Below are 72,089 nucleotides of genomic sequence, written 5' to 3'. Positions count from 1 at the left end.
TACAGCAGGGTACCGGTACAGAGTCAATGTGGAGGCTATATACAGGGATACGGTACAGAGTCAATGTGGAGGCTATATATACCGGTACAGTCAATGTGGAGGCTATATACAGGGGTACCGGTACAGAGTCAATGTGGAGGCTATATACACAGGGGTACAGGTACAGAGTCAATGTGGAGGCTATATACAGGGGTACCAGTACAGAGTCAATGTGGAGGCTATATACAGGGTACCAGTACAGAGTCAATGTGGAGGCTATATACAGGGGTACCGGTACAGAGTCAATGTGGAGGCTATATACAGGGGTACCGGTACAGAGTCAATGTGGAGGCTATATACAGCAGGTACCGGTACAGAGTCAATGTGGAGGCTATATACAGGAGGTACCGGTACAGAGTCAATGTGGAGGCTATATACAGGGTACCGGTACAGAGTCAATGTGGAGGCTATATACAGCAGGTACCGGTACAGAGTCAATGTGGAGGCTATATACAGGGGTACCGGTACACAGTCAATGTGGAGGCTATATACAGGGTACCGGTACAGAGTCAATGTGGAGGCTATATACAGGGGTTACCGGTACAGAGTCAATGTGGAGGCTATATACAGCAGGTACCGGTACAGAGTCAATGTGGAGGCTATATACAGCAGGTACCGGTACAGAGTCAATGTGGAGGCTATATACAGCAGGTTACCGTACAGAGTCAATGTGGAGGCTATATGTGGAGGCTACCGGTACAGTCAATGTGGAGGCTATATACAGGGGTACCGGTACAGAGTCAATGTGGAGGCTATATACAGCAGGTACCGGTACAGAGTCAATGTGGAGGCTATATACAGCAGGTACTGGTACAGAGTCAATGTGGAGGCTATATACAGCAGGTTCTGGTACAGAGTCAATGTGGAGGCTATATACAGCAGGTACCAGTACAGAGTCAATGTGGAGGCTATATACAGCAGGTACCCGGTACAGAGTCAATGTGGAGGCTATATACAGGGGTACCGGTACAGAGTCAATGTGGAGGCTATATACAGGGGTACCGGTACAGAGTCAATGGAGGCTATATACACAGGGGTACCGGTACAGAGTCAATGTGGAGGCTATATACAGGGGTACCGGTACAGAGTCAATGTGGAGGCTATATACAGGGGTACCAGTACAGAGTCAATGTGGAGGCTATATACAGGGTACCAGTACAGAGTCAATGTGGAGGCTATATACAGCAGGTACCGGTACAGAGTCAATGTGGAGGCTATATACAGCAGGTACGGTACAGAGTCAATGTGGAGGCTATATACAGGGGTCCCGGTACAGAGTCAATGTGGAGGCTATATACAGGGGTACCGGTACAGAGTCAATGTGGAGGCTATATACAGGAGGTACCGGTACAGAGTCAATGTGGAGGCTATATACAGCAGGTACCGGTACAGAGTCAATGTGGAGGCTATATACAGCAGGTACCAGTACAGAGTCAATGTGGAGGCTATATACAGCAGGTACCGGTACAGAGTCAATATGGAGGCTATATACAGGGGGTACGGTACAGAGTCAATGTGGAGGCTATATACAGCAGTACCGGTACAGAGTCAATGTGGAGGCTATATACAGGTACCAGTACAGAGTCAATGTGGAGGCTATATACAGGGGTACCGGTACAGAGTCAATGTGGAGGCTATATACAGGGTACCGGTACAGAGTCAATGTGGAGGCTATATACAGGGGTTACCGGTACAGAGTCAATGTGGAGGCTATGGAGGCTATATACAGCAGGTGGAGGCTACCGGTACAGAGTCAATATGGAGGCTATATACAGCAGGTACCGGTACAGAGTCAATGTGGAGGCTATATACAGGGGTACCGGTACAGAGTCAATGTGGAGGCTATATACAGCAGGTACCGGTACAGAGTCAATGTGGAGGCTATATACAGGTACAGGTACCGGTACAGAGTCAATGTGGAGGCTATATACAGGGGTACCGGTACAGAGTCAATGTGGAGGCTATATACAGGGGTACCGGTACAGAGTCAATGTGGAGGCTATATACAGGGGTACCGGTACAGAGTCAATGTGGAGGCTATATACAGGGGTACGGTACAGAGTCAATGTGGAGGCTATATACAGCAGGTACGGTACAGAGTCAATGTGGAGGCTATATACAGGGGTACCGGTACAGAGTCAATGTGGAGGCTATATACAGGGGTACCGGTACAGAGTCAATGTGGAGGCTATATACAGGGGTACCGGTACAGAGTCAATGTGGAGGCTATATACAGGGGTACCGGTACAGAGTCAATGTGGAGGCTATATACAGGGTACCGGTACAGAGTCAATGTGGAGGCTATATACAGGGTACCGGTACAGAGTCAATGTGGAGGCTATATCAATGTGGAGGCTATATACAGGAGATTACGGTACAGAGTCAATGTGGAGGCTATATACAGCAGGTACCAGTACAGAGTCAATGTGGAGGCTATATACAGCAGGTACCGGTACAGAGTCAATGTGGAGGCTATATACAGGGGTACTGGTACAGAGTCAATGTGGAGGCTATATACAGGGGTACCGGTACAGAGTCAATGTGGAGGCTATATACAGCAGGTACGGTACAGAGTCAATGTGGAGGCTATATACAGGGGTACCGGTACAGAGTCAATGTGGAGGCTATATACAGGGGTACCGGTACAGAGTCAATATGGAGGCTATATACAGCAGGTACCACGGTACAGAGTCAATGTGGAGGCTATATACAGCAGGTACCGGTACAGAGTCAATGTGGAGGCTATATACAGGTGTGGAGGTACCGGTACAGAGTCAATGTGGAGGCTATATACAGGGTACCACGGTACAGAGTCAATGTGGAGGCTATATGGAGGTACCGGTACAGAGTCAATGTGGAGGCTATATACAGGGGTACCAGTACAGAGTCAATGTGGAGGCTATATACAGCAGTTTACCGGTACAGAGTCAATGTGGAGGCTATATACAGGGGTACCGGTACAGAGTCAATGTGGAGGCTATATACAGCAGGTACCGGTACAGAGTCAATGTGGAGGCTATATACAGCAGTACCGGTACAGAGTCAATGTGGAGGCTATATACAGGGGGTACCGGTACAGAGTCAATGTGGAGGCTATATACAGCAGGTACCGGTACAGAGTCAATGTGGAGGCTATATACAGCAGGTACCGGTACAGAGTCAATGTGGAGGCTATATACAGGGGTACCGGTACAGAGTCAATGTGGAGGCTATATACAGGATGTACCGGTACAGAGTCAATGTGGAGGCTATATACAGGGGGTACCGGTACAGAGTCAATGTGGAGGCTATATACAGGGGTTACCGGTACAGAGTCAATGTGGAGGCTATATACGGTACAGAGTCAATGTGGAGGCTATTACAGGGGTGGTACAGAGTCAATGTGGAGGCTATATACAGCAGGTACCGGTACAGAGTCAATGTGGAGCTATATACAGCAGGTTACCGGTACAGAGTCAATGTGGAGGCTATATACAGGGGTACCGGTACAGAGTCAATGTGGAGGCTATATACAGGGGTACCGGTACAGAGTCAATGTGGAGGCTATATACAGGGATTACGGTACAGAGTCAATGTGGAGGCTATATACAGGCTATTACGGTACAGAGTCAATGTGGAGGCTATATACAGGGGTACCGGTACAGAGTCAATGTGGAGGCTATATACAGGGATTACCGGTACAGAGTCAATGTGGAGGCTATATACAGCAGGTACCGGTACAGAGTCAATGTGGAGGCTATATACAGGGGTACCGGTACAGAGTCAATGTGGAGGCTATATACAGCAGGTACCGGTACAGAGTCAATGTGGAGGCTATATACAGGCAGTACGGTACAGGTACAGAGTCAATGTGGAGGCTATATACAGGGGTACCGGTACAGAGTCAATGTGGAGGCTATATACAGGAGGTACGGTACAGAGTCAATGTGGAGGCTATATACAGGGGTACCGGTACAGAGTCAATGTGGAGGCTATATACAGGGGTACCGGTACAGAGTCAATGTGGAGGCTATATACAGGTACAGGTACAGGTACAGAGTCAATGTGGAGGCTATATACAGGAGGTACCGGTACAGAGTCAATGTGGAGGCTATACACAGGGGGTACCGGTACAGAGTCAATGTGGAGGCTATATACAGGCAGGTACCGGTACAGAGTCAATGTGGAGGCTATATACAGGGGTACCGGTACAGAGTCAATGTGGAGGCTATATACAGCAGGTACCGGTACAGAGTCAATGTGGAGGCTATATACAGGGTACCGGTACAGAGTCAATGTGGAGGCTATATACAGGGGTACCGGTACAGAGTCAATGTGGAGGCTATATACATCAGGTACCAGTACAGAGTCAATGTGGAGGCTATATACACCAGGGTACAGAGTCAATGTGGAGGTACAGGGGTACAGAGTCAATGTGGAGGCTATATACAGGGGTCCGGTACAGAGTCAATGTGGAGGCTATATACAGCAGGTACCGGTACAGAGTCAATGTGGAGGCTATATACAGCAGTACCGGTACAGAGTCAATGTGGAGGCTATATACAGGGGTACCGGTACAGAGTCAATGTGGAGGCTATATACAGTACAGAGTCAATGTGGAGGCCAGTACAGAGTCAATGTGGAGGCTATATACACAGCAGATACCGGTACAGAGTCAATGTGGAGGCTATATACAGGGGTACCGGTACAGAGTCAATGTGGAGGCTATATACAGGGGGTACCGGTACAGAGTCAATGTGGAGGCTATATACAGCAGGTACCGGTACAGAGTCAATGTGGAGGCTATATACAGGGGTACCGGTACAGAGTCAATGTGGAGGCTATATACAGGGGTACCGGTACAGAGTCAATGTGGAGGCTATATACAGGGGTACCAGTACAGAGTCAATGTGGAGGCTATATACAGGGGTACCGGTACAGAGTCAATGTGGAGGCTATATACAGGAGGTACCGGTACAGAGTCAATGTGGAGGCTATATACAGCAGGTACTGGTACAGAGTCAATGTGGAGGCTATATACAGGGTACCGGTACAGAGTCAATGTGGAGGCTATATACAGCAGGTTACCGGTACAGAGTCAATGTGGAGGCTATATACAGGGGTACCGGTACAGAGTCAATGTGGAGGCTATATACAGGGGTACAGTACAGAGTCAATGTGGAGGCTATATACAGGGGTACCGGTACAGAGTCAATATGGAGGCTATATACAGGGGTACCGGTACAGAGTCAATGTGGAGGCTATATACAGGGGTACCGGTACAGAGTCAATATGGAGGCTATATACAGGGGTACCGGTACAGAGTCAATGTGGAGGCTATATACAGGGGTACGGTACAGAGTCAATGTGGAGGCTATATACAGGCAAGTCCGGTACAGAGTCAATGTGGAGGCTATATACAGGGGATTACCGGTACAGAGTCAATGTGGAGGCTATATACAGAGGTACCGGTACAGAGTCAATGTGGAGGCTATATACAGGGGTACCGGTACAGAGTCAATGTGGAGGCTATATACACAGGTACCGGTACAGAGTCAATGTGGAGGCTATATACAGGCAGGTTACCGGTACAGAGTCAATGTGGAGGCTATATACAGGAGATTCCACGGTACAGAGTCAATGTGGAGGCTATATACAGCAGTACCGGTACAGAGTCAATGTGGAGGCTATATACAGGGGTACCGGTACAGAGTCAATGTGGAGGCTATATACAGGGTACCGGTACAGAGTCAATGTGGAGGCTATATACAGGGGTACCGGTACAGAGTCAATGTGGAGGCTATATACAGCAGGTACCGGTACAGAGTCAATGTGGAGGCTATATACAGCAGGTACCGGTACAGAGTCAATGTGGAGGCTATATACAGGGGTACCGGTACAGAGTCAATGTGGAGGCTATATACAGGGGTTACCGGTACAGAGTCAATGTGGAGGCTGTACCGGTACAGAGTCAATGTGGAGGCTATATACAGGGGTACAGGTACAGAGTCAATATGGAGGCTATATACAGCAGGTACCGGTACAGAGTCAATGTGGAGGCTATATACAGCAGGTACCGGTACAGAGTCAATGTGGAGGCTATATACAGGGGTACCGGTACAGAGTCAATGTGGAGGCTATATACAGCAGGTACCGGTACAGAGTCAATGTGGAGGCTATATACAGGGTACCGGTACAGAGTCAATGTGTCAATGTGGTACCGGTACAGCTCAATGTGGAGGCTATATACAGGGATACCGGTACAGAGTCAATGTGGAGGCTATATACAGGGTTTACGGTACAGAGTCAATGTGGAGGCTATATACAGGGTACCGGTACAGAGTCAATGTGGAGGCTATATACAGCAGGTACCGGTACAGAGTCAATGTGGAGGCTATATACAGCAGGTACCGGTACAGAGTCAATGTGGAGGCTATATACAGGGGGTACCGGTACAGAGTCAATGTGGAGGCTATATACAGCAGGTACGGTACAGAGTCAATGTGGAGGCTATATACATCAGGTACCGGTACGAGTCAATGTGGAGGCTATATACACCAGGTACCGGTACAGAGTCAATATGGAGGCTATATACAGCAGGTACCGGTACAGAGTCAATGTGGAGGCTATATACAGCAGGTACCGGTACAGAGTCAATGTGGAGGCTATATACAGGGGTACCGGTACAGAGTCAATGTGGAGCTATATTTACCGGTACAGAGTCAATGTGGAGGCTATATACAGGGGTACGGTACAGAGTCAATGTGGAGGCTATATACAGGGCAGATTACCGGTACAGAGTCAATGTGGAGGCTATATACAGGGGTTCCACGGTACAGAGTCAATGTGGAGGCTATATACAGGGGTACCGGTACAGAGTCAATGTGGAGGCTATATACAGGGATTACCAGTACAGAGTCAATGTGGAGGCTATATACAGGGGTACAGGTACAGAGTCAATGTGGAGGCTATATACAGGGGTTACCGGTACAGAGTCAATGTGGAGGCTATATACAGGAGGTACTGGTACAGAGTCAATGTGGAGGCTATATACAGGATTACCGGTACAGAGTCAATGTGGAGGCTATATACAGGGGTACCGGTACAGAGTCAATGTGGAGGCTATATACAGTCAATGTGGAGCTATACCGGTACAGAGTCAATGTGGAGGCTATATACAGGGGTACCGGTACAGAGTCAATGTGGAGGCTATATACAGGGGTACTGGTACAGAGTCAATGTGGAGGCTATATACAGCAGGTACCGGTACAGAGTCAATGTGGGCTATATACAGCAGGTACTGGTACAGAGTCAATGTGGAGGCTATATACAGCAGGTACCGGTACAGAGTCAATGTGGAGGCTATATACAGGGGTACCGGTACAGAGTCAATGTGGAGGCTATATACAGGGTTACCGGTACAGAGTCAATGTGGAGGCTATATACAGGGTACCGGTACAGAGTCAATGTGGAGGCTATATACAGCAGATACTGGTACAGAGTCAATGTGGAGGCTATATACAGCAGATACCGGTACAGAGTCAATGTGGAGGCTATATACAGTACATTCAACTGGCTAAAGAATCGGTACAGAGTCAATGTGGAGGCTATATACAGCAGGTTCCAGTACAGAGTCAATGTGGAGGCTATATACAGGGTTACCGGTACAGAGTCAATGTGGAGGCTATATACAGAGGTACCGGTACAGAGTCAATGTGGAGGCTATATGCAGGTACCGGTACAGAGTCAATGTGGAGGCTATATACAGCAGGTACCGGTACAGAGTCAATGTGGAGGCTATATACAGGGTACCGGTACAGAGTCAATGTGGAGGCTATATACAGCAGATTACCGGTACAGAGTCAATGTGGAGGCTATATACAGCAGGTACCGGTACAGAGTCAATGTGGAGGCTATATACAGGGGTACCGGTACAGAGTCAATGTGGAGGCTATATACAGGAGGTACCAGTACAGAGTCAATGTGGAGGCTATATACAGGCAGTACCGGTACAGAGTCAATGTGGAGGCTATATACAGCAGGTACCGGTACAGAGTCAATGTGGAGGCTATATACAGCAGGTTACCGGTACAGAGTCAATGTGGAGGCTATATACACAGCAGATACCGGTACAGAGTCAATGTGGAGGCTATATACAGGGGTACCGGTACAGAGTCAATATGGAGGCTATGCTACAGGGGTACAGGTACAGAGTCAATGTGGAGGCTATATACAGCAGGTACCGGTACAGAGTCAAATGGAGGCTATATACAGGAGGTACCGGTACAGAGTCAATGTGGAGGCTATATACAGGCAGGTACCGGTACAGAGTCAATGTGGAGGCTATATACAGCAGGTACCGGTACAGAGTCAATGTGGAGGCTATATACAGCAGATACGGTACAGAGTACAGAGTCAATGTGGAGGCTATATACAGGGATACCGGTACAGAGTCAATGTGGAGGCTATATACAGGGGTACCGGTACAGAGTCAATGTGGAGGCTATATACAGCAGGTACCGGTACAGAGTCAATGTGGAGGCTATATACAGCAGCAGTACCGGTACAGAGTCAATGTGGAGGCTATATACAGCAGGTACAGAGTCAATGTGGAGGCTATAGAGTCAAGTCAATGTGGAGGCTATATACACAGGGGTACCAGTACAGAGTCAATGTGGAGGCTATATACAGGGGGTACAGGTACAGAGTCAATGTGGAGGCTATACACAGGGTACCAGTACAGAGTCAATGTGGAGGCTATATACAGCAGATACCAGTACAGAGTCAATGTGGAGGCTATATACAGCAGTACCGGTACAGAGTCAATGTGGAGGCTATATACAGCAGGTACCGGTACAGAGTCAATGTGGAGGCTATATACAGGGGTACCGGTACAGAGTCAATGTGGAGGCTATATACAGCAGGTTCTGGTACAGAGTCAATGTGGAGGCTATATACAGGGGTACCGGTACAGAGTCAATGTGGAGGCTATATACAGGGGTACCGGTACAGAGTCAATGTGGAGGCTATATACAGCAGGTACCGGTACAGAGTCAATGTGGAGGCTATATGCAGGGGTACCGGTACAGAGTCAATGTGGAGGCTATATACAGCGGTACAGAGTCAATGTGGAGGCTATATACAGGGTACGGTACAGAGTCAATGTGGAGGCTATATACAGCAGGTACCGGTACAGAGTCAATGTGGAGGCTATATACAGGGGTTCTGGTACAGAGTCAATGTGGAGGCTATATACAGGGGTACGGTACAGAGTCAATGTGGAGGCTATATACAGGGGTACCGGTACAGAGTCAATGTGGAGGCTATATACAGCAGATACCGGTACAGAGTCAATGTGGAGGCTATATACAGCAGGTACCGGTACAGAGTCAATGTGGAGGCTATATACAGCAGGTACCGGTACAGAGTCAATGTGGAGGCTATATACAGGGTACCGGTACAGAGTCAATGTGGAGGCTATATGCACAGGGGTACCGGTACAGAGTCAATGTGGAGGCTATATACAGCAGGTTACCGGTACAGAGTCAATGTGGAGGCTATATACAGCAGGTACCGGTACAGAGTCAATGGAGGCTATATACAGGGGGATACCGGTACAGAGTCAATGTGGAGGCTATATACAGGGTTCCGGTACAGAGTCAATGTGGAGGCTATATACAGAGTCAATGCAGGCTATTACTGGTACAGAGTCAATGTGGAGGCTATATACAGGCAGGTTCTGGTACAGAGTCAATGTGGAGGCTATATACAGTACAGGTTCCAGTACAGAGTCAATGTGGGCTATATACAGGTTACCGGTACAGAGTCAATGTGGAGGCTATATACAGCAGATTCCGGTACAGAGTCAATATGGAGGCTATATACAGCAGTATTCTGTACAGAGTCAATGTGGAGGCTATATACAGGGGTTACCGGTACAGAGTCAATGTGGAGGCTATATACACCAGGGTTCCGGTACAGGTACAGAGTCAATGTGGAGGCTATATACAGGCAGTACCAGTACAGAGTCAATGTGGAGGCTATATACAGGCAGATTCCAGTACAGAGTCAATGTGGAGGCTATATACAGCAGGGTACCGGTACCCAGAGTCAATGTGGAGGCTATATACAGGGGTACCGGTACAGAGTCAATGTGGAGGCTATATACAGCAGGTACCGGTACAGAGTCAATGTGGAGGCTATATACAGCAGCAGTACCGGTACAGAGTCAATGTGGAGGCTATATACAGCAGGTACCGGTACAGAGTCAATGTGGAGGCTATATACAGGGGTACCGGTACAGAGTCAATGTGGAGGCTATATACAGCAGGTTCCTGTACAGAGTCAATGTGGAGGCTATATACAGCAGGTACCGGTACAGAGTCAATGTGGAGGCTATATACAGCAGGTACCGGTACAGAGTCAATGTGGAGGCTATATACAGGGGTACCGGTACAGAGTCAATGTGGAGGCTATATACAGCAGGTACCGGTACAGAGTCAATGTGGAGGCTATATACAGCAGGTTCTGGTACAGAGTCAATGTGGAGGCTATATACAGCAGGTACTGGTACAGAGTCAATGTGGAGGCTATACACAGCAGGTACCAGTACAGAGTCAATGTGGAGGCTATATACAGCAGGTACGGTACAGAGTCAATGTGGAGGCTATATACAGGGGTACCGGTACAGAGTCAATGTGGAGGCTATATACAGCAGATACCGGTACAGAGTCAATGTGGAGGCTATATACAGCAGCAGATACCGGTACAGAGTCAATGTGGAGGCTATATACAGCAGTACCGGTACAGAGTCAATGTGGAGGCTATATACAGGGGTACCGGTACAGAGTCAATGTGGAGGCTATATACAGGGGGTACCGGTACAGAGTCAATGTGGAGGCTATATACAGCAGGTACCAGTACAGAGTCAATGTGGAGGCTATATACAGGGGTACCGGTACAGAGTCAATGTGGAGGCTATATACAGGGGTACCGGTACAGAGTCAATATGGAGGCTATATACAGCAGATACCGGTACAGAGTCAATATGGAGGCTATATACAGCAGGTTCCGGTACAGAGTCAATATGGAGGCTATATACAGCAGGTTCTGGTACAGAGTCAATGTGGAGGCTATATACAGGGGTTCCAGTACAGAGTCAATGTGGAGGCTATATACAGGGGTACCGGTACAGAGTCAATGTGGAGGCTATATACAGGGGTACCGGTACAGAGTCAATGTGGAGGCTATATACAGGGTACCGGTACAGAGTCAATGTGGAGGCTATATACAGCAGGTACCGGTACAGAGTCAATGTGGAGGCTATATACAGTACAGCAGCTATATACCGGTACAGAGTCAATGTGGAGGCTATATACAGCAGGTTCCGGTACAGAGTCAATATGGAGGCTATATACAGCAGGTTCCGGTACAGAGTCAATGTGGAGGCTATATACAGGCAGATACCGGTACAGAGTCAATGTGGAGGCTATATACAGGAGGTACCAGTACAGAGTCAATGTGGAGGCTATATGTACCAGGAGTCAATGTGGAGGCTATATACAGGGGTACAGGTACAGAGTCAATGTGGAGGCTATATACAGCAGATACCGGTACAGAGTCAATGTGGAGGCTATATACAGCAGGTACCGGTACAGAGTCAATGTGGAGGCTATATACAGCAGGTACCGGTACAGAGTCAATGTGGAGGCTATATACAGCAGGTACCGGTACAGAGTCAATGTGGAGGCTATTTACAGCAGATTCCAGTACAGAGTCAATGTGGAGGCTATATATACGGTACAGAGTCAATGTGGAGGCAGAGGGGTACCGGTACAGAGTCAATATGGAGGCTATATACAGCAGGTACCGGTACAGAGTCAATGTGGAGGCTATATACAGCAGGTACCGGTACAGAGTCAATGTGGAGGCTATATACAGCAGGTACCGGTACAGAGTCAATGTGGAGGCTATACAGGTACCGGTACAGAGTCAATATGGAGGCTATATACTGCAGGTTCCGGTACAGAGTCAATATGGAGGCTATATACAGGCAGATTACCAGTACAGAGTCAATGTGGAGGCTATATACAGCAGATACCGGTACAGAGTCAATGTGGAGGCTATATACAGCAGTTACCGGTACAGAGTCAATGTGGAGGCTATATACAGCAGGTTCCGGTACAGAGTCAATGTGGAGGCTATATACAGGCAGATTCCGGTACAGAGTCAATGTGGAGGCTATATACAGGCAGGTTCCGGTACAGAGTCAATGTGGAGGCTATATACAGCAGGTACCGGTACAGAGTCAATGTGGAGGCTATATACAGCAGATGCCGGTACAGAGTCAATGTGGAGGCTATATACATCAGGTTCCAGTACAGAGTCAATATGGAGGCTGTATGCACCAGGTTCCGGTACAGGTACAGAGTCTATATGGAGGCTATATGCAGCAGATTCCGGTACAGAGTCTATATGGAGGCTATATACAGCAGGTTCCGGTACAGAGTCGATATGGAGGCTATATACAGCAGTTTCCGGTACAGAGTCAATATGGAGGCTATATACAGCAGGTTCCGGTACAGAGTCAATATGGAGGCTTTTTACAGCAGATTCCAGTACAGAGTCTATTTGGAGGCTATATACAGCAGCAGATTCCGGTACAGAGTCAATATGGAGGCTATATACAGCAGGTTCCACTACAGAGTCAATATGGAGGCTATATACAGCAGGTTCTGGAACAGAGTCTATTTGGAGGCTATATACAGCAGCAGATTCAAGTACAGAGTCAATATGGAGGCTATATACACCAGGTTCCGGTACAGGTACAGAGTCAATATGGAGGCTATATACAGCAGGTTCCGGTACAAAGTCAATATGGAGGCTATATACAGCAGGTTCTGGTACAGAGTCAATATGGAGGCTATATACAGCAGGTTCCAGTATAGAGTCAATATGGCTATATACAGCAGGTTCTGGTACAGAGTCAATATGGAGGCTATATACAGCAGGTTCTGGTACAGAGTCAATATGGAGGCTATATACAGCAGGTTCCGGTACAGAGTCAATATGGAGGCTATATACAGCAGGTTCCGGTACAGAGTCAATATGGAGGCTATATACAGCAGATTCCGGTACAGAGTCAATATGGAGGCTATATACAGCAGGTTCCGGTACAGAGTCAATATGGAGGCTATATGCAGCAGATTCTGGTACAGAGTCAATATGGAGGCTATATACAGGGGTTTCCAGTACAGAGTCAATATGGAGGCTATATACAGCAGGTTCCGGTACAGAGTCAATATGGTGGCTATATACAGCATGTTCCGTTACAGAGTCTATATGGAGGCTATATGCCGCAAATTCCGGTACAGAGTCAATATGGAGGCTGTAGACAGCAGGTTCCGGAAAAGAGTCAATATGGAGGCTATATACTGCAGGTTCCGGTACAGAGTCAATATGGAGGCTTTATACAGCAGATTCCAGTACAGAGTCAATATGGAGGCTATTTACAGCAGATTCCTGTACAGAGTTTATATGGAGGCTATATACAGCAGGTTCCGGTACAGAGTCAATATGGAGGCTATATACAGCAGATTCTGGGCAGAGTCAATATGGAGGCTATATACATCAGGTTCCAGTACAGAGTCAATATGGAGGCTGTATGCACCAGGTTCCGGTACAGGTACAGAGTCTATATGGAGGCTATATACAGCAGGTTCCGGTACAGAGTCTATATGGAGGCTATATACAGCAGGTTCCGGTACAGAGTCAATATGGAGGCTATATACAGCAGGTTCCGGAACAGAGTCAATTTGGAGGCTATATACAGCAGCAGATTCCGGTACAGAGTCAATATGGAGGCTATATACACCTCGTTCCGGTACAGGTACAGAGTCTATATGGACGCTATATACAACAGGTTCCGGAACAGAGTCTATATGGAGGCTTTACACAGCAGGTTCTGGTACAGGGTCAATATTGAGGCTATATGCAGCAGATTCCGGTACAGAGTTAATATGGAGGCTATATACAGCAGGTTCCGGTACAGAGTCTATTTGGAGTCTATATACAGCAGCAGATTCCGGTACAGAGTCAATATGGAGGCTATATACAGCAGGTTCCGGTATAAAGTCAATATGGAGGCTATATACAGCAGGTTCTGGTACAGAGTCAATATGGAGGCTATATACAGCAGGTTCCAGTACAGAGTCAATATGGCTATATACAGCAGGTTCCGGAACAGGTACAGAGTCTATATGGACGCTATATACAACAGGTTCCAGAACAGAGTCTATATGGAGGCTTTACACAGCAGGTTCTGGTACAGAGTCAATATTGAGGCTATATGCAGCAGATTCCGGTACAGAATCAATATGGAGGCTATATACAGCAGGTTTCGGTACAGAGTCTATTTGGAGGCTATATACAGCAGCAGATTCCGGTACAGAGTCAATATGGAGGCTATATACAGCAGGTTCCAGTACAAAGTCAATATGGAGGCTATATACAGCAGGTTCCAGTACAGTCAATATGGCTATATACAGCAGGTTCCGGTACAGAGTCAATATGGAGGCTATATGCAGCAGATTCCGGTACAGAGTCAATATGGAGGCTATATACAGCAGGTTCCGGTACAGAGTCAATATGGAGGCCATATACAGCAGATTCCGGCACAGAGTCAATATGGAGGCTATATACAGCAGGTTCCGGTACAGAGTCAATATGGAGGCTATATACAGCAGGTTCCAGTACAGAGTCAATATGGAGGCTATATGCAGCAGAGTCCGGTACAGAGTAAATATGCAGGCTATATACAGCAGGTTCTGATACAGAGTCAATATGCGGGGGCACCGGTTAGTCGAGGTAATTGAGGTAATATGTACATGTAGGTGGAGGTAAAGTGACAATGCATGGATAATAAACAGAGAGTAGCAGCAGAGTAAAAATGGGGCTTGGGGGGGGGACAATGCAAATAGTCCGGGTAGCCATTTGATTAACTGTTCAAGAGTCTTATGGCTTGGGGGTAGAAGCTGTTGAGAAGCCTTTTTGACCTAGACTTGGCGCTTCGGTACTGCTTGCCATGCAGTAGCAGAAAGAATAGTTTATGACTAGGGTGGCTGGAGTCTTTGGCAGTTGTTGGGCCTTCCTCTGACACCGCCTGGTATAGAGGTCCTGGATGGCAGGAAGCTTGGCCCGAGTGATGTACTGGGCCGTACATATTACGCTCTGTAGTGCCTTGTTGACGGAGGCCGAGCTGTTGGCATACCAGGAGGTGATGCAACCAGTCAGGATGCTCTCGATGGTGCAGCTTTTGAGGATCTGAGGACCCATGCCAAATCTTTTCAGTCTCCTGAGGGGGAATAGGCATTGTCCTGCCCTCTTCACGACTGTCTTGGTGTGTTTGGACCATGATAGTTTGTTGACGTGGACACTAAGGAACTTGAAGCTCTCAACCTGCTCCACTACAGCCCCGTCGATGAGAATGGGGGCGTGTTCGGTCCTCTTTTTTCTGTAGTCCACAATCATCTACTTTGTCTTGATCACGTTGAGGGAGAGGTTGTTATCCTGGCAGCATATTGCCAGGTCTCTGACCTCCCTATTGGCTGTCTCGTCGTTGTCAGTGATCAGGCCTACCCCTGTTGTGTCATCAGCAAACTTAATGATGGTGTTGGAGACATGCTTGGCCATGCAGTCATGGGTAAACAGTAAGAAACAGGAGGGGACTGAGCACGCACCCCTGAGGGGCCCCTGTGTTGAGGATCAGCATTGCAGATGTGTTGCTACCTACCTTACCACCTGAGGGAGGCCTGTCAAGAAGTCCAGGATGCAGTTACAGAGGGAGGTGTAGTCCAAGGGTCCTTAGCTTAGTGATGAGCTTAGAGGGTACTATGGTGTTGAATGCTGAGCTGTAGTCAATGAATAGCATCCTCACGTAGGTCTTCCTTTGTCCAGGTGGGAAAGGGCAATGTACAGTTCAATAGAGATTGCATCATCTGTGGATCTGGTGGGGCAGTATCCAAATTGGAGTGGGTCTAGGGTTTCTGTGATAATGGTGTTGATGTGAGCCATGACCAGCCTTTCAAAGCACTTCATAGCTACAGGCGTGAGTGCTACGGGTCGGTAGTCATTTAGGCAGGTTATCTTGATGTTCTTGGGCACAGGGACTATGGTGGTCTGCTTGAAACATGTTGGTATTACAGACTCGGTCAGGGACAGGTTGAAAATGTTGATGAAGACACTTGCCAGATAGTCAGCACATGCTCAGAGTACATGTCCTGGAAATCCATCTGGCTATGTGGCCTTGTGAATATTGACCTGTTTAAAGGTCTTACTCACATTGGCTACGGAGAGCGTGATCACACAGTCATCCGAAACAGCTGATGCTCTCATGCATGTTTCAGTGTTGCTTGCCTCGAGTGGGCACAGAAGTTATTTTGCTCACCTGGTAGGCTTGTGTCACTGGGCAGCTTGCGGCTGTGCTTCCCTTTGTAGTCCCTAATAGTTTGCAAGCACTGCCACATCCGATGAGCATCGGAGTCGGTGTAGTATGATTCAATCTTAGTCCTGTATTGACGCTTTGCCTGTTTGATGTTTCGTCTGGCTGCATAGACGGATTTCTTATTAGCGTCCGTGTTTGAAAGTGGCATCTCTATCGTTTTGCTCATTGCGAATGTTGCCTGTAAACCCATGGTATGTACGTATGGTCACTGTGGGGACGACGTCATCGATGTACTTATTGATGAAGCCAATGACTGATGTGGTGTACTCCTCAATGCCATTGGAAGAATCCCGGAACATATTCCAGTCTGTACTAGCGAAACAGTCCTGTAGCTTAGCATCTGCGTCCTCTGACCACTTCCTTATTGAGCGAGTCACTGGTATTTCCTGCTTTACTTTCTGCTTGTAAGCAGGAATCAGGAGGATAGAGTTATTGTCAGATTTGCTAAATGGAGGGCGTGTGTGTAGTAAAGGTGGGACAGAGTCCCCCCCCGGTTGCACATTTAACATGCTGGTGGAAATGAGGTAAAATGGATTTAAGCTTGCCTGCATTAAAGTCCCCGGCCACAAGGAGCGCCGCCTCTGGATGAGAATTTTTCTGTAATCTTACGGCCCTATACAGCTCGTTGAGTGCCATCTTAGTGCCAGCATTAGTTTGGGGTGGTAAATAGACAGCTATGGAAAATATAGATGAAAACCCCCTTGGTAAATAGTGTGGTCTACAGCTTATCATGAGATATTCTATCTCAGGTGAGCAAAACCTTGAGACTTCCTTAACATTAGATTTTGTACACCAGCTGTAATTTACAAATAGACACAGACCGCCACCCCCTGTCTTACCGGAGACAGCTGTTCTATCTTGCTGATGGACCAAAAACCCCACCAGCTGTATGTTATCCATGTCGTCGTTCAGCCACGACTCGGTGAAAAACATAGGATATTAAAGTTTTTAATGTCCCGTTGGTCGGATATCCTTGATCGGAGCTCATCTATTTACCTATCAAATGATTGCACATTGGCTAATAGGACTGATGGTAGAGGGGGTTAACTCACTCGCCTACGAATTTTCAGAAGGCAGCCCGACCTCCGCACCCTTTTTCTCTGTATTTTCTTCACACAAATGATGGGGATTTGGTCCGTTCCAGACAAAGCAGTATATCCTTCCGTCGGACTGGTTAAAGAAAAAATTGTTTTCCAGTTCGAGGTGAGTAATCGCTGTTCTGATTTCCAGAAGTTATTTTTGGTCATAAGTGATGGTAGCAGCAACATTATGTACAAAAAGATAAAAAATAAGTTACAAACAATGTGACAAAACAAACAAAATAGCACAGTTGGTTAGGAGCACGTAAAATGGCACCCATCCCCTCTGGCGCCATTCTCTAAGGTGCAGGGTTGAGTAACCGGGTCTCCCATACGGACTCGGGAGAGGTGAAGGTTGAGAGCCATGCTTCCCCCGAAACACGACCCCTCCAAGCTGCTTCTTGACACACTGCTCGCTTAACCCAGAAGCCATCCGCACCAATGTGTAGAAGGAAACGCCACAAGGAGTCGCTAGAGCGTGATGGGACAAGGACATCCCAGCCGGCCAAACCCTCCCCTCACCCGGATTACGCTTGGCCAATTGTGCACCGCCTCATTGGTCTCCCGGTCCGGGCTGTCTGCGACAGAGCCCAGGATTGAACCCGGATCTGGAGTGATGCATCTAGACCGTTGTGCTACTCGGGAGGTGGGGTCGTTTATATCCTTGATTATATTTTTGGCCTTCCTGTGATATTGGATGCTGCAGGTAAGGTAATGTGCCCCCGGTGATGTGTTGGGCAGACAGCACCACCCTCTTGAGAGCACTGCGGTTGCGGGCGGTGCAGTTGACGTACCAAGCGGTGACACAGCCTGACAGGATGCTCTCAATTGTGCATCTGTAAAGGTTTGTGAGGGTCTTAGGGGCCAAAGCAAATTTCTTCAGCCTCCTGAGGTTGAAGAGGCGCTGTTGCGCCTACTTCACCACACTGTCTATGTGTGTGAACCATTTCAGATTGTCAGTGATGTGTACACCGAGGAACTTGAAGCTTTCCACCTTCTCCACTGCGGTCCAGTCAATGTGGATAGGGGCGTGCTCCCTCTGCTGTTTCCTGAATTCCATGATCAGCTCCTTCATTTTCTTGACATTGAGGGAGAGGTTATTTTCCTGGCACCACTCCGCCAGGGCCCTCATCTCCTCCTTGTAGGCTGTCTCGTCATTGTTGGTAATCAGGCCTAATACTGTTGTGTCGTCTGCAAACTTGATGATTGAGTTGGAGGCTTGCATGGCCACGCAGTAATGGGTTGACAGAGAGTACAGGAGGGGGCTGAGCACGCACCCTTATGGGGCCCCTGTGTTGACGATCAGCGAAATGGAGGTGTTATTTCCTATCTTCAACACCTGGGGGGGGCCCGTCAGGAAGTCCAGGACCCAGTTGCACAGGGTGGCATTTTGACCCAGGGGCCTGAGCTTAATGATGAGCTTGGAGGATACTATGGTGTTGAAGGCTGAACTATAGTCAATGAACAGTATTCTTACATAGGTATTCCTCTTGTCCAGATGGGATAGGGCATTGTGCAGAGTGGTGGCAATTGCATCGTCTGTGGATCTATTGGGGCGGTAAGAAAATATAAGTTGGTCTAGGGTGTCAGGTAAGGTTGAGGTGATATGATCCTTGATTAGCCTCTAAAAGCAGTTCATGATGGCAGAGGTGAGTGGTGTGGGGCGATAGTCATTTAGTTCAGTTATCTTTCCTATTCAATTCTCAGTAGTTGGTATTCAGACTGTGTAACGGGCTTTGCAGGTGTGGTTCCCTTGACTACATTTAATTCAACCTCTGAAAACCCTCCCACTTACTTGCAAACAGATTTTCTTGTGGAGGTTTCATTCAATAGTGTTTTCAGTACATTTATCTTAAGCCATCCCTTTAAATACGGTGCACCTTAATTTGAATTCTGTCAACTGACTCAACTAGAATACATTGAGAATAGAATACAATGGGTTCAGAATGTAGGGATCAATGAAAGAAACCCACCAAATACTGTATATGCATATTTGACTCTGTTTCAGCAACTGGTAGATTTCAAAATACTCTGATTTTGTAGATTATTTAGGACATTTTTGGGATTAGGAGAGCCTTTACACATGAAATATATTGATTCATCAAAATACGTTGGTTTGATTCATCCTGAAAGTTGTCATATCCAAGTTCAAACCATGAGATATTGGAAGGTGGAAACAAGTGTACAATAAGGGTTGAACAATAGTCCTGTAATCCTCACGAATCATGGAACTCTATATGAAATGATGTGAAATGTAAGCTACAAATTGAAAACAAACACTAAAGTGACAGTTATACATTTATGTGGGTATTACTGAAAGTGACTCCCGACCGTGGCTAATATCTAACATGATACAAATTGTAAAATAAAACAGAGAAAAGCCTAGGCATATAATTAAAACATTCTATAGCACATACATCAACTCGGTTGGTCCAGCCCTACAGAAGCCTATAGTTTGTGTCTCCAAATTTCGTCAATGCAAATTATGTGGGCACAAAATTAAAACATATATTTTTTCATAATGTCACAGGGGCAACAATGCATGTAGTGTTGATATGATTTTCAGTTTGCTTCCATATTACTGGTTTCACATTTGCCTCCAGGGATCATAAGGAAAAATAAGCCAAAACAATTGGTATTTTTAATTGCAATCCCTTCTCCAAACGGATTACTCCTTTTTAACTAGCTCTTATCAACAGCTAAGACACTGCATTTGTAATGTATTCAGACCCATCCCTTTTCCCACATTTTTCCCCCTCATCAATTTACACACAATACCCCATAATGACAAAGCAAAAACAGGTTTTTAGAAAAGTGTGCAAATTATTATTACAAATAAGAAACAGAAATAACTTATTTACATACAGTACCATTCAAACGTTTGGACACACCTATTTATTCAAAGGTTTTTCTTCATTTTTACTAATTTCTACATTGTAGAATAATAGTAAAGACAATCAACACTATGAAATAACACATGGAATCCTGTAGTAAGCAAAAAAAGTGTAAAATCTAAATATATTTCAAATTTTAGATTCTTCAAAGTAGCCACCCTTTTCCTTGATGACAGCTTTGTACACTCTAGGCATTCTCTCAACCAGCTTCATGAGGAATGTTTTTCCGACAGTCTTGAAGGAGTTTCCACATACAGTTGAAGTCGGAAGTTTACATACACCTTAACCAAATACATTTAAACTCAGTTTTTCACAATTCCTGACATTTAATCCTAGTAGAAAATCCCTGTTTTAGGTCAGTTAGGATCACCACTTTATTTTAAGAATGTGAAATGTAAGAATAATAGTAGAGAGAGTGATTTATTTCAGCTTTTATTTATTTAATCACATTCCCAGTGGGTCAGAATTTTACATGCACTCAATTAGTATTTGGTATCATTGCCTTTAAATTGTTTAACTTGGGTCAAAAGTTTTGGGTAGCCTTCCACAAGCTTCGCACAATAAGTTGGGTGAATTTTGGCCCAATCCTCCTGACAGAGCTGGTGTAACTGAGTCAGGTTTGTAGGCCTCCTTGCTCGCACATGCTTTTTCAGTTCTGCCCATTTGAGGTCAGGGCTTTGTGATGGCCACTCCAATACTGTGACTTTGTTGTCCTTAAGCCATTTTGCCACAACTTTGATAGTATGTTTGGGGTCATTGTCCAATTGGAAGACCCATTTGCAACCAAGCTTTAACTTTCCGACTGATGTCTTGAGATGTTGCTTCAATATATCCACATAATTCTCCTCCCTCATGATGCCATCTATTTTGTGAAGTGCATCAGTCCCTCCTGCAGCAAAGCACCCCCACAACATGATGCTGCCACCCCTGTGCTTCACTGTTGGGATGGTGTTCTTCAGCTTGCAAGCCTCCCCTTTTTCCTCCAGACATAACGATAGTCATTATGGCCAAACAGTTACATTTTTGTTTCATCAGACCAGAGGACATTTCTCCAAAAAGTACAATCTTTGTCCCCATGTAAAGTTGCAAACCGTAGTCTGGCTTTTTTATGGCAGTTTTGGAGCAGTGGATTCTTTCTTGCTGGGCGGCCTTTCAGGTTATGTTGATATTGGACTTGTTTTACTGTGGTTATATCTACTTTTGTATCTGTTTCCTCCAGCATCTTCACAAGGTCATTTCCTGTTGTTCTGGGATTGAGGGGATCTCTAGGAGACAGAACAAGTCTCCTTCCTGAGCGTCATGACGGCTGCTTGGTCCCATGGTGTTTATACTTGCGTACTATTGACCCACTGGAATTGTGATACAGTGAATTATAAGTGAAATAATCTGTCTGTAAACAATTGTTGGAAAAATGACCTGTGTCATGCACAAAGTAGATGTCCTAACCGACTTGCCAAAACTATAGTTAACAAGAAAATTGTGGAGTGGTCAAAAAGCGAGTTTTAATGACCCCAACCTAAGTGTATGTAAACTTCTGACTTCAACTGTATGCTGAGCACTTGTTGGCTGCTTTTCCTTCACAAAGAAAGTAGAGGTTTTTACACTTGGAACCGGCAGGTTTACTCGACCTTATTTATGGTTTCCTCACACATAAAAGTGGTGGAAATGAGGGAATTAGTGAAGGTCATTATACAGCATATCTGCAAACACACCTCCACCACACCTTCATTTCTTACATCTCCACCCAGAACGAATTGCAGGTGCTATTCTCATTCAATTCAAGGTCAGAATAAGCATAGAGAAAAAAGTGGATACAAAGGGAATTACTTTCCATTTACATGCGCTTAACTTGGTTCGGAATCGGCCCCCAGCATCGCAAAAACAAACACCCATTTGTAAACCCTCATGAAAGCAGCTCCAGCAGCCCCTTATTGCCGTTTCACACAGTCTTTTTGTCTGATTATCCGACCAGAATCTTGGTCCAGATGCATGGGCCAGTCATGCCCAGATTGTGATTGGGGTGGTCAGGCCGATGCCCCTGCATGCCACTAGGAGAACAGTGTCCCATGTCTGACCGTACTCCACAGCTGCCAGGGTGGCACAATAGACCCTCTCTCTCAATTTTCCCTAGGTGAACAACAAAAGTGATACATTGTACCCATTCCTAATGTAATTTCATGACCGGGAAATAGTGTTTGTCCTGCGTCCCATTCTTTACAACAGCGTAACCTCCTGGAAATATAACCTGTGTGTGTGTGTGTGAGTGTGAGTGTGAGTGTGAGTGAGAGAGAGAGAGAGAGAGAGAGAGGAGAGAAAGAGAGAAAGAGAGAGAGAGAGAGAGAATAGCGATGACACAGCGTGCTTCCGACTCATCACACCCATTGCTGTTTCCTCCCCACACGCTCCATGGGGCACTATTCTTACTACCCTTGTTTCTTTAGTCACGCGGACTCCATACCACACCCACATCCGCCCAACCACTGGGTACAGATATCAGCTTAACGTTCATTATTTATTTACGTTTGGTTGAGTTGTCAACTAACGTGAATTCAACAAAAATGTGACCATGTCATCAGGATTTAAGTTAAACGTTGTGTATAAAAGAAATCCAATCAGTCTTCCACGTTAAAACAGATTTTTGGGGGGTTGAAATGAAGTGGAAGCAACGTTGATTCAACCAGTGTGTGCCCAGTGAACACCCATGTCATGATGAATAGTTTCCACAAGGCTACAACAAGTTAAAAGGAAACAAGAAAAGGTTGAAGTTCATTATAAAACGTTTTAATAAATAAAACTGAGGTAGTGTCATTGGAATGGTTTGTTTCACAGTTTTGGTTATCAGTGTCGATACAATTCATTTTGGTTCCTATGGAAGAAAAGTTCCACAAAAGTTCCAATTAACGTACAATTTCAAATTAACAAAATATACATGTGAATGTATCATACGGTAGAACATTCAGAACATTTAATGGATCAATTTATGTAATAGGTCAAATGATTAGATTACTCGGACCCACAGCAGTGATTAATAGCAAATAGTTAGTCTAGTATTTCCAGGATCATGGCGCACGTGTAGGCTATAAAAGTCCTTGTAACCAGCACTATTCAGTCGGTTTAGGCTTGTGCTGTGTGTAGTATTCAGTCCTTTTCAACCAGGCCCAGCCCTAGAAAGTATTAGACCAAACAATGTTCTTCCATCTCCCTCTTTTGGCGCACAGCCAGCAGGGAAAGTCACAGCGGGAGAGCATGAACTCTTTTACCGTAACGATCAGTCACCTCTTTCACAAAACAAGCTCCAATTTTCGGAGAAATCTCCACTGAGTTCCCGGGACAGCCCCGTTTCCAACATTAGAGACCACAGCGTTCTATAGTGTCTGAACGCATGTGCGGCCTCCTGTCTCTCTACCCGGCTCATTACCGGATAGTTTTGCCCATGACGCATTCCTCCTGCTCGGTCATAAAATTGTATTTATGAACCCAAATCAAAGCAAACTCTTCATTGTCCCTTCAAAACGCTGCAATGGCTCTTAACATGGGCACCGGTGTAGCCAAGGAGTCCCCACCGACACGGTAGCAGTTCACAGAGCTCGGTATGACTGTATTTCTCCCTTGCTCCATTTTCGCTTTCTTGCAGGGGAGGAAGTCGGGCTCCGCGGCCGCCTTGCCCCGTCTCTTCCTGGCGTTACGGTCAGGCCTCGACGGGCCTCGGTTCTCCTTGTCTTCTCTACCTGCTGTTACACTGCAGTGCAGCGGGTGTGAGTTCGTTTCGTCCTCGGAGGATACTGCAATCTCCTGGGGCTGGGGGGTCGCGGGTAGTCCAGACAGAGACGAGGAAACCTCCCTCTCCAAACGATCTCCAGTTGTTTCCTCTATCGGCGACTCTTGCTGGATCGGCTCTGGTGCTTTCGTGGTTTCACAACTGGCCTGCGATGCGTGGTAGATATCCCGGGCGGACTGCATTACGAGCGTGAGCAGCAGGCTCCGGTGGAGACGGTGTCCCCCGCGCTGGGCGCGCGAGCTGTATAGTTTGCCTAGAGCGTGGACCATAATCCTCTTGGCCTCAGCGCTGACCTCCATGTTGTTGCTTATTGTTGATCTTAAGACGTTTAGAGACTCTTTAATTTGATTGCCACAACTTTGGACCTTACTTTACCGTTAGGGCCTAGATTCTCCAAACTTCACACACAGACATGAACGTGCCTGTACAAGCCGCTTTATTATAACTTCGCTGACGTCAGTGGCTCGCTGTCATCTGAGAGGTGTACATTTTTCCATGAGCTCCTCCTATGCCAAAAGCCCCACAAGAGCTGCGGATAACATGTAGTAGCCTCCTACACTACTATTTATGACCAGACACATGTGTAGGTTGTGTTGAGGCTGTGTTTATTTGTATGAGGCTGTGTTTATTTGTACCACATTTGTTTGCATAATTGTGTAATTTGAACAAACGAATATGAATGCAAATCTGACTACTGTCAACAGGTACACTAGGCTAATGAAAAAAACAGAAATTGAGAAACCAATGAAATTCATAAAATATCGGTGCCATTTAGTTGTTGCATTGTCTTACTATCACTAGGCTAATTGTGTGTGTGTGGCATCTATTATTAAGTGGAAGGGCAATTGCATTTAGTTTTCTTGTTGTAAGTGGACTGCTGCTTTCTTGAACATGTCTCTCTTGCAAAATAGATCAGCCTCTAGGCTAATTAAAGGTTACATTTTTAAAAATGCATTTGAGACTGTTCCAATTTTTTTAATGAATCCTTTGAACAAAAATGATATGGCTAAAAGAATAACAGCCATGCCTCAATAGCCTTATATTTAGCTACTGGTATCAGGTCAAGACCACCAATCAAAAACATTATATAATGATTTTCTTCTTGGAAAATCTATGTTGATAAATTACACTTGAATCTTCATGTTTTTCTTGCTTCACATTACTATAACATTACTCCCACGGAGGCTGTTTTTCAGAGGGGTTATCAACAGATGCCCAAAAAAGTACATCCGACGGGTAACCGAGGCGCGCGCACTGCCGTGGAAAACCCATGACGCCTAGGAGACCCTCGCTTCCATTGGCCATATAAAGTGCGAACCATTAGGTATTGCGTCAGAAGACATTTCCTTATTTGGTGTTGTCAAGACTGTGCGCTCTGCTTCCCTGAGCCCAAATATGGGCATCGGGAGCGCGCTTAATCCAGTGGTGGCGCGTTTTGGGGTCAATTTAACTCATCTATTTTGGGATGCACATCTGGCAGCAAGGATGCCGCTGGAAATCTGACATTGATGAAAAGAACAAGCAAGCCATGCTGCTCAGTGCTAATCAAACTATCAGTCAACTGTCTCTGGATTGGCAAAGAAAACTTTCTCCCTCAGCAAGCTTTCATTCATTTCACAACTTGTTCTCAACCTGGTTAAATAAAAGGTGAAATATATATATTTTTGCATGACTTTTACATGGTTTCTTCAAGATCTAATACTTTATATAACATGAAAGGTAAACCAAACACTGAAATATAATGGTGCAGTTTCATATATGTTCATCCATGACAATGACAGACCTATGCCTTGTTCTATTAATACAGAAAGACCGGTTCAGACTGTTATTGTAATTTAGAGACTTTTATGTATTCCATCAATCCAAAATCACACCTCTAGTATTTCCTGTCCTATCCTCCATCTGGACTCTTTGGTTCAATATGTCCCTGGCCAATATAAGTTGTATGCATCATTTCTAAGTCAAGGTCCAAATGGAACCAAGAAGCATTCATTTGATGAGCTGTGATTTGATTCACTTACTATGCACTCCCTTGCCCACATTTCCATTTGGTGCTCTCACTTTAAAATTGTCCATCTTCATTATTGCCAAAATCACCACAACAGAGTGAACAGACCTTTGATCATGTCTAATTACAGCAGGGAGCAAACCTATAATTTACAAGTCAATCTTGTCAGTGGTACAAATATTTGGGAAAAAAGGAGCAAGGTCACAAATCATTTGTTACAAACCTTTTATTAAGATAGTTTTTTTTTAAATCCATGTTGACATTTATCTTCGTGATTTTTCTTTACAGTAGTTAATGTGCAATTACCTTGAATAATATTGGGTCACAGTTAAGGGGTTTCACAAAGTTATTGGCACTTGGAAAACAATGAGAACAGAATGAGCACTGGCGCTACAGGGTCACGGAGGGCAAGGAGCAGGAGCAGAAACATTGGGGACACTACTGCACTGGTTTCAATAAGCCGTTTGTGGGTATATACCTCATGCTGAGAGTGCACGACTAACAATTCAACTTTAGTGCCTCTATGTATAATATACAGTATATATCTATACATATATTCATATTTATATATGTATATGTGAAAAAAGGTCCTTCTCCAAGCCTATATACAACATACTGGATACTGCCTTTGTCCATCCTCTTGAGATGTGTGTGTTGGGGGAGGAGGGACATCTACCTGTAGGGATGGAGGATGGATCAGCTTGAACTGTCCTGTCCCACACAAACAAACATTCCTTTCTGTTCCTATAGTCTTGTGCTTCAGAGCTAAGAGAAGTAACCCTCTCCAAAACACGCAAAACTGAACTTTGATCACTTAGTAACCAACTCAGTCATTGACTATGGTCTGTGGGGGAAATACTGTCATCTGGTGGTGGCTCCAGTACCACATGTGAACAGCAGGATGGTGAACAAGACTGGATCTGACCTTGTCCATAATATCATGGGATCTGTTCAGCAGGGTGAAATCAGACCATGGTGTATAGGTTCAATAGCAGGTGCAAAGTTTGTAATTCAGACCTGTATAGCACCACACACCCACTACTACCCACCCATCTCCCCAAAAATCATTCCCCCCAATAGACAAGAGACAGTACAGTGCCCTAGTCTTCCATCAACCCTCCTGGAAGAACCTCTCATAGAACCCTCATCACAAACAATGAAAAAAATATACAGTTCTCTGTCTAGCTATCGGTGCTCTGTCTAGCTATCGGTGCTCTGTCTAGCTATCGGTGCTCTGTCTAGCTATCGGTGCTCTGTCTAGCTATCGGTGCTCTGTCTAGCTATCGTACAGTTATCTTTCTTTCCTTTTCAATTTTTTCTTCAGCAAGAAGTTGGTAAATCATTCACCACCTTCAATTAGTAGCATTTCTTTAAGGTCTTTACAGTACACATTACTTTAAAGAAAAAAGAAAACATTAGCAATACAAGAAAGAAAAAAACATAGTAAAAATTAACATTCTGATGGGGAGACAGTCTACAGCCATGACACCTCTCTCCCTCCCTTCAGTCACACCGACTCAGTAGCACATTAGGCCAGTACTTTAAGACCAAAGCAACCCTCATCCTCCTCCTCTGACCTGTAGGCCAAATGCATGCTGGGAGCTCACACACACACCAGTCTCCATGACGTCTCGACAACACGCGAGACCAAGTAAAAAATAAAAAATATATTAAAAAACGGTCCTCTTTCATCGCTTCCACACTGTTACACAATCACCCTACTAATCGCTAGACGAGTGTAGAAAGAAAGTCAGCTCAACGGTCCCAATATTTACAACTGGAGTCATCCCAGTGCATCCCACATCCACAGATCTGAGAAGCAGGCTATGTTCCAATACCCTCTAAATGGACCCTTCCTTAAGTCCCTTCCCTGAAGTGCTTACATCAAGGAAAGGGAGGAAGGATGCCATTTAAAAGTATTTGAACAAGGCCATGCCTTTGCATGACCCTTGGGTTGATTCTCCACACAACACATCAAAACCCTTTATCAAAGGTGCAGGAAACATGGGTTCATCCCATTTAAAAAGGTGCTTCACCTCCCCTTTAACATATCCACCATTGTCCATCTTGGATTTACCAAGCGTGAGAGAGAGTTAAACAACAGCAATCAGGACAGAAATGTCATGCATAGAGTGGACCTGCTTCTCTGCCTTATGGAGAAAAGTGAATTGTGTCCGCTCTATACATCACTTTTCTATCTGAAGGTGTCTCACATCTTTTGGATTGCAAAGGTGTATGGAAGATGGTGTAGGTCATCGTTCACAAAGACAAGTGTCCCAGCAAAGGGAGTCTTAAATCAATCCAAAACACTACCAGGTGGAGGACACACACACGTAAAAGCACACACTCACACACACCCACCTAAAGCACACACACTCACACACACACACACACACACACACACATTAATCGCACAGGAACAAATATACTTTTCAGTCACATTCAAGGAATGAACACAAATGCTCTCGCACATATAGGAGACTGTTTAAAACACACCAACATACTCCACCGGAATGCCAATCCCCCTGACCTCACCCCATCTCTCTTTGGAACACGTGTGTGTGTGTGTGTGTGTGTGTTACAACTCTGTCTCAAGCTGAACGACCTGCCACCTTTTAAACCCCATTCTACTCCCTCCTTCCCAACATCAACATAAGCAGGACCCACCCCTGCATATCCATGTTGATTAAAAAAGGCACATTCCATTATTCCAAATGTTTTCCGGTCATTGAATCACCACCTCATGATGTGTAATGATGTCAGTAGTCTGCTTCGGAGCAAGTCACTAACCAACAGAGGAGGGGTTAGCTAGCTAGCACGATAGTTGCAGCAGTCCACCAGTTGATTCAAGCTGTGCATTTTTACATTTAGCCGTGATTTCCGAGTAAGCCGTTTAGCTAGCATAGTAACGTCGCTAGCTCGCTAGCAAGCATAACATAGTCAGTCATCATTGTGAACAGCCACATAGGTAGGCTTCCTTGACAATTTCCATAGAGAAAAAGGACAAGAATAAGATAAGCTATATTGGATTGCCGCAGGTAGAAAGTGCCCAGTTCTGTCTTAAAAACAGATATTTTTCAGTTCAATAGTTTGTCAAAACAAAAAACTCAAAAGGCCCTACGTTAAGACTTTTCTGGCCACTTGATCAATATCATATTTTTATGCAAAAATAGCACTTTTATTTATTTGCTTTTAAATCTTATTTTTCGGAGCAGGACTTTCTTTGCAAAAACAGCTGTTCAAAATACAATAAAACAACAGATTTAAAACCAATCCCTCTCTTTCTCTCTGTACACACCCACGGTTGTATAAATACATATTAAAAAAAATATGACCGTCTTTTTCTGTTCCCCTTGGATTTCATTACAATTATGGTACAACCTGTAGTCCTCATCTCTGGATCCATGTTACAAACAGAGAAACGAGCTGTGATCAGAAAAGCTACAAGAAGAGAGACAGTACATTAAAACTGAGGGCATAATCATTTTGTTCTGGTCACAGAAGGGTGTGGGGTTGGTGGGTTAGGGGTATTTCTATCGCTCCCTCTCTCCCCTTTTCTCTTTCTCTCATTCTAGAGAGAAACTACAGTCTCTCTCATATCCATAGAGTAGTTATCTTTCTGTCAGTTTGTTTTTCCTCAAGAGGTTGGGATACAATCGTTCAGACTGACATTGTGCAATGCTGCTGACATCTACATTCAAAACCAGGGGAATGGGTTTTGATATGGAGAGGCAGGAATTTGGTTAATAAAACAAAATTAAATTTAAAAAAAATACTGCATCCCCACAAACCCATCACCCTTTCTCTACCCCCATACTAATATACAGCAGAAACCATATTGGAAGTTACGATTGCTTGGACTCTCGCTTTCAAAATTAAAGCATAACTTCCTGGTTAACATCCTGGTAACAACCCCTGTTTCCCCTAGCAACGTTTCAGAGTCACATGTCGGAGGTGGAGGATCAAAAGGCCAAAGGGTCAGGGGGATGGGCCACACCACCAGAGGAGAAGAAAGGAGTACAGGGAAATATAGGTATTCATCATCATCATCATCGTCTTCTAAACACTTCTGTACTCCACCTCCCCATCTAAAACAAAGTGCCTCCGTCACTGCCCACCCCCTGCAGCGACTCGCCAGATGAGCCACCCGTCTCGGCGCCCTCCAGGGAGTTGGGTTCAAAGGTTGGCTCCGCCCCTAGGGCGTCGGCCTCCATCTTGGCGTCGGGGAGGAAGGCGGAGTATGCGTCGCCCTCGGCCATGAGCAGCTTCAGCTTGGGAATCCAGCTCTTGCGGACGACGCGGCGGGCGTTGGTGCACATGTCCGCCGCGATGGCGTTCATCTCGCTCTCCTTGAAGCTCGTGGCGAAGTTCTGGCTATAGACTGATGGAGGGAGGAGAGAGAGAGAGGGGAGGAATGAATGAGGGATGGAAGGAGGGGAATAGAGAGAGAATAAGAGAGAAAAGAGGAAAAGAGAATTAGGATTGATGAGCCCAATCATAAATCAGCTGTCCCTTTGTACTAACAAAAAGGCACTTGGTGTTTAAGTGAAACACTCACATTTGACTGCGTGCAACACTCTGTTGTCCAGGGGCTTGCGGCTGGGGTCGTTAGTGGAGGAGCGGATTCCTGTTCCACAGCTGTTAGCCAGAGTATTCCTGACAGGGAGAGAGTATAATGATACCTTTATAAACATACAGACATCCATCAACTGTTAACACACACACTTGTCAGACGTATAAACACACACACTTGTCAGACGTATAAACACACACACTTGTCAGACGTATAAACACACACAGACAAATCAGATGTGTGAGAGAGAGAGAGAGACACACTAACCTGTCGAAGAAGGCAGCCAGCAGCCTCCTGAGCAACACCTTGTGCCTGGTCCCTGCACTCACATGACAGTTCATCAGCTGGGCTCGAGATATGAACACACACGTACCTGCAGACACACACACACACATTAGTGAGAATCATCAACAAAAACAAACACACAGAACAGTGTTACCATGGACTACCCCTATTGAAATTCTACACACACAAACCTGGATATACCCCTCATACACCATCTGTAAAACACACACAGACACGTCCTGTTTACACACACAATATCAAAGAAGGACACACACACTGAAACATAGACTCAAACACCCATCCTGGGTCTGACTCGGCATAATAAACAAACAAGCAGCAGGCCAAACAGATGGGAATACTTGACTGTAGTCCACATGTAGACTGACAGTGGACTCTAGGACAAGGTGGCAGTGGAACGTAACATAGGCTCCCAGAGAGGCCTCGACGTGGCTAATATTAACCACACTGACACATGCCTCATCTCTTACATACAGTCATCTCACAGTAAGGACCACTCTCAGTGTACTGCAGAACCAGGCCACGTCCCATTTCACTAGTCATGTAAGGACCACTCTCAGTGTACTGCAGAACCAGGCCACGTCCAATTTCACTAGTCATGTAAGGACAACTACTACAGTAGACTATAGTATACACTAAGAGTACCAAACATTATGAACACCTTCCCGAATATGGAGTTGCAACCCCCTTTTGCCCTTTTGCTCAATTTGTCGGGACAAGGGGTCAAAAGTGTTCCACAGGGATGCTGGCCCATGTTGACTCCAATGCTTCTCAGTTGAGTCACGTTGGGTGGTGGACCATTCTCGATAGACACAGGAAACTGTTGAGCATGAAAAACCAAGCAGCGTTGCAGTTCTTGACCCAAACTGGTACCCCTGGCACCTACTACCATACCCCATTCAAAGGCACTTAAATATTTTGTCTTGCTCATTCACACTCTGAATGGCACACATACACAATACATGTCTCAAGGCTTAAAAATGCTTGTTCAACCCGTCTCCTCCCCTTCATCTACACTGATTGAAGTGGATTTAACAGGGAACATCAATAAGGGATCATAGCGGGTCAGTCTGTCATTGAAAGAGCAGGTGTTCTTAATGTTTTCTACACTCAGTACACTGCTTCTACCCCATCTTCATTTGATCATTCTGTTTTTGCAGAGAAGATGCAAACTAGTGTATTCAAGGTTTAAAAAGGCTTCCATTTTAACATTTCAGACTTGATTTGCCCTAACGGAAAATCTATCAACCCCTACAACATGTCCATTCATTATAATCCTCATAATAATTCACATTTCCTGTTGCTGCAGGATTAGTTTCCTGCTGTTCAAATTAAGATAGCACATCTTTAACAAGGCCACATTCCACTTCGGTCCCTAGACCCTTCTCTGACCCTTCTCCTACTCCAGTTCTGAAATGACAGAATGGATCCACACACACATAACACACACTGACCTGAGACAAGCTCTAGTTTCTCTGCGGGGTCCCCCTCCTCGTATAGTTTGGGGTGGCAGCGGTTGCCTATCTGTGTGATGAGCTCAGCGGGGAGAGACGACAGGTCCTGGCGACCCCGCATACGACCCCGGGTCTCTGAGTGGTCCGGTAGGGCCTCCACACGCTCACCAGCTACCAGAGGGAGAAAGACGTGTTAGATCTGTCTGGTCTGACCTTTATATACACACACACACACACACACACACGTCGGTACCTGCGGCGCCCACGTTGAGCATGCTGTACATGGTGTACATGTTACAGATCTGCCTGTACTGCTCCTCCGTCTGCTCCTCTGTCACCTCCTCCTCTTCCTCCTCGTCATGGTAACTGATAGGCGAGTCACTGGTGTAGGCGCTCATCGTGCCCGGGCTGGCGCCCTCCGATGCCACATTGCCCATGGAGACCACACTCCCGTTGGACCCGCTGCCGTGACCCCCGACCCCTGATCCTATCCCCGCCCCGCTGGCCCCCATCCCCATGGCCAGTGCCAGCGCCCCCGAGCTCTGGATGGCACTCCCTCGCACGGACTCCTGGGAAAAGCGGGCAGCCTTCCTGGACCCGCCTCCACCTGAGCCCCCTCCACCCCCGTCTCGGCTGCTGCCGCCCTCCCACAAGCGCTTGGCCACAGGGGTGCACACCACCGAGTAGGGCGAGGCTTCTGATTGGTTGCCCTGCTGCTCTGTCTTCACCCGCGTTACGAGGGGGAGGGGGGTAAGGCAGGACGCAGGGTGACTGCCAGTCCCCGCGGCAACAGTTTGAGTGACGGGGCTCTGGGGTTCGGAGGGCGGAGCCTCCTCGGCTTGCAGGCCCTGGGAGTCACAGCTGGGCGAGGAAACCTGGAGGAGGAATATGGAGAGAATACATTTAGCAATAGTTTATTATGGAAATATAAATATAAAGTATATGCAAATACTTGCAATGATTGTGATAAGTGGTTGTTTACGCATCTCAGTTGAGTTTACTGTCGCTCTGGAAACGCCTGGTAGAGTTCTGCTAAACACGTTCAAAATGTATCAGGGTTTCTGAACATGTGGCGCCGGACACTTGATCAGCAACATTTTCATTTACCGGACATTTGAGAAAATTTACCGGACACATTTGCATTTGGTGCATAGCGTGATTAGGGCGTCCACCTATGGTGCTCAAAACGACAGCAATCACACTTAGAATACGGTCATTCATATTCACAGAAAATGCAAGTCGAGGATGCAACGATGTGCGGTCCTTCTGATGTGTACTTCAAACACATTTACTTTTCCTCAGCCAACAAGATGAGTAACCAACAGCAAAATCACTAGCCTATGTCAATCTACTTTAGTAGAAATGTTTAGGCTACCTATTCTATTGGTCAGCTTGTTGAGAATAAATAGCCTATTTCAAAACAGACTCTGGGCCAGTTGTGGGCCGATAGAGCCCAAATTCATCAGTAGGCCTAAGCTACATAAAACGCAATGAGTCTGAGGCAACAGATCACAACGTTTAGCTTAAAATGTCGATAAACTATTATTTCTTCACATTATAAGCGCAGCACTGTGCACAAGGCAGTAGGCTATGCACGAATGTTCGTTCCATAACGCAATTAGCAGGAACACACCATTATCAAATGGTCGGTTTCATGTAACAGATGAAAATATCCGTTCTAAATTTGGAACGAGGAGATTTAATAGGCTACTTTGAAGCAACGTAAGACATGCCGAAATGTGTATTAAAACATTCAGGTTTCAAACAATTAAGTATATGTTTTCAAAATGCATACGGCCTCCAGCTCATTGCAAAGTGGTGTGTGACGCGCTGATGAAGCCTGCCTTCTGTTGCCCTTTGATGCAGCGTTCAAACCAACTGGGAACTGGGGAAAAAACAAGCTCTGACTGGGGAAAAAACAAGCTCTGACTGGGGAAAAAACAAGCTCTGACTGGGGAAAAAACAAGCTCTGACTGGGGAAAAAACAAGCTCTGACTGGAGAAAAAACAAGCTCTGACTGGGAAAAAACAAGCTCTGACTGGAAAAAACAAAAAAACAAGCTCTGACTGGGAAAAAAACAAGCTCTGACTGGGAAAAACAAGCTCTGACTGGGAAAAACAAGCTCTGACTGGGAAAAAACAAGCTCTGACTGGGAAAAAACAAGCTCTGACTGGGGAAAAAAAACAAGCTCTGACTGGGGAAAAAAACAAGCTCTGACTGGGGAAAAAACAAGCTCTGACTGGGGAAAAAAACAAGCTCTGACTGGGGAAAAAACAAGCTCTGACTGGGGAAAAAACAAGCTCTGACTGGGGAAAAACAAGCTCTGACTGGGGAAAAACAAGCTCTGACTGGGAAAACAAGCTCTGAAAACAAGCTCTGACTGGGAAAAACAAGCTCTGAAAAACAAGCTCTGACTGGGAAAAACAAGCTCTGACTGGGAAAAACAAGCTCTGACTGGGAAAAACAAGCTCTGACTGGGAAAAAAACAAGCTCTGACTGGGAAAAACAAGCTCTGACTGGGAAAAACAAGCTCTGACTGACTGGGAAAAACAAGCTCTGACTGGGAAAAACAAGCTCTGGGGAAAAACAAGCTCTGACTGGGGGAAAACAAGCTCTGACTGGGAAAAACAAGCTCTGACTGGGAAAAAAAACAAGCTCTGACTGGGAAAAACAAGCTCTGACTGGGAAAAACAAGCTCTGACTGGGGGAAAACAAGCTCTGACTGGGGAAAACAAGCTCTGACTGGGAAAACAAGCTCTGACTGGGGAAAACAAGCTCTGACTGGGAAAAACAAGCTCTGACTGGGAAAAACAAGCTCTGACTGGGGAAAACAAGCTCTTACTGGGGAAAACAAGCTCTGACTGGGGAAAACAAGCTCTGACTGGGGAAAACAAGCTCTGACTGGGGAAAAAGTTTTGAACAGTCATCCAACTCGGAATTCCAACTCAGGAAATCAGGCCTCTTTCCAGAGCTCCGACCTAATAATTTGACCTTGTATTTTAAGATACTGTACATACAAATATACTGTACACACGTACCAATTTACTTCCACTAAATTATGCAGATTACCCAATAGACCGATAAGCATGACCAGTCAAATGTATTTCCATCAATAAATAGCCTGAAAAGCATTATTTCGCAATTGGATTTTCTCTTCTCCCTAGCAGTTGGCCGACGCAAATGTTATTTATCTGCATAATTTTTTTTATACGGACAAAAGCAAGCTATTATAGGCTAACAGAAACCCTGGTATGTATGTGTGTATTATTCTAAGACCTCTGAATAAAGAGCACAGCATAACGGCGCAACCTGTGGTCACTGTGTGTGATTGTGATGCAGGACAAGGCTCCCCTTTGAAGGAGGCCTCCTATCCTTAAAGGAAAACTCCACCCAAAAACAATATTTTGGTCAAATGTTTTGCAGCCGGTATCACATGATGCAAAATGCATCATAAAGTCTGTATTTCTGTATTTTGAAAGTTATATATCTTGAAAAGTTGATTGCTGACATGCAAAACATTTGGGACTGTATCAACAATGGACTAATGAAACAAATACCAAAATATCGTTTTTGGGTGGAGTTTTCCTTTCAACATGCTTGGGTTGTTAAAAAGGCTATATAAAACCCATGTATTATTACCTTGAGGAAGAACTCGGTGCCCTTCTCCATGATCTGCTGGATCTGCAGGAAGCCTGCGGTGTACATGAGGAGGAACTGGTCTCCCACTGTCATGCTGAGGCGGCCTGTGTAGCAGAAGGCCAGGATCTGCTGGAAGCTCTGGGGCTGGACGGCCGGGGGGAGCTCCACCACTGTGGGGGTCTTGGAGCCGCCGCCTCCCCCAGTGCTGAACAGGTCCCGGAAGTAAGAGCTGCTGGCCGCAAGCACGGCACGGTGAGCCTGGAGGAGAAGGAGGGAGGAGTAAGAAGATTCTATAGAGTTATGAGTTATATAAGGAATATTTCCTTTGTTTGAACGATACATTTATTTTAAAACTGTGTGGATGATCTTTTGGGAGGTGCAAAATGTCATGATTCTGATCATTCGGATTCTGATTCAGTAATTCGATTTTCTCTGTTATGTTTCTAACATCAATAAATGTTGACCAATAATGGCAAGTCATGAAGGGCAACGGGATAATAAACTCATAAAAATCAATCCGTTACCGCCGAGATAGACCGATAGATAAATAATGGGTCTTGCACATCAGAACACTAAAAAAATTAATGTACACAATCTACGTAATTCACACAGTAATATCCCACCTTGAAGGCGTGTCCCTTGACGACCACGGAGACATCGCAGTAGAGCCCCTGGAGACGTTGCTCGTTCAGACACTCCAGGACGTTGTTACCAAAGTTAGGAATCGCCATCTGAAGGGTCTGGGCCATGGTGCGCTACGCACACCACCACAGGGTCTGGAGGGAGAGAGATATCAGCAACATATTTTAAAAGAGCCAATTAAATCAGTTACCAATCTTCTGCATGAGGCTGACCCGTTTGTCCCCAACCTAATGAAGCAACAAACAGTAATGCCCTGTACTTAACCTATATCATCCTATATCATATCATATTCCGGCACCATTGGTACAATGAACAAAAATATAAATGTAACATGTAAAGTGTTGGTCCCATGTTTCATGAGCTGAAATAAAAGATCCCAGGAATGTTCCATACTTACAAAAAGCTTTTTTCTCTCAAATGTTATGCAGAATTTTTGTATGTCTCTTAGTGGGCATTTCTCCTTTGCCAAGATAATCCATTCACCTGACAGGTGTGGCATATCAAGAAGCTGATTAAACAGCCTGACCATTACACAGTTGCACCTTGTGCTGGGGAAAATAAAAGGCCATTTAAAATGTGCAGTTTTGTCACACAACACAATGCCACAGATGTCTCAAGTTTGGAGGGAGTGGGCAATTAGAATGTTGAATACAGGAATGTCGACCAGAGCTGTTGCCAGATAATTGAATGTTCATTTCTCTACCATAAGCGGTCTCCAACGTCGTTTCAGAGAATTTAGCAGTACGTCCAACCAGCCTTACAACCGCAGACCACATGTAACCACGCCAGCCCAGGACCTCCACATCTGGCTTCTTTACCTGCGGGATTGTCTGAGACCAGCCACCTGGACAGCTGATGAAACTGAGGAGCCTTTCTGTGTGTAATAAAGCCATTTTGTGGGGAAAAACTGATTGCCTGGGCCTGTCTCCCCAGTGGCTGGGCCTGGCTCCCCAGTGGGTGGGCCAATGCCCTCCAAGGCCCACCCATGGTTGCACCTCTGCCCAGTCATGTGAAATCCATAGATTAGGGCCTAATATTAATTTATTTAAATTGACTGATTTCCTTATATAAACTGTAACTCTGTAAAATCTTTGAAATTGTTGAGCTCATATTTTTGTTCACTATAACAATTAACATGGTACTAGTGGTGCATGTTACAATCAATGAGAAACCACTAAGAAGGAGGGCCTAATTATCAAGTAATTTAACTACTATTACCATACAATTTCTAAGGACACCAGGTAAATAGAGGGCTGTAAAATAAAGCCCAACCATAGCACCCATCATACGGAGAGGAAATCCTATCAGCTCATCACTGACCTTAACACTAACAGACAGCACCCTCCAATGGACAAAACATGTTTAGTGATGATACCCATTTGGAAGCAACTGAAGTGAACCTAACACTTTCATTTGTCATTCAGACAAAGTAAACCATTTTACAGTGTGTTTTGAGCAGAAAGGAGACCCTTAAAATACTATTTGAAAAGCCTGCTTTTCCATATGTAGCAAATGTCAATGCCCATACACACACATACCTTATTCTGAAAAGTGAAAGCATATCACTTCTATCTGCTATTTATATAGGCCTAAAACTGTCTAAAACCAATTCAGAGATGTTATTTGATTGTAAAATGTGTGTTTACATCTGTGTAAATATCCTACTCCTACAGTACTACAATGTAGGTTTGTTACAACAACCTAAACCTGCAGCCCTCTAATATTTCATAGGCCTTTGCTCTAAAGTCAATAGAAATGAAAGGTCCGTCATTCCTCTCGACAACATCATATAGAATGGCGTGTGTGGATGAAGAGGAGGAGACAAAGACAGTTAGCCACTCTGAACTATTAAGATGCACCCTTAAAAGGTTCAGTGTAAGCGCCTCCTCTCCCCGCCCACTATCTCTGAAGCTCAGCACAGACATCCACCTCAGCTAACCCCAAAACAACCATAAACAGAACAGACATCCACCTCAGCTAACCCCATAACAACCACAAACAGCACAGACATCCACCTCAGCTAACCCCATAACAACCACAAACAGCACAGACATCCACCTCAGCTAACCCCAAAACAACCACAAACAGAACAGACATCCACCTCAGCTAACCCCATAACAACCACAAACAGCACAGACATCCACCTCAGCTAACCCCATAACAACCACAAACAGAACAGACATCCACCTCAGCTAACCCCATAACAACCATAAACAGAACAGACATCCACCTCAGCTAAGCTGAGGTGGATGTCTGTTCTGTTTGTGGTTGTTATGGGGTTAGCTGAGGTGGATGTCTGTTCTGTTTATGGTTGTTATGGGGTTAGCTGAGGTGGATGTCTGTGCTGTTTATGGTTGTTATGGGGTAAGCTGAGGTGGATGTCTGTTCTGTTTATGGTTGTTATGGGGCTTTAGCTGAGGTGGATGTCTGTTCTGTTTATGGTTGTTATGGGGTAAGCTGAGGTGGATGTCTGTTCTGTTTATGGTTGTTATGGGGTTAGCTGAGGTGGATGTCTGTTCTGTTTGTGGTTGTTATGGGGCTTTAGCTGAGGTGGATGTCTGTGCTGTTTATGGTTATTATGGGGCTTTAGCTGAGGTGGATGTCTGTGCTGTTTATGGTTGTTATGGGGTAAGCTGAGGTGGATGTCTGTTCTGTTTATGGTTGTTATGGGGTAAGCTGAGGTGGATGTCTGTTCTGTTTATGGTTGTTATGGGGTTAGCTGAGGTGGATGTCTGTGCTGTTTATGGTTGTTATGGGGTAAGCTGAGGTGGATGTCTGTTCTGTTTATGGTTGTTATGGGGTTAGCTGAGGTGGATGTCTGTTCTGTTTATGGTTGTTATGGGGTTAGCTGAGGTGGATGTCTGTTCTGTTTATGGTTGTTATGGGGTTAGCTGAGGTGGATGTCTGTTCTGTTTATGGTTGTTATGGGGTAAGCTGAGGTGGATGTCTGTTCTGTTTATGGTTGTTATGGGGTAAGCTGAGGTGGATGTCTGTTCTGTTTATGGTTATTATGGGGCTTTAGCTGAGGTGGATGTCTGTTCTGTTTATGGTTATTATGGGGCTTTAGCTGAGGTGGATGTCTGTTCTGTTTATGGTTGTTATGGGGTAAGCTGAGGTGGATGTCTGTTCTGTTTATGGTTATTATGGGGTAAGCTGAGGTGGATGTCTGTGCTGTTTATGGTTGTTATGGGGCTTTAGCTGAGGTGGATGTCTGTTCTGTTTATGGTTGTTATGGGGTAAGCTGAGGTGGATGTCTGTTCTGTTTGTGGTTGTTATGGGGTTAGCTGAGGTGGATGTCTGTGCTGTTTATGGTTGTTATGGGGTAAGCTGAGGTGGATGTCTGTTCTGTTTATGGTTGTTATGGGGTTAGCTGAGGTGGATGTCTGTTCTGTTTATGGTTGTTATGGGGTTAGCTGAGGTGGATGTCTGTTCTGTTTATGGTTGTTATGGGGTTAGCTGAGGTGGATGTCTGTGCTGTTTATGGTTGTTATGGGGTAAGCTGAGGTGGATGTCTGTTCTGTTTATGGTTGTTATGGGGCTTTAGCTGAGGTGGATGTCTGTTCTGTTTATGGTTGTTATGGGGTAAGCTGAGGTGGATGTCTGTTCTGTTTATGGTTGTTATGGGGTTAGCTGAGGTGGATGTCTGTTCTGTTTGTGGTTGTTATGGGGCTTTAGCTGAGGTGGATGTCTGTGCTGTTTATGGTTATTATGGGGCTTTAGCTGAGGTGGATGTCTGTGCTGTTTATGGTTGTTATGGGGTAAGCTGAGGTGGATGTCTGTTCTGTTTATGGTTGTTATGGGGTAAGCTGAGGTGGATGTCTGTTCTGTTTATGGTTGTTATGGGGTTAGCTGAGGTGGATGTCTGTGCTGTTTATGGTTGTTATGGGGTAAGCTGAGGTGGATGTCTGTTCTGTTTATGGTTGTTATGGGGTTAGCTGAGGTGGATGTCTGTTCTGTTTATGGTTGTTATGGGGTTAGCTGAGGTGGATGTCTGTTCTGTTTATGGTTGTTATGGGGTTAGCTGAGGTGGATGTCTGTTCTGTTTATGGTTGTTATGGGGTAAGCTGAGGTGGATGTCTGTTCTGTTTATGGTTGTTATGGGGTAAGCTGAGGTGGATGTCTGTTCTGTTTATGGTTATTATGGGGCTTTAGCTGAGGTGGATGTCTGTTCTGTTTATGGTTATTATGGGGCTTTAGCTGAGGTGGATGTCTGTTCTGTTTATGGTTGTTATGGGGTAAGCTGAGGTGGATGTCTGTTCTGTTTATGGTTATTATGGGGTAAGCTGAGGTGGATGTCTGTGCTGTTTATGGTTGTTATGGGGCTTTAGCTGAGGTGGATGTCTGTTCTGTTTATGGTTGTTATGGGGTAAGCTGAGGTGGATGTCTGTTCTGTTTGTGGTTGTTATGGGGTTAGCTGAGGTGGATGTCTGTTCTGTTTATGGTTGTTATGGGGTAAGCTGAGGTGGATGTCTGTTCTGTTTATGGTTATTATGGGGCTTTAGCTGAGGTGGATGTCTGTTCTGTTTATGGTTGTTATGGGGTTAGTAGCCCCATAACAACCATAAACAGAACAGACATCCACCTCAGCTTACCCCATAACAACCACAAACAGCACAGACATCCACCTCAGCTTACCCCATAACAACCATAAACAGCACAGACATCCACCTCAGCTTACCCCATAACAACCATAAACAGCACAGACATCCACCTCAGCTTACCCCATAACAACCATAAACAGCACAGACATCCACCTCAGCTAACTGAGTTCTAGCATGCATCTATGAACCCACACGCAGTCACACGCTTATAGACTACACACACACACACACACAGAAAAGCTGCCATTGACGGGGTGGATACTATGTGGCAGCATTAACAGACCGTTAGAATCTTCTCACCTAGTGAAACACAAGATTAACAAGAAGTCTGACTAACATATTAAAGGTGAAGTAAGCAGCCCAACATATAAGCCTTGTTTTGGGATCCAGCCAGCCACACTGGTAAAAGAAACACCGTCTTTGTCTCCATCCCTCTCTCTTATGCCCTCTCGCAAAAACACAGATGCGCACTCACACACACCAACGCAAACAAACACACACACATTCACACACACACACTAAACAATACTGCCTGTTTACAGTTTGGCAGGACACACACACAGAATAGAATAAAGCCTGGGTGTGTTTGTGGAGTTTGCACTGAGAGAGCGACCAAGGAGGGTAGGAGAGGGGCCTGAACAAGGGCTGTGCCCAGGAAAGGGGTCATGTCAGGCACAGCAGCCAGGTTAGAGGGCAGAGGAGGAGAAGTTCAGTTCACCCACCGCCTCACATCTCATACCGGGCAGTGGAGTCAGTCACAAAACTAGGTCACACAGTGTCAACATAAGTGCCAGTCTTTTCACAGGAGCCTCAAGAATGTTTTGCCAGCATTTAAAATGCAGCCACAGCTTATGTGATGTTGTGATGGACCAAGGACCGACGTATTTGTGATCTTATAGAAAGTAAAAATATTTTCCAGTTTATCCACACTCCTAGACGATAGTCTGTGAAAACACCAACTGCTAAATTAATTTAGATCTCCTTACAGATTATTAGAGAGGGTTGCATGGGTGGTGGCCAGCAGCATACCACCCTGCATCCCATTGTTGGCTTGGCTCTGAGGCTAAGCAAGGTCCTGGTCAGTCCCTGGATGGGAGTAGGGGGCACTACTGCCTCTGGTCGAAGGAGATCCCAATGCCCCAGGGCAGTGATTGGGGACATTGCCCTGTGTAGGGTGACATTTTTCAAACGGGACATTAAGCAATGACTCTCTGTGGTCACTAAAGATCCCATGGCACTTATTGTAAGAGTAGGGGTGTTATGTTAACCCCGGTGTCCTGGATACATTTCCGAACTGGCATCACCAGCTTTCACACATTCACACCTCCCCTCTCCCCTTTAACAATATCCAGGTCATTGCTTTAAATTAGAACGTGTTCAGTCAATTTACCTGGTAAAATAAGGGTAAAAAAAAAATAAGGTGCTGGCACAACTATTTTATAGGCATTTCCTGGTTTCAAAACCCATGTCTACTGTAAGGATATAGCTTGCCTGCTATAAATGTTGCCTACACACAATGCAACTATCAATTCAATGTTTACTTTCCTTATTGAAGGGCTACTGACCATCATTGAAAAACATTTTTCGTCGTTTCAATGAATTCGAGTAGCATGCAAATTGATATAGGCATGCTCAAATTGATCACATTGAAAACTGTTCCCGAACCACATTCATTAAATACCAATTAAATTAAACAGTTCAAAGCAAACCTCTTAAGTGATAGCTAGCTGTTACTAGCTATAAATTGTATCTCCAGGGAGTTGCGTTTGGACCAAGATACAAGATCAAACCGCGGCGATAGCTGTCTGTGTACCGAGGTGACCGCCGCGCGGTGTGCCAGTCTGCCCGCTCGGAGTGCTCCACTGGCACGGGCCGGGGGGCGACAGAGAATGGCAGTGACTAAAGCAACACGCGATCCAGGAGCGCCACGGCGTTTGGCAGCTGTCAAAAAAAGTATACGTATATAATAACGAACTTTAATCAGTTTGAAAAGGTCCACATCTTTCGCTTTTAGTCCCGTCTTTCATTGCAATATACGCATCCCATCCACAGGCCTGTGAATCGGGTGCCTGTCAGGACTAGCTAAGCTAGCTAAACTAGCAAGCTAACATAGCACTGCTAAAATATTTTGGGTTCGCCCCAGCGCACCATCCACCTCATGCACTCAGACAACCGCACAGTATCCGTTGCTTCCGCGATTACCCACGAATTAAAAACATCCGATTGTCACAAACTCTATCGATGAGGTTGACAGTTGTCCCACGGTGTCAGCTATCGATTCCAAATCGTATTTATTTAAATATTTTGGGGATGGGGAAATGACTCCCAGTGCTATACTCCATTTTACCGACATCAACAGGTCATCTCAGGACACGCAGCAGCCGAGGGCGAGCCAGACGGAACCAGGGCGGCACAGAACAGGGGTGTTTCAAGTCGGTAGACAAGACATATATTTAACCACTACTCACCAATGTGATAGATGGCCAAAATATTTGTCTCTGAAACTTACAATTATTTTAATCGTTTAGCTCACGTAAATTCTTACAATTGACGGTACATAAAAATATTTTATCGTGCACTGTAAAAAGTTTTCGATCATATGCCGAGGAGAAAGTAGCCACAAAGGCATGTGGGGCTCGGAAGTCGCAAACCGGTGAGGTGTTTAAAGTTTGTGATGGTGCCATCCTCTTACCAACCCATCCCCCATCGCACACCTTTCCCAAAACAATAGTTTACCCCCACGAAACATTCCGAACCCATCTGATATCTGCCCCAAACCGCGGTGCCAACTAGGGACACCGGTCTAGCCCCGGCGTCGTAGCCCACCGCCCCAGCATCCTCGTACGACCCCAACAGACATCCTCATTCTCCAGCAGATACTCACCCCCTAGCTGGGAAACTGATCCAAAGCGTTTCAATGGAGGATTCGATAGCCCTCTCCCCGCAATATCTTGCTACAGGCAGCCATTCGTTGTGAGCAATGGCGAGACGCCGATCACAGAGCTATCGAGGGCGGAACAGTGTCCCAGGGGATTGCGGAGCTCCGAGTCACCGATCGCGCAGAACAGAAAGACAAGCATGACGCGCTCATCATTCAATCGCATGATCGTCTCAAGCACAGCCTCAATTTGGGGAGACCTATCCCACGGCGTGATGTGTTTGCGCATTGGCACAGCAGCGTGCAGAAACCGCCTCTCTCCCTTCTCCCTGTGCTGTGTGTGAGATAGAAATGGGAAAGTAAGCTATGTGTGTGCGTGCGCTTGTGTCTAGACTACATTAATTTAGGTGAACCCAGTGCGTGCAAATAATAAATAATCATGCCTGCAAATAACGGGTACGGGGAATCAAATAAAAACACATTTTGTTTAGAGAGAGATGGAGCCCTGTGTTCTACCATTGAATGGCTGAGTTGGACCTGCTCTATAGCCTATGTGGGCAATTTCATGGGGAATATATACAGTGCCTTGTGAAAGTATTCGGCCCCCTTGAACTTTGCGACCTTTTGCCACATTTCAGGCTTCAAACATAAAGATATAAAACTATTTTTTTGTGAAGAATCAACAACAAGTGGGACACAATCATGAAGTGGAACGACATTTATTGGATATTTCAAACCTTTTTAACAAATCAAAAACTGAAAAATTGGGCGTGCAAAATTATTCAGCCCCTTAAGTTAATACTTTGTAGCGCCACCTTTTGCTGCGATTACAGCTGTAAGTCGCTTGGGGTATGTCTCTATCAGTTTTGCACATCGAGAGACCGAAATTTTTTCCCATTCCTCCTTGCAAAACAGCTCGAGCTCAGTGAGGTTGGATGGAGAGCATTTGTGAACAGCAGTTTTCAGTTCTTTCCACAGATTCTCGATTGGATTCAGGTCTGGACTTTGACTTGGCCATTCTAACACCTGGATATGTTTATTTTTGAACCATTCCATTGTAGATTTTGCTTTATGTTTTGGATCATTGTCTTGTTGGAAGACAAATCTCCGTCCCAGTCTCAGGTCTTTTGCAGACTCCATCAGGTTTTCTTCCAGAATGGTCCTGTATTTGGCTCCATCCATCTTCCCATCAATTTTAACCAACCGGGAATGAGCCTGCCCTTTCTATCGTTTCTCCAAGGTGTCTGCAGCATTGTGACGTATTTGTAGGCATATCATTGGAAGATTGGCCATAAGAGACTACATTTACCAGTGTCCGCCCGGTGTCCTTTGTCTAAATTGGTGCGTAATCTACAAGCTGCACGCAGTCATCCAGTGATTGAGAGGAGAGAGGAGGCTTTCAACGAATGATATATCATGAAGAGATATGTGAAAAACACCTTGAGGGTTGATTCTAAACAACGTTTACCATGTTTCAGTCGATATTATGGAGTTAATTTGGAAAAAAGTTTGGCGTTTTGAAGACTGAATTTTTTATTTTTTTTGGTAGCCAAACGTGATGAACAAAACAGAGCGATTTCTCCTAAACAAATCATCTTTCAGGAAAAACTGAGCATTTGCTATCTAAATGAGAATCTCCTCATTGAAAACATCTGAAGTTCTTCAAAGGTAATGATTTTAGTTGAATGATTTTCTGTTTTTTGTGAAAATGTTGCCTGCTAATGCTAACGCTAAATGCTACGCTAGCTGCGCTAGCTGTTACACAAATGCTTGTTTTGCTATGGTTGAGAAGCATATTTTGAAAATCTGAGATGACAGTGTTGTTAACAAAAGGCTAAGCTTGAGAGCTAGCATATTAATTTCATTTCATTTGCGATTTTCATGAATAGTTAACGTTGCGTTATGGTAATGAGCTTGAGGCTGTATTCACGATCCCGGATCCGGGATGGCTCGACGCAAGAAGTTAACATTTGCTTCATTTATGTGACCGTCATATACTGGGTCATTCACGTGACAGACCAATACCTCACGAGGCTTCTTCTCTCTAAGCTGAGAGCTTGAAACTGAGATCTTTTATTCTCAAAACAAGAGTCTGGGCGTACTGACAAATTGCAGATACTGACAGTGAGGATTCGTTCAATCAATCACTTGCATGAACACAGAAATTGATTATTAGAAAAGCACGAACATAGAACACGGAAATGGGTTATTAACCTCTTTCAGCTAGGGGGCACTATTTTTATGTTTGGAAAAATAACGTTCCCAAGGTAAACTGACTATTTCTCAGGCCCAGATGCTAGAATATGCATATAATTGATGGATTAGGATAGAAAACACTCTAAAGTTTCCAAAACGGTCAAAATATTGTCTGTGAGTATAACAGAACTGAAAAACCTGAGGAAATCCAACCCGGAAGTGCCTTTTATTTGGAAAAATCCCTGTTCCATTGCTTCCCCATCCTCCATTTTTAAAGGGGTAATAACCAGATTCCTTTTCCAACGGCTTCCTCAGGCTGTGACCAGGCTTTAGACATAGTTTCAAGCTTTTATTTTGAAAAATTAGCTTGGTTATAAAAATAATCTTTATTGAACAAAAATAACATTTATTGTGTAACTGGGAGTCTCGTGAGTGCAAACATCTGAAGATCATCAAAGGTAAGCGTTTCATTTTATTGCTTTTCTGACTTTCGTGACCAAGCTAATTTGGAGTTAGCTGTTCTTACTGTTTTGACTAGTGATTGATAAACTCAAACGCTTGGATTGCTTTCGCTGTAAAGCATATTCTCAAAATCTGACACGATAGGTGGATTAACAACAAGCTAAGCTGTGTTTTGGTATATTTCACTTGTGATTTCATGATTATAAATATTTTATTTATTTATTTATTTTATTTGATGCTCTGCAATTCAGCGGTTGTTTACGAAAATGATCCCACTAAAGGGATCCGTGCATCAAGAAGTTAATAGAAAAGCACAAACATACAAGGCGGGAACGTGATTTTAAAAAATTGTATCACTCAATCTGTGATAATTATCATTACAAATTAAGCATTATATTATTCTATCAAAAGGTCTATTAAAGTAAGGGAAATCAACACATAAAACCAGACACTTCATAATTTCAAACCCTTCATTCTGGGTTGTACAATCCTTTTTGTAAAACCATGATTTATTAAGACATTTGCTTCATACAGTTACACAAATGCTTCATTACACAATTTCATTTATGGATTCTGACAATAGCATTTCAGCTGGAGCTTTTGTCGCGAGTGGCTGTTAAAACCTCTACGGGATCAGTGTCCCCCCATGGGACGGTTGAGCTAACATAGGCTAATGTGATTAGCATGAAGTTGTAAGTAATAAAAATGGACATAGACATTAACTGATATTGGCAGAAAGCTTAAAGTATTGTTAATCTAACTGCACTCTCCAATTTACAGTAGCTATTACAGTAAAATAATATAATGCTATTGTTTGAGGAGAGTGCACAATTTTGAACATAAAAAGATATTAATAAACTATTTAGGCACATTAGGGCAGTCTTGGTACAACATTTTGAACAGAAATGCAGTGGTTCATTTGATCAGTCTCAAACTTTGCACATACACTGATGCCATCTAGTGAACATAATTTAAATTGCACCTGGGCTGGAGTAATACATCATGGCCTTTCTTTTGCTTTTCAAAGATGGTACCAGATCTATTGTGTTATATTCTACTACATTCCTTCCACATTTCCATAAACTTCATAGAGTTTCCTTTCAAATTGTACCAAGAATATGCATATCCTTGCTTCAGGGCCTGAGCTACAGGCAGTTAGATTTGGGTATGTCATTTTAGGCAAAAATTGAGGTTAAACAACAGGACTACCTACACCTGTTGTTTTCGGCGCACGTGACAAATAAACTTTGATTTAATTTGAATACGTTTCATATTTTGAATAGTTTATGCCCCAGGGACAGTTAGTACAGACATGTGTGTCAATGCAACAGGTCAAAAAGATTAAGATTACAGAGAGGAGATCTGAGATTGTTTACTTTTGAAGGTGTCTATCCAGCTTTACGGGACATCGTATCATCTGATTTGACTGAAGTATTATTCTGTATACGGATGGGTTTATCAAGACTTCCTGCCCAAAATGCAGTAATCTTGATTAAGATTAAGATTTTTTAGGACTGGTTAAGATCTGCAAACTAAGAACATGTTTATTTTCTTTCTTCCAGGACTTCCATTTTTTTTAACATGTTTATCAATGACTCTCTCCTTTTGAAATGCTTTCTGAGGCAGCTTGTCACGCCCTGTCCTTAGAGAGCCGTTTTATTTCTCTATTTGGTTAGTTCAGGGTGTGATTTGGGGTGGGCATTCTATGTTGTTTGTTTCTATGTTTTGGCCGGGTATGGTTCTCAAATCAGGAACATCTGTCTATCGTTGTCTCTGATTGGGAATCATACTTAAGCAGCCTTTTTTCCTTTTGGTGGTTGTGGGAAGTTGTCTTCGTTTGTGCATGTATAGTCTTACGCAGCTTCACGTTGTCACGAATACCACCGAAGGTGGCTCCCCTTCCTGCTCGGGTGGCGCTCGGCGGTCGTCGTCGCAGGTCTATTGCTGCCACCGATCCCTTTTTCCTTTTCGTTTGTTTTTGTCTAATTGTTTTCACCTGTTCCTTGTTGGGGTTTTGGGATGGGTGTTATTTAAGTTCGTTTTGCCCGCTGGTGTTTGTGCGGGTTTGTTACGTTTGGTGATGTATCGTGTTTGTTTTGGGTTTTCGCTGTCCAGTGTTTGTTTTGGGTTTTCGCTGTCCAGTGTTTGTAAATAGGTTTTGGATTTGTTTAGCGCCAGTGTTTTAGGGCATTCACCCATGTTTGGACCTGTTATGTTTTGAAGGACATTAAAGTGTTTTCCCCGTTCACTTCGCTCTCTGCATTTGACTCCTCACTCATTACTCACCCGACGTTACACACGTTAGTTTTGTTGGTGACATTTTGCAAAAATATATGCTCACCACTTGGTCCATTCCATACGACGATCGTGACACAGGTGCCTTGGGAGTTAGTATAAAGGTTCCTGAAGTTGGCTGTTGAAGGAGGCCCAAATTAAGTAAGGCTTGGCCATTTTATTTGTTTGTACCTGTTATGAATGTTTTTAATGGTGTAAAATACTGATTTATTGTTTGGGGTCTTTTATTTTGGTTTGAGTGGGTTTTTCACAGGTTAGAAATGATGCACCTTAAAGGGCACACAAATGAAATGTTCTGAAGTATCTATTGTCCGAGTTTTGGTTGCACACATGCAAATTCTCTTGATAAGAAATGTCATTTAAAACCCAATGTAAACCTGATAAACAAAATGTTTGACATTTTTTTAAATATCTTTAAATAATTTTTGACTTTCTGGAGAGGACTGATCCCCCTCACTAAAAAGACTAGAGACATTGGTTGAGATTTAAATGGGCTATGTAAACACTAATAATTAGAAGAAGTTTATAATTTAGCAATAGTCCTATGTGTGATTTGAACCACGAGAAGGACAGAGAGCGAGTGCTGGCCCTGACTGAGGGACACCTGTCTCTAGTCTATTTGACTAATTATTGAATTACCTTATGGGATACAGTGAAGTTAAGATGGGAGTCATCAAGGGTTGTAATTCTAATTGTATTTGTTATTTTGATTATTTTTTATTTTTTCATCCACTTTGAACATCCTTTCATCTGCACAGATGTGAAATACCTATTGCTTCCACATATCTTGTGTGCTCAGATCTGTTCAGGTTATTAATACAAATCAGTATTTCAATGCATTTCTAGTCTAAAGTGATATACATTTCGCAGTGTGCAGACCTCCACAATCAACCTGAGAGAGAATAAAGTAGACGGCACACGTCAAACGTATGATTTATGACCCTATGTCAGGATGATGTGTGCACGCCCATATTTGGGCATCCGGTCAGGACATCAGGTTCCTGTTCTCACGCCTTAGAGGGAGTGTGAAATTATGTATGTGATCACGTGCTCTAGGGAGTGCCCATATTTGGGCATCCGGTCAGGTGTGCTAATTTATGCATATATTGTATTTATTCCTTTGAAGTAGTCATGATGATTGATGTGTAGGGACCTGGTTGAACTGGGGGGGGTCTGTGTTTGAACATTTGAAAGAGAATGGCCCCACACCCCCTATTTTATTGCCCTTATGATTGTTATCTATGAAGCAGGAATGTCTGGGAGGGTGATTGTGTGTGTATGTCTCAGAATGGGGTGTTAGAAACAAGGTCCCTTCGCATTGTGTACATTTCAAGCTTTCAACAACAATAAAACAGCCATCTAAATAATGTTTCTCGGCCCAACACACTGTTGAGTTACCTATTTAGTTGTCTTTATATGTACATGCGCCGAGCTTCAGGTGGCTCCAGCCTATGGATGTTCGGTGCATGTACACCGGGGGGATCAAAAGTGTATAATCTACACACATGTTTATTGACTTTTAAAAAGACCACAGTAACATGACAGATATAGTGGAGATGCAACAACAATCTGCTAATGGATATTCAATGTACAACAGTAGTCTTCGTTAACAAGCAATACGTGTTAAATATGTGTCACAGTCAATCATGACAGCCTCTTTATGAAAGGCCTTTAGTTATGACTTAAACAGATTCATTTTCTACCCATCTTATTAATTAGGACCTATATGCCGGACAGATTATCTACCCATGGAGGGAAAAGTTACGGAGCTTTGATGGAGCGTGCAAGAATGTCATGGCGTAGGGGAATTGGAAACGGATGCAGGTCAGGGCTAACCAGGACCTATATCTGTAAGAAAGGAATAGTAAAAAGGTTTAATTATGACATGCTTCAAACTGTATGTACTTAATATTTTGAATTAAATCAAATGGTATCTCACCCTTTAACGAAAGGGGATCTCTTGTTTTCTCTCGCCCGGTCTGTCGCGGAGAAATGCAATGTCTTAAAAAAACAATGTATTATTTTATAGTCTTTCCTACAACGGTATGTTATAAACATTAAAGGTTATTAAAGTTTAGTACTGGGGGTGTTGTAATGATGTACAACTGTAGGCTGCCAATGTTTTTACATAAAACACTCGTGCATGTTTATATATTGCGCAGTAAGATTGGGTCATTAATTCTAACATGTCTAAAGTTTGTACTAAATATTTTGGAAGAAATAAAAGGAATTTAGAACAGTATCTCACCTTTTAACGATAGGAATATGTCCTTTCCATCTATCACCCCGGTCTGTCGCTAAGAAAAAGACTTACGGAAAATCCATGTGGGTGTGCGGACACCCCCCAAGGTGCTAACCCTGAGGATGCAGGAAATACATGCATACAAAATGTCTCGTCACCCCTCCTGTTGTTTGAATTCACTGCCTTAGTTCTCTAAACCAAATATACAGGGTGTTGCATACATGATATCGCCCGTAAAAAAACATCACCACAAAATGCCCCGTAAACTAATTCCGTACTTTCTCTCGTTTTGAGCCATGACCGCGAACGAGTCTAGTGAAGCATATACTTTCCCACCCTGTTAGCACCGCTTTAGCGCAGCTACAAGCCAACAGGTCAACAGCCCCGAATATTTATCGGCCAGGACAGAGAAAAAGAGTCTGTTAATCCATCCTAATGGAGCTTTCAGAAGGTGAGTTCGTGAAAAAATATATTTTAAGATTTGGACTCTGAGAATTGTTTGAATATTATGGATATTATTGTAATATTAAACAGGAGTTGTGTTTTAAACCGATGACAGCGATTTATTTTATTTTATGTAAAATGCCCATATTCCTGTAATTTTAAAAATGTGTATATATATCGTATAACATGTTAATATTATCTAACGTTCGCAGGATATCCAGAGGCTACCGGACATAATTGATTGGGAAGCGACAGTTAGACGGGGATAGACAGGGATTCTCAGAAGCAAACTGCGCCTGGTCCTTTACGTAGCCCTTCAACATCCCACTATTTTTGGCGTAAGTCCCAAAAAATAAAATCCATAATAAAATGTATACATTAAAAACAAAAAGTGTGCACCCTATTTTAAAAGGTATTTTTCTGATTACGGCGGACAGCCAACAAACAGGGATACATGCAGCATTAGGGACTCTGAACAACTTCGGAAGGTCAGATGAAACAGATGCTATTCTATGTTTTTGTACTAACGGCCTTACCCTAACTCCAAAACATGATAATCGGGGAATCCTTCCTTCCTCAAGGAACTTTTTGAAGGGGAGTTGAATATTCAAGGTGATGTTTGTATATAGATATATATTATTTAAGAGTGATAGGTATTAATTCTAGGCATTTACATGTATGTTTTTAAAAATGAAGGCTATTTATACAATAAAACATTGTTTTTATTCATACTGTTTGTAAACAATAGCTTCTGCCCTCTTAGGGTCTACTTAACCCGCTTATTGATTAGAAAGTATGATTAGAAACCAAGGGGCCAACTATATTCAATCTGTGATTAGAAACGATAATTAGAAGCTATGACAAAACTATAATAATAAACTATAAACAACTATGAAGACAGGGCTGTGTGTGCGTGAATGATGACCTATTATTTAAGTGTGGAATATATTCTCTCTCAGGCTATGAAAAAGACAAAAGATAAGACATTGACTCCTGAGTGTTGAACTCATGTCCACTCTACAGCAACCCTGGTTGTTATATGACCCTGAGGGTCATCTACGAACGTTGGAACATCTTCAACTATTGATGATGCAAAAAGGGGTTTCAGAAATACATTTGGTTTGCAGATATGTATTACTATAAAAAATAATAGAACATTATCATAATCTTTAGTATTATTATGTTACATGCGAGACATAACCAGAAATGTTAACGTAGACAACTTACAAGAATGTGTTTACCAGGCTGTGATGAAAACACTTTAAAGGACCTCTAATTCAAACATGCAAAGATATATATTTGATACAATTACCCCCTTTAAAACTGTTGCTGCAATATCACTTCGCATTGTGTACATTTCAAGCTTTCAACAACAATAATCCAACCATCTCAATAATGTTTCTCGGACTAACACACTGTTGAGTTTCCTATTTACTAAAGAACAACCACTAAGACAAAACACAAAAAGTTGTAATATAATTTGTATACATGTCATTCTATACCGAAAACAGGTACATTCTGAAAGATTATGATGTAGATGTGATTTTTAATTAATCTCTCAATTTAGGATACTGTTTATTTTATACTTTACCTAAATTGTGTTATTTATCATGTCTCATACCCAGAACCGGTGTGTGTCTTTTTTGGATCAATAATTGATCAAGAATGCCATACAACATGCTAAATTAAAAAAGACCCATATAAAAAGTATGTGAAAAGATGGGGTCAAATGTAATTTCTATGTTTTGTTTTTGTTACAACCAACAGGTCTTCCTAACATTTGACATAACTAGTAAGCCTTACGAGGGAGATTAGAACCCTAAAAGTAATAAGGGGTAAGACGGATCATAAAGGATCCAAAATGTAATATTTCGGTTTAGGGAGTTATTAATTTTATGGAAAACAATATTCACACTATGTGGATTATAAACATGTACATACAGTGGGGAGAACAAGTATTTGATACACTGCCGATTTTGCAGGTTTTCCCACTTACAAAGCATGTAGAGGTCTGTAATTTTTATCATAGGTACACTTCAACTGTGAGAGACGGAATCTAAAGCAAAAATCCAGAAAACCACATTGTATGATTTTTAAGTAATTATTTTGCATTTTATTGCATGACGTAAGTATTTGATACATCAGAAAAGCAGTACTTAATATTTGGTAGAGAAACCTTTGTTTGCAATTACAGAGATCATACATTTCCTGTAGTTCTTGACCAGGTTTGCACACGCTGCAGCAGGGATTTTGGCCCACTCCTCCATACAGACCTTCTCCAGATCCTTCAGGTTTCGGGGCTGTCGCTGGGCAATACGGACTTTCAGCTCCCTCCAAAGATGTTCTATTGGGTTCAGGTCTGGAGACTGGCTAGGCCACTCCAGGACCTCGAGATGCTTCTTACGGAGCCACTCCTTAGTTGCCCTGCCTGTGTGTTTCGGGTCGTTGTCATGCTGGAAGACCCAGCCACAACCCATCTTCAATGCTCTTACTGAGGGAAGGAGGTTGTTGGCCAAGATCTCGCGACTGTAACGGCAGCTTTCCCACTCCCTTTCCTCCAAACGTAACGACGGTCATTATGGCCAAACTGTTCTATTTTTGTTACACCAGACCAGAGGACATTTCTCCAAAAAGTACGATCTTTCTCCCCATGTGCAGTTGCAAATCGTAGTCTGGCTTTGTTATGGCGGTTTTGGAGCAGTGGCTTCTTCCTTGCTGAGCGGCCTTTCAGGTTATGTTGATATAGGACTTGTTTTACTGTGGATATAGATACTTTTGTATCTGTTTCCTCCAGCATCTTCACAAGGTCCTTTGCTGTTGTTCTGGGATTGATTTGCACTTTTCACAGCAAAGTACATTCATCTCTAGGAGACAGAACGCGTCTCCTTCCTGAGCGGTATGACGGCTGCGTGGTCCCAAGGTATTTATACTTCGTACTATTGTTTGTACAGATGAACATGGTATCTTCAGGCTTTTGGAAATTGTTCCCAAGGATGAACCAGACTTGTGGCGGTCTACAATTGTTTTTCTGAGGTCTTGGCTGATTTATATTGATTTTCCCATAATGTCAAGCAAAGAGGCACTGAGTTTGAAGGTAGGCCTTGAAATGCATCCACAGGTACACATCCAATTGACTCAAATGATGTCAGTTAGCCTATCAGAAGCTTCTAAAGCCATGACATCATTTTCTGGAATTTTCCAAGCTGTTTAACGGCACAGTCAACTTAGTGTATGTAAACTTCTGACCCACTGGAATTGTGATACAGTGAATTATAAGTTAAATAATCTGTCTGTAAACAGTTGTTGGAAATATTACTTGTGTCATGCACGAAGTAGATATCCGAACCAACTTGCCAAAACTATAGTTTGTTAACAAGAAATGTGTGGAGTGGTTGAAAAACGAGTTTGAATGACTCCAACTTAGTTTTCCCATGATCAAATACCATTACCCCAGTTCCTGTCCTGATCCAGCATCCATGCTCTACTCAGTTTCTCTCTCAGACTGTCATGCAGCCCCCTCTCTCCCCTCCCAGACTATCAGTCATGCAGCCCCCCCCCCCTCTATCCACCCAGTCTCTCTTCCAGACTATCAGTCATACAGCCCCCTCTCTCCCCAGTCTCATCCACTCCAGTCTCTCCTTCCATGACTCTCACTATCTCTCTCTCTCTCCAGGCACAGTGACCCCCTCCGCACCAACAGCAATCCTGCTCCAGGGTCCCAGTGAGCTCGTCTGCCTGGTGCTTGGCTTCAACCCTTCAGACATCAACATCACCTGGCTGCTGGACAACGTCACAGAGCTGTGGAACAACAACACTAGCACCCCCTACAGGGCACCAGGAGGAATGTTCGGCATCAGGAGCCACCAGAGCCTGGCACACCAGGATTTGACACCGTGGGCTGTTTACACCTGCAGGGTGACCCACACCACCCAGACTCTGGCCCTGAACATATCCAAACCAGGTGTCTGTCTGTCTGTTCACTCAATTCTGATACAAGAACATTTTCCTGGTGCTAGCCTCTTTCTAGCCTCTTTAATCATTGTAGTAGAGCATTACAGTTTGGATTCCAGGCTAGCCTGTTTCTGCAACTTTTTCCTCACTGAAAATCTCCTCTTTCATTTTGAGTAGAGCTCCTTGAGGTGGAGGGTGTCTTCTTTGACGAGAACAGGTCTGATCCCATTCTGGCGGACACTGCAGAGGAGAACTGGAACATGGCCTGCATCTTCCTGGTCCTCTTCCTCATCTCCCTCCTCTACAGCTTCACAGTCACTCTGGTCAAGGTGAGAGGGAGGATATAACCACCTCACAGGTTTTCACTGCTTAGCTTTGAAGTGCAAATATATGTTTATGCGATTAGCGTAAAACAATAAATATAAGAATGCATTCTTATGTCCCAGTGTGTCTTTACTGCATTGATGACCTGTTGAAGCACCTGTTGAGTTTCAGACATCGAATGTCATCCCACACAGAGGGGATTCAGATTATCTTCATGTTCAATATAAATCTAATGGGTCTACCCCGAGGCTATATGTTGTTGTTTTTGTTGTATGTCACTGCAACCTCATTATCACACTTACTCACATTTTATTGCTGGTTAAGCCACAGTTACATTTTGAATATAAAAAAGCATTACAAGGTTTTCACAACTTATACTTACCTATATTTTTATTTTTATTTTTTTTCAGACAAAATGATGACTTCAGGATACTTCCTGATGACTTCAGGACACTATATGATAGATCCCTAGGAGTTCAACTGGAAATGAAACCATTTATTTCAACCTTTTCTTATAAAATCACAACACGTTTCTTTAGAACATTGCATAGTTTTAATTTCTTACGGTTTCCTGTTGCTGGTTTGATGACAAGGAAGTGTTCTTGTTTTTATTCCCCACAAAAACAGACAATGTGGTTGTGTGCTGACTTGCTCTCATCTCTTGTTAATGCGTTAGAATTTTTGAGCAGAGATGATAAAAATGGATATTTAACCACTTCTAAATATAATAAACAGGATTATCCTAAATTGAGAGATGAATTAAAAATCACATCAACATCATAATCTTTCAGAATGTACCTGTTTTCGGTATAGAATGACATGTATACAAATTATATTACAACTTTTTGTGTTTTGTCTTAGTGGTTGTTCTTTAGTAAATAGGAAACTCAACAGTGTGTTAGTCCGAGAAACATTATTGAGATGGTTGGATTATTGTTGTTGAAAGCTTGAAATGTACACAATGCGAAGTGATATTGCAGCAACAGTTTTAAAGGGGGTAATTGTATCAAATATATATCTTTGCATGTTTGAATTAGAGGTCCTTTAAAGTGTTTTCATCACAGCCTGGTAAACACATTCTTGTAAGTTGTCTACGTTAACATTTCTGGTTATGTCTCGCATGTAACATAATAATACTAAAGATTATGATAATGTTCTATTATTTTTATAGTAATACATATCTGCAAACCAAATGTATTTCTGAAACCCCTTTTTGCATCATCAATAGTTGAAGATGTTCCAACGTTCGTAGATGACCCTCAGGGTCATATAACAACCAGAGTTGCTGTAGAGTGGACATGAGTTCAACACTCAGGAGTCAATGTCTTATCTTTTGTCTTTTTCATAGCCTGAGAGAGAATATATTCCAATATTTTTTTTTTTTAATCTACACATTTTATTATGGATTTTATTTTTTGGGACTTACGCCGAAAATAGTGGGATGTTGAAGGGCTACGTAAAGGACCAGGCGCAGTTTGCTTCTGAGAATCCCTGTCTATCCCCGTCTAACTGTCGCTTCCCAATCAATTATGTCCGGTAGCCTCTGGATATCCTGCGAACGTTAGATAATATTAACATGTTATACGATATATATACACATTTTTAAAATTACAGGAATGTGGGCATTTTACATAAAATAAAATAAATCGCTGTCATCGGTTTAAAACACAACTCCTGTTTAATATTACAATAATATCCATAATATTCAAACAATTCCCAGAGTCCAAATCTTAAAATATATTTTTTTCACGAACTCACCTTCTGAAAGCTCCATTAGGATGGATTAACAGACTCTTTTTCTCTGTCCTGGCCGATAAATATTCGGGGCTGTTGACCTGTTGGCTTGTAGCTGCGCTAAAGCGGTGCTAACAGGGTGGGAAAGTATATGCTTCACTAGACTCGTTCGCGGTCATGGCTCAAAACGAGAGAAAGTACGGAATTAGTTTACGGGGCATTGTGGTGATGTTTTTTTACGGGCGATATCATGTATGCAACACCCTGTATATTTGGTTTAGAGAACTAAGGCAGTGAATTCAAACAACAGGAGGGGTGACGAGACATTTTGTATGCATGTATTTCCTGCATCCTCAGGGTTAGCACCTTGGGGGGTGTCCGCACACCCACATGGATTTTCCGTGTCTTTTTCTTAGCGACAGACCGGGGTGATAGATGGAAAGGACATATTCCTATCGTTAAAAGGTGAGATACTGTTCTAAATTCCTTTTATTTCTTCCAAAATATTTAGTACAAACTTTAGACATGTTAGAATTAATGACCCAATCTTACTGCGCAATATATAAACATGCACGAGTGTTTTATGTAAAAACATTGGCAGCCTACAGTTGTACATCATTACAACACCCCCAGTACTAAACTTTAATAACCTTTAATGTTTATAACATACCGTTGTAGGAAAGACTATAAAATAATACATTGTTTTTTTAAGACATTGCATTTCTCCGCGACAGACCGGGCGAGAGAAAACAAGAGATCCCCTTTCGTTAAAGGGTGAGATACCATTTGATTTAATTCAAAATATTAAGTACATACAGTTTGAAGCATGTCATAATTAAACCTTTTTACTATTCCTTTCTTACAGATATAGGTCCTGGTTAGCCCTGACCTGCATCCGTTTCCAATTCCCCCTACGCCATGACATTCTTGCACGCTCCATCAAAGCTCCGTAACTTTTCCCTCCATGGGTAGATAATCTGTCCGGCATATAGGTCCTAATTAATAAGATGGGTAGAAAATGAATCTGTTTAAGTCATAACTAAAGGCCTTTCATAAAGAGGCTGTCATGATTGACTGTGACACATATTTAACACGTATTGCTTGTTAACGAAGACTACTGTTGTACATTGAATATCCACTAGCAGATTGTTGTTGCATCTCCACTATATCTGTCATGTTACTGTGGTCTTTTTAAAAGTCAATAAACATGTGTGTAGATTATACACTTTTGATCCCCCCGGTGTACATGCACCGAACATCCATAGGCTGGAGCCACCTGAAGCTCGGCGCATGTACATATAAAGACAACTAAATAGGTAACTCAACAGTGTGTTGGGCCGAGAAACATTATTTAGATGGCTGTTTTATTGTTGTTGAAAGCTTGAAATGTACACAATGCGAAGGGCCCTTGTTTCTAACACCCCATTCTGAGACATACACACACAATCACCCTCCCAGACATTCCTGCTTCATAGATAACAATCATAAGGGCAATAAAATAGGGGGTGTGGGGCCATTCTCTTTCAAATGTTCAAACACAGACCCCCCCAGTTCAACCAGGTGCCTACACATCAATCATTATGACTACTTCAAAGGAATAAATACAATATATGCATAAATTAGCACACCATCTAAGGCGTGAGAACAGGAACAGGATGTCCTGACCGGATGCCCAAATATGGGCACTCCCTAGAGCACGTGATCACATACATAATTTCACACTCCCTTTAAGGCGTGAGAACAGGAACCGGATGTCCTGACCGGATGCCCAAATATGGGCGTGCACACGTCATCCTGACATAGGGTCATAAATCATAGGTTTGACTTGTGCCGTCTACTTTATTCTTTCTAACCTGATACCTCTGGGGACTCATTCTTCTGGTGTGTCTGTTCGTCCTCCCAATGGCAAATGTACAAAAAAACAACGCTGCCTGTTAAATCAAAATAACAAATACAATTAGAATTACAACCCTTGATGACTCCATCTTAACTTCACTGTATCCCATAAGGTAATTCAATAAATAGTCAAATAGACTAGAGACAGGTGTCCCTCAGTCAGGGCCAGCACTCGCTCTCTGTCCTTCTCGTGGTTCAAATTACACATAGGACTATTGCTAAATTATAAACTTCTTCTAATTATTAGTGTTTACATAGCCCATTTAAATCTCAACCAATGTCTCTAGTCTTTTTAGTGAGGGTGATCAGTCCTCTCCAGAAAGTCAAAAATTATTTAACGATATTTCAAAAATGTCAAACATTTTGTGTATCAGGTTTACATTGGGTTTTAAATGACATTTCTTATCAAGAGAATTTGCATGTGTGCAACCAAAACTCGGACAATAGATACTTCAGAACATTTCATTTGTGTGCCCTTTAAGGTGCATCATTTCTAACCTGTGAAAAACCCACTCAAACCAAAATAAAAGACCCCAAACAATAAATCAGTATTTTACACCATTAAAAACATTCATAACAGGTACAAACAAATAAAATGGCCAAGCCTTACTTAATTTGGGCCTCCTTCAACAGCCAACTTCAGGAACCTTTATACTAACTCCCAAGGCACCTGTGTCATGATCGTCGTATGGAATGGACCAAGGTGCAGCTTGGTGAGAGTATATTTTCTACATTTTTGCAAAATGTTGCCAACAAAACAATAACACAACAAAACGAACGTGACGCTCCGTAAGGCTAAACATGCACAAACGAAAATTACTACCCACAACCACCAAAAGGAAAAAAGGCTGCCTAAGTATGATTCCCAATCACAGACAGCGATAGACAGCTGTCCCTGATTGAGAACCATACCCTGCCAAAACATTGAAACAAACAACATAGAATTCCCACCCCAAATCACACCCTGACCTAACCAAATAGAGAAATAAAAAGGCTCTCTAAGGCCAGGGCGTGACCGAAACATATAATATTTCCCAGCTCGCACTATTGCAGGGAGATGCCAGAATTAGTTGTTTTAATGTGATATCTGTGTTTTTGCATGTACACTGAACAAAAATATAAAAGCAACATGCAACAATTTCAAAGATTTTACTGAGTTACAGTACATATAAGGACATCACTCAAATAAAATAAATGCATTATGCCTTAATCTATGCATTTCACATGACTGGGAATACAGATATGCATCTGTTGGTCACAAATACCTTTAAAAAAGGTAGGGGATTGGATCAGAAAAGCAGTCAATATCTGGCGCAAGGACCATTTAACTCATGCAACGCGACACATGTCCATCGCATAAAGTTGATCAGGCTGTTGATTGTGGCCTGTGGAATGTTGTCCTACTCCTCTTCAATGGCTGTGCCGAAGTTTCTGGATATTGTCGGGAACTGGAACATACTTTAGTACAAGTTGATCTCGAGCATCCAAAACATGCTCAATGGTTGACATGTCTGAGTATGCAGGCCATGAAAGAAAGCGTACAGATCCTTGTGACATTTGACCGTGCGTTATCACGCTGAAACATGAGATGATGGCACCGGATGAATGGCGCTGAAACATGAGATGATGGCACCGGATGAATGGCACTACAATGGGCCTCAGGATCTCATCACAGTATCTCTGTGCATTCAAATTGCCATTGATAAAATGCAATTGTGTTCGTCGTCTGTAGCTTATGCCTGCCCATACCATAACCTCACCGCCTCCATGAGGCACTCCGTTCACAACGTTGACATCAGTAAACCACTCACTCACACGGCACCATGCACACTGTCTGCCATCTGCCCAGTATAGCTGAAACCGGGATTCATGCCAGTGGCCATCGAAGGTGAGCATTTTACCCATTGAAGTCAGTTACAATGCCGAACTGCAGTCAGGTCAAGACCCTGGTGAGGATGACGAGCACGCAAATGAGCTTCCCTGAGACGGTTTGAGACAATTCTTCTATTGTGTAAAACCACAGTTTCATCAGCTGTCCAAATGGCTGGTCACAGACAATCCCGCAGGTGAAGAAGTCAGATGTGTACTGTAGTGTCACAACAGCCTTTGCTTTGGCTCCCCCTCCTGTACAGCTCAGGCTTTTGACGTCGCCGGCCTTCTAGCTGCTGCCAAACCTACTGCTGGCAAACGCCCTTCACTCATCAACCCTGGGCATGTCTCATCATCATTACACACGTCTGGTTCCAATCCCCACTCTATCACTGTATATATACTCCTTCTGTCATTTGTCTTTCAAATCAAATCAAATTTATTTATATAGCCCTTCGTACATCAGCTGATATCTCAAAGTGCTGTACAGAAACCCAGCCTAAAACCCCAAACAGCAAGCAATGCAGGTGTAGAAGCACGGTGGCTAGGAAAAACTCCCTAGAAAGGCCAAAACCTAGGAAGAAACCTAGAGAGGAACCAGGCTATGTGGGGTGGCCAGTCCTCTTCTGGCTGTGCCGGGTGGAGATTATAACAGAACATGGCCAAGATGTTCAAATGTTCATAAATGACCAGCATGGTCGAATAATAATAAGGCAGAACAGTTGAAACTGGAACAGCAGCACAGTCAGGTGGAAGTTGAAACTGGAGTGGCAGCATGGCCAGGTGGACTGGGGACAGCAAGGAGTCATCATGTCAGGTAGTCCTGGGGCATGGTCCTAGGGCTCAGGTCAGTTGAAACTGGAACAGCAGCATGGCCAGGTGGACTGGGGACAGCAAGGAGTCATCATGTCAGGTAGTCCTGGAGCTCAGGTCCTAGGGCTCAGGTCCTCCGAGAGAGAGAAAGAAAGAGAGAAGGAGAGAATTAGAGAACGCACACTTAGATTCACACAGGACACCGAATAGGACAGGAGAAGTACTCCAGATATAACAAACTGACCCCAGCCCCCGACACATAAACTACTGCAGCATAAATACTGGAGGCTGAGACAGGAGGGGTCAGGAGACACTGTGGCCCCATCCGAGGTCACCCCGGACAGGGCCAAACAGGAAGGATATAACCCCACCCACTTTGCCAAAGCACAGCCCCCACACCACTAGAGGGATATCTTCAACCACCAACTTACCATCCTGAGACAAGGCTGAGTATAGCCCACAAAGATCTCCGCCACGGCACAACCCAAGGGGGGCGCCAACCCAGACAGGATGACCACAACAGTGAATCAACCCACTCAGGTGACGCACCCCCTCCAGGGACGGCATGAGAGAGCCCCAGTAAGCCAGTGACCCAGCCCCTGTAATAGGGTTAGAGGCAGAGAATCCCAGTGGAAAGAGGGGAACCGGCCAGGCAGAGACAGCAAGGGCGGTTCGTTGCTCCAGAGCCTTTCCGTTCACCTTCCCACTCCTGGGCCAGACTACACTCAATCATATGACCCACTGAAGAGATGAGTCTTCAGTAAAGACTTAAAGGTTGAGACCGAGTTTGCGTCTCTGACATGGGTAGGCAGACCGTTCCATAAAAATGGAGCTCTATAGGAGAAAGCCCTGCCTCCAGCTGTTTGCTTAGAAATTCTAGGGACAATTAGGAGGCCTGCGTCTTGTGACCGTAGCGTACGTGTAGGTATGTACGGCAGGACCAAATCAGAGAGATAGGTAGGAGCAAGCCCATGTAATGCTTTGTAGGTTAGCAGTAAAACCTTGAAATCAGCCCTTGCTTTGACAGGAAGCCAGTGTAGAGAGGCTAGCACTGGAGTAATATGATCAATTTTTTGGTTCTAGTCAGGATTCTAGCAGCCGTATTTAGCATTAACTGAAGTTTATTTAGTGCTTTATCCGGGTAGCCGGAAAATAGAGCATTGCAGTAGTCTAACCTAGAAGTGACAAAAGCATGGATTAATTTTTCTGCATCATTTTTGGACAGAAAGTTTCTGATTTTTGCAATATTACGTAGATGGAAAAAAGATGTCCTTGAAATGGTCTTGATATGTTCTTCAAAGAGAGATCAGGGTCCAGAGTAACGCCGAGGTCCTTCACAGTTTTATTTGAGACGACTGTACAACCATTAAGATTAATTGTCAGATTCAACAGAATATCTCTTTGTTTCTTGGGACCTAGAACAAGCATCTCTGTTTTGTCCGAGTTTAATAGTAGAAAGTTTGCAGCCATCCACTTCCTTATGTCTGAAACACATGCTTCTAGCGAGGGCAATTTTGGGGCTTCACCATGTTTCATTGAAATGTACAGCTGTGTGTCATCCGCATAGCAGTGAAAGTTTACATTATGTTTTCGAATAACATCCCCAAGAGGTAAAATATATAGTGAGAACAATAGTGGTCCTAAAACGGAACCATGAGGAACACCGAAATTTACAGTTGATTTGTCAGAGGACAAACCATTCACAGAGACAAACTGATATCTTTCCGACAGATAAGATCTAAACCAGGCCAGAACTTGTCCGTGTAGACCAATTTGGGTTTCCAATCTCTCCAAAAGAATGTGGTGATCGATGGTATCAAAAGCGGCACTAAGGTCTAGGAGCACGAGGACAGATGCAGAGCCTCGGTCCGATGCCATTAAAATGTCATTTACCACCTTCACAAGTGCCGTCTCAGTGCTATGATGGGGTCTAAAACCAGACTGAAGCATTTCGTATACATTGTTTGTCTTCAGGAAGGCAGTGAGTTGCTGAGCAACAGCCTTCTCTAAAATTTTTGAGAGGAATGGAAGATTCGATATAGGCCGATAGTTTTTATATTTTCTGGGTCAAGGTTTGGCTTTTTCAAGAGAGGCTTTATTACTGCCACTTTTAGTGAGTTTGGTACACATCCAGTGGATAGAGAGCCGTTTATTATGTTCAACATAGGAGGGCCAAGCACAGGAAGCAGCTCTTTCAGTAGTTTAGTTGGAATAGGGTCCAGTATGCAGCTTGAAGGTTTAGAGGCCATGATTATTTTCATCATTGTGTCAAGAGATATAGTACTAAAACACTTGAGCGTCTCTCTTGATCCTAGGTCCTGGCAGAGTTGTGCAGACTCAGGACAACTGAGGTTTGGAGGAATATGCAGGTTTAAAGAAGAGTCCGTAATTTGCTTTCTAATAATCATAATCTTTTCCTCAAAGAAGTTCATGAATTTATCACTGCTAAAGTGAAAGTCATCCTCTCTTGGGGAATGCTGCTTTTTAGTTAGCTTTGCGACAGTATCAAAAAGGAATTTCGGATTGTTCTTATTTTCCTCAATTAAGTTAGAAAAATAGGATGATCGAGCAGCAGTAAGGGCTCTTCGGTACTGCACGGTACTGTCTTTCCAAGCTAGTCGGAACACTTCCAGTTTGGTGTGGCGCCATTTCCGTTCCAATTTTCTGGAAGCTTGCTTCAGAGCTCGGGTATTTTCTGTGTACCAGGGAGCTAGTTTCTTATGAGAATTTGTTTTTGTTTTTAGGGGTGCAACTGCATCTAGGGTATTGCGCAAGGTTAAATTGAGATCCTCAGTTAGGTGGTTAACTGATTTTTGTCCTCTGGCGTCCTTGGGTAGGCAGAGGGAGTCTGGAAGGGCATCAAGGAATCTTTGTGTTGTCTGTGAATTTATAGCACGACTTTTGATGTTCCTTGGTTGGGGTCTGAGCAGATTATTTGTTGCAATTGCAAACGTAATAAAATGGTGGTCCGATAGTCCAGGATTATGAGGAAAAACATTAAGATCCATCACATTTATTCCATGGGACAAAACTAGGTCCAGCGTATGACTGTGACAGTGAGTGGGTCCAGAGACATGTTGGACAAAACCCACTGAGTCGATGATGGCTCCGAAAGCCTTTTGGAGTGGGTCTGTGGACTTTTCCATGTGAATATTAAAGTCACCAAAGATTAGAATATTATCTGCTATGACTACAAGGTCCGATAGGAATTCAGGGAACTCAGTGAGAAACGCTGTATATGGCCCAGGAGGCCTGTAAACAGTAGCTATAAAAAGTGATTGAGTAGGCTGCATAGATTTCATGACTAGAAGCTCAAAAGACGAAAACGTCATTTTTTTTTTTTTTTTTGTAAATTGAAATTTGCTATCGTAAATGTTAGCAACCCCTCCGCCTTTGCGGGATGCGTGGGGGATATGGTCACTAGTGTAGCCAGGAGGTGAGGCCTCATTTAAACACAGTAAATTCATCAGGCTTAAGCCATGTTTCAGTCAGGCCAATCACATCAAGATTATGATCAGTGATTAGTTCATTGACTATAATTGCCTTTGAAGTAAGGGATCTAACATTAAGTAGCCCTATTTTGAGATGTGAGGTATCATGATCTCTTTCAGTAATGACAGGAATGGAGGTGGTCTTTATCCTAGTGAGATTGCTAAGGCGAACACCGCCATGTTTAGTTTTGCCCAACCTAGGTCGAGGCACAGACACGGTCTCAATGGTGATAGCTGAGCTGACTACACTGACTGTGCTAGTGGCAGACTCCACTATGCTGGCAGGCTGGCTAACAGCCTGCTGCCTGGCCTGCACCCTATTTCATTGTGGAGCTAGAGGAGTTAGAGCCCTGTCTATGTTGGTAGATAAGATGAGAGCACCCCTCCAGCTAGGATGGAGTCCGTCACTCCTCAGCAGGTCAGGCTTGGTCCTGTTTGTGGGTGAGTCCCAGAAAGAGGGCCAATTATCTACAAATTCTATCTTTTGGGAGGGGCAGAAAACAGTTTTCAACCAGCGATTGAGTTGTGAGACTCTGCTGTAGAGCTCATCACTCCCCCTAACTGGGAGGGGGCCAGAGACAATTACTCGATGCCGACACATCTTTCTAGCTGATATGCACGCAGAAGCTATGTTGCGCTTGGTGATCTCTGACTGTTTCATCCTAACATCGTTGGTGCCGACGTGGATAACAATATCTCTATACTCTCTACACTCGCCAGTTTTAGCTTTAGCCAGCACCATCTTCAGATTAGCCTTAACGTCGGTAGCCCTGCCCCCGGGTAAACAGTGTATGATCGCTGGATGATTCGCTTTAAGTCTAATGCTGCGGGTAATGGAGTCGCCAATGACTAGAGTTTTCAATTTGTCAGAGCTAATGGTGGGAAGCTTCGGCGTCTCAGACCCCGTAGCGGGAGGAGTAGAGACCAGAGAAGAATCGGCCTCTGACTCCGACCCGCTGCTTAATGGGGAAAACCGGTTGAAAGTTTCTGTCGGCTGAATGAGCGACACCGGTTGAGCGTTCCTACAGCATTTCCTTCCAGAAACCGTGAGAAAGTTGTCCGGCTGCGGGGACTGTGTCAGGGGATTTATACTACTATCTGTACTTACTGGTGGCACAGACGCTGTTTCATCCTTTCCTACACTGAAATTACCCTTGCCTAACGATTGCGTCTGAAGCTGGGCTTGCAGCACAGCTATCCTCGCCGTAAGGCGAGTACAGCGGCTGCAATTAGAAGACATCATGTTAATGTTACTACTTAGCTTCGGCTGTTGGAGGTCCTGACGAATCGTGTCCAGATAAAGCGTCCGGAGTGAAAAAGTTGAAAAAGTTGAGGAAAAAATAAATAAATATATGAACGGTAATTAAAAAGTGAAAACCGTAAAGTTGTCAGGTAGCAAAACAGGTTGGCAACAAAACGCACAGCAACTCGAAAACAAGCCTGCAAGTTGTGACCGGAAATGACGTCTGTCATTGTAAATGTTACTTGTTTTCCTGAGAGGAATCTCTCCTACCATTTCCTGAGTACTTTATATTTTGCACTTTGGGTTCGCCCTGTGCCTTTTTGATATATGATGCTTAAATAAATTCATATGTTCTAAACTTTTGACTGCTTCCTGCCTACTCCTATCTACACCAGTGACATGTAGGTCCTGGGATGGCATGATTACACATGAGGCCGGTTGGATGTACTGCCAAATTCTCTAAAATTACGTTGGAGGCTGTTTATGGTAGATAAAGGAACATTCAATTTTCTGGCAACAGCTCTGGTGGACATTCATGTAGTCAGCAGGTCAATTGCACACTCCCTCAAAACTTGAGATATCTGTGGCCTTGTATTGTGTGACAAAACTGCACGTTTTAGAGTGACCTTTTGTTGTCCGCAGCACAAGGTGCACCTGTGTAATGATCATGCTATTTAATCAGTTTATTGGTATGCCACACCTGTCAGGTGGATGGAATATCTTGGCAGGGGAGAAATGCTCACTAAGAGGGATGTAAACAAATTTGTGCTCAGAATTTGAGAGAAAATATGCTTTTTTTTGTGAGTATGGAATATTTCGGCAATCTTATATTTCAGTTTATGAAACATGGGACCAACACTTTAAATGTTGTGTTTATTTTTTCAGTATACATTGATTGGTTGATATATTTTTATGTTACACAATAATAAATAACCCTTCCCTACCCTAGCAATCATTCTAAATGCAGGCTGCAGGTGATTAACAATTCCACTTGTTGGACATCCTAACTCTGGTTGGATTCCAATAGGAATTACACATCAATTTTCAAGCCAGTATAATGTGACTTGCAGGCCTGATGTGGCCTGTAAACCAGGTGATTCCTAACACCACTGTGTTTGGGTATAGCGCTTAAACAAAGGCCTTCTGATATATGTTTTTATTTTTTATTTTTTTATTTCACCTTTATTTAACCAGGTAGGTAAGTTGAGAACAAGTTCTCATTTACAATTGCTAACTGGCCAAGATAAAGCAACGCAGTTCGACACATACAACAACACAAAGTTACACATGGAGTAAAACAAACATACAGTCAATAATACAGTAGAAAAATAAGTCTATATACAATGGGAGCAAATTAGGTGAGATAAGGGAGGTAAAGGGAAAAAAAGGCCATGGTGGCGAAGTAAATACAATATAGCAAGAAAAACACTGGAATAGTAGATTTGCAGTGGAAGAATGTGCAAGGTAGAGATAGAAATAATGGGGTGCAAAGGAGCAAAATAAATAAATAAATACAGTAGGGGGAGAGATAGTTGGCTAAATTATAGATGGGCTATGTACAGGTGCAGTATTCTGTGAGCTGCTCTGACAGCTGGTGCGTGAAGCTAGTGAGGGAGATAAGTGTTTCCAGTTTCAGAGATTTTTGTGGTTCGTTCCAGTCATTGGCAGCAGAGAACTAGAAGGAGAGGCGGCCAAAGGAAGAATTGGTTTTGGGGGTGACCAGAGACATATACCTGCTGGAGCGCCTGCTACAGGTGGGTGCTGCTATGGTGACCAGCGAGCTGAGATAAGGGGGGATTTTACCTAGCAGGGTCTTGTAGATGACCTGGAGACAGTGGGTTTGGCGACGAGTATGAAGCGAGGGCCAGCCAACTAGAGAGTACAGGTCGCAGTGGTGGGTAGTATATGGGGCTTTGGTGACAAAACGGATGACACTGTGATAGACTGCATCCAATTTATTGAGTAGGGTATTGGAGGCTATTTTGTAAATGACATCGCCAACGTCGAGGATCGGAAGGACGGTCAGTTTTACAAGGGTATGTTTGGCAGCATGAGTGAAGGATGCTTTGTTGCGAAATAGGAAGCCAATTCTAGATTTAACTTTGGATTGGAGATGTTTTATGTGAGTCTGGAAGGAGAGTTTACAGTCTAACCAGACACCTAGGTATGTGTAGTTGTCCACATATTCTAAGTCAGAACCGTCCAGAGTAGTGATGTTGGACAGGCAGGCAGGTGCAGGCAGCGATCAGTTGAATAGCATGCATTTAATTTGACTTGTATTTAAGAGCAATTGGAGGCCACAGAAGGAGAGTTGTATGGCATTGAGAGCAGCAAGAGCAACATCATTGATGTATACAGAGAAGAGAGTCGGTCCAACAATTGAACCCTGTGGCACCCCCATAGAGACTGCCAGAGGCCCGGACAACAGGCCCTCCGATTTGGCACACTGAACTCTATCAGAAAAGTAGTTGGTGAACCAGGCGAGGCAATCATTTGAGAAACCAAGGCTATCGAGTCTGCCGATGAGGATGTGCTGATTGACAGAGTCGAAAGCCTTGGCCAAGTTAATGAATACGGCTGCACAGTATTGTTTCTTATCGATGGCGGTTAAGATATCGTTTAGGACCTTGACCGTGGCTGAGGTACACCCATGACCAGCTCTGAAACCAGATTGCATAGCGGAGAAGGTATGGTGGGATTCAAAATGGTCGGTAATCTGTTTGTGGACTTGGCTTTCGAAGACCTTAGAAAGGCAGGGTAGGATATAGGTCTGTAGCAGTTTGGGTCAAGAGTGTCCCCCTTTGAAGAGGGGGATGACTGCAACTCCAATCTTTGGGAATCTCAGATGACACGAAAGAGAGGTTGTACAGGCTAGTAATAGCGGTGGCAACAATTTCGGCAGATCATTTTAGAAAGAAAGGGTCCAGATTGTGTAGCCCGGCTGATTTGTAGGGGTCCAGATTTTGCAGCTCTTTCAGAACATCAGCTAACTGGATTTGGGAGAAGGAGAAATGGGGAAGGCTTGGGCGAGTTGCTGTGGGGGGTGCAGTGCTGTTGCCCGGGGTAGGGGTAGCCAGGTGGAAAGCATGGCCAGCCGTAGAAAAATGCTTATTGAAATTCTCAATTATAGTGGATTTATCGGTGGTGACAGTGTTTCCTATCTTCAGTGCAGTGGGCAGCTGGGAGGAGGTGTTCTTATTCTCCATGGACTTTACAGTGTCCCAGAACATTTTTGAGTTTGTGTTGCAGGAAGCAAATTTCTGTTTGAAAATGCTAGCCTTGGCTTTTCTAACTGCCTGTGTATATTGGTTTCTAGCTTCCCTGAAAAGTTGCATATCATGGGGGCTGCTAATGCAGAACACCATAGGGTGTTTTTGTGTTGGTTAAGGGCAGTCAGGTCTGGAGAGAACCAAGGGCTATATCTGTTCCTGGTTCTAAATTTCTTGAATGGGGCATGCTTATTTAAGATGGTGAGGAAGGCATTTAAAAAAAAAACAGGCATCCTCTACTGACGGAATGAGATCAATATCCTTCCAGGATACCCTGGCCAGGTCGATTAGAAAGGCCTGATCGCTGAAGTGTTTTAGGGAGCGTTTGACAGTGATGAGTGGATGTTGTCTGACCGCTGACCGATTACGGATGCAGGCAATGAGGCAGTGATCACTTAGATCTTGGTTGAAAACAGCAGAGGTGTATTTAGAGGGCAAGTTGGTTAGGAGGATATCTATGAGGGTGCTCGTGTTTACGGCTTTGGGGTGGTACCTGGTAGGTTCATTGATAATTTGTGTGAGATTGAGGGCATCATGCTTAGATTGTAGGATGGCTGGGGTGTTAAGCATGTTCCAGTTTAGGTCGCTTAGCAGCACAAGGTCTGAAGATAGATGGGGGGCAACCAGTTCACATATGGTGTCCAGAGCACAGCTGGGGGCAGAGGGTGGTCTAAAGCAAGCGGCAATGGTGAGAGACTTGTTTTTAGAGAGGTGGATTTTTAAAAGTAGAAGTTCAAATTGTTTGGTTACAGACCTGGATAGTAGGACAGAACTTTGTAGGCTATCTTTGCAGTAGATTGCAATTCCCTCCCCCTTTGGGCGTTCTATCTTGTCTGAAAATGTTGTAGTTAGGGATGAAGATTTCAGAATTTTTGGTGGTCTTCCTAAGCCAGGATTCAGACACGGCTAGAACATCCGGGTTGGCAGAGTGTGCTAAAGCAGTGAATAAAACAAACTTAGGGAGGAGGCTTCTAATGTTAATATGCATAAAACCAAGGCTATTACGGTTACAGAATTCATCAAAAGAGAGTGCTTGGGGAGTAGGAGTGGAGCTAGGCACTGCAGGGCCTGGATTCACCTCTACATCACCAGAGGAACAGTGGAGGAGCAGGATAAGGGTATGGCTAAAAGCTATGAGAATTGGTTGTCTAGAACATCTGGAACAGAGAGTAAAAGGAGATTTCTGGGGGCAATAAAATAGCTTCAAGGTATAATGTACAGACAAAGGTATGGTATGATGTGAATACAGTGGAGGTAAACCTAGGTATTGAGTGATGATGAGAGAGATATTGTCTCTAGAAACATCATTGAAACCAGGTGATGTCATCGCATGTGTGGGTGGTGGAACTGAAGGGTTGGATAAGGTACAGTGAGCAGGGCTAGAGGCTCTACAGTGAAATAAGCCAATAAACACTAACCAGAACAGCAATGGACAAGGCATATTGACATCAAGGAGAGGCATGCTTAGTCGAGTGATCATAAGGGTCCAGTG

At 43.9% G+C, this 72,089-nt stretch overlaps 2 protein-coding genes, 2 long non-coding RNA genes and 1 gene segment (V, D, J or C); 2 read left to right on the top strand and 3 right to left on the bottom strand.

Moving 5' to 3' along the window:
- Nucleotides 1-23,251: 23,251 nt before the first annotated feature.
- Nucleotides 23,252-24,706, bottom strand: LOC112232671 (immediate early response gene 2 protein). Its single transcript, XM_024399848.2, has one exon. The coding sequence runs from the start codon at nucleotides 24,567-24,569 to the stop codon at nucleotides 24,000-24,002; it is 570 nt and encodes a 189-aa protein (XP_024255616.2). The 5' UTR covers nucleotides 24,570-24,706; the 3' UTR covers nucleotides 23,252-23,999.
- Nucleotides 24,707-26,486: 1,780 nt separating this feature from the next.
- Nucleotides 26,487-44,693, bottom strand: LOC112232672 (nucleus accumbens-associated protein 1). Of its 2 annotated transcripts, none has more exons than XM_024399849.2 (8): nucleotides 44,375-44,693; nucleotides 36,871-37,023; nucleotides 36,248-36,505; nucleotides 32,862-33,483; nucleotides 32,609-32,779; nucleotides 31,119-31,224; nucleotides 30,837-30,934; nucleotides 26,487-30,659 (listed from the first exon to the last, which is right to left on the bottom strand). In XM_024399849.2, exons 2-8 carry the CDS (start codon nucleotides 36,994-36,996, stop codon nucleotides 30,367-30,369), a joined length of 1,674 nt encoding a protein of 557 aa, XP_024255617.2. In that variant the 5' UTR covers nucleotides 36,997-37,023; nucleotides 44,375-44,693; the 3' UTR covers nucleotides 26,487-30,366. The 2 variants fall into 2 exon arrangements, with proteins under 2 accessions (XP_024255617.2, XP_024255618.2); XM_024399850.2 differs by lacking the exon at nucleotides 44,375-44,693 and adding an exon at nucleotides 43,200-43,853.
- Nucleotides 44,694-51,123: 6,430 nt separating this feature from the next.
- Nucleotides 51,124-52,020, bottom strand: LOC112232658. Its single transcript, XR_002950673.2, has 3 exons — nucleotides 51,570-52,020; nucleotides 51,261-51,322; nucleotides 51,124-51,169 (listed from the first exon to the last, which is right to left on the bottom strand). It is a non-coding gene; the product is annotated as an uncharacterized LOC112232658 (long non-coding RNA).
- Nucleotides 52,021-55,535: 3,515 nt separating this feature from the next.
- On the top strand, nucleotides 55,536-57,371 carry LOC112232656. The segment is given in 3 exon segments: nucleotides 55,536-55,968; nucleotides 56,136-56,287; nucleotides 56,693-57,371. Coding segments are annotated over 3 exon segments (579 nt in total).
- A 97-nt stretch (nucleotides 57,372-57,468) lies between these two features.
- On the top strand, nucleotides 57,469-59,239 carry LOC112232673. Of its 2 annotated transcripts, XR_006080130.1 has the most exons (4): nucleotides 57,469-58,213; nucleotides 58,374-58,481; nucleotides 58,729-58,790; nucleotides 58,882-59,239. It is a non-coding gene; the product is annotated as an uncharacterized LOC112232673 (long non-coding RNA). The 2 variants fall into 2 exon arrangements; XR_002950674.2 differs by having other exon boundaries at nucleotides 57,469-58,481.
- The last annotated feature ends 12,850 nt before the right edge of the window (nucleotides 59,240-72,089 follow it).

This window comes from Oncorhynchus tshawytscha, linkage group LG27 (genome assembly GCF_018296145.1).
Source record: "Oncorhynchus tshawytscha isolate Ot180627B linkage group LG27, Otsh_v2.0, whole genome shotgun sequence".
Lineage (NCBI taxonomy): Eukaryota > Metazoa > Chordata > Actinopteri > Salmoniformes > Salmonidae > Oncorhynchus > Oncorhynchus tshawytscha.
Note: the sequence above shows the minus strand (reverse complement) of the source record. Positions and strands in the feature narration are given on the sequence as shown.

Bases quoted from the DNA above. Each gene is read 5' to 3' on its own strand.
- LOC112232671 (XM_024399848.2), bottom strand. From the start codon at position 24,569: ATGGAGGTCAGCGCTGAGGCCAAGAGGATTATGGTCCACGCTCTAGGC.
- LOC112232672 (XM_024399849.2), bottom strand. From the start codon at position 36,996: ATGGCCCAGACCCTTCAGATGGCGATTCCTAACTTTGGTAACAACGTC. The intron at 31,225-32,608 runs GTCAGTGTGTGT...GTGTGTCTGCAG, and splicing joins GAAACTAGAGCTTGTCTCAG to GTACGTGTGTGTTCATATCT. The intron at 30,660-30,836 runs GTGAGTGTTTCA...TCCCTCCATCAG, and splicing joins AGTGTTGCACGCAGTCAAAT to TCTATAGCCAGAACTTCGCC.